The 72,089-nt window shown below is 38.2% G+C and overlaps 2 protein-coding genes across 4 annotated transcripts; both read right to left on the bottom strand.

Moving 5' to 3' along the window:
- Positions 1 to 44,153: 44,153 nt before the first annotated feature.
- LOC110787255 (uncharacterized) lies at positions 44,154 to 48,689 on the bottom strand. 2 transcript variants are annotated; one of them, XM_021991841.2, is made up of 5 exons: positions 48,271 to 48,689; positions 47,998 to 48,048; positions 45,327 to 45,460; positions 44,577 to 44,668; positions 44,154 to 44,479 (listed from the first exon to the last, which is right to left on the bottom strand). In XM_021991841.2, the coding sequence occupies exons 1-5, from the start codon at positions 48,553 to 48,555 to the stop codon at positions 44,286 to 44,288; spliced, it is 756 nt and encodes a 251-aa protein (XP_021847533.1). In that variant the 5' UTR covers positions 48,556 to 48,689; the 3' UTR covers positions 44,154 to 44,285. The 2 variants fall into 2 exon arrangements, with proteins under 2 accessions (XP_021847533.1, XP_021847534.1); XM_021991842.2 differs by having other exon boundaries at positions 44,245 to 44,468.
- Positions 48,690 to 49,387: 698 nt separating this feature from the next.
- On the bottom strand, positions 49,388 to 66,125 carry LOC110787256 (E3 ubiquitin-protein ligase RKP). Of its 2 annotated transcripts, none has more exons than XM_021991844.2 (11): positions 65,687 to 66,125; positions 63,838 to 65,485; positions 60,882 to 61,700; positions 59,196 to 59,356; positions 55,662 to 55,800; positions 53,068 to 53,151; positions 52,127 to 52,408; positions 51,890 to 52,021; positions 51,492 to 51,691; positions 50,880 to 51,084; positions 49,388 to 50,086 (listed from the first exon to the last, which is right to left on the bottom strand). In XM_021991844.2, the coding sequence occupies exons 2-11, from the start codon at positions 65,323 to 65,325 to the stop codon at positions 49,784 to 49,786; spliced, it is 3,813 nt and encodes a 1,270-aa protein (XP_021847536.1). In that variant the 5' UTR covers positions 65,326 to 65,485; positions 65,687 to 66,125; the 3' UTR covers positions 49,388 to 49,783. The 2 variants fall into 2 exon arrangements, with proteins under 2 accessions (XP_021847536.1, XP_021847535.1); XM_021991843.2 differs by having other exon boundaries at positions 55,662 to 55,803; positions 65,687 to 66,110.
- Positions 66,126 to 72,089: the final 5,964 nt, after the last annotated feature.

Raw genomic sequence — 72,089 nt, 5'->3', positions numbered from 1 at the left:
GGCCTTGGGCGCGCGCGGGAGCACAGCAGTGGGCCGAGCGTTGTGCGCCTAGCGTGGGCCGCAAGGCTTGCGCGGGTGTACGGTGCTCGTGCAATGCTTGTGCGGGAATCCTGAAGCAATCAGGATTCGAAGTGTGATTAAATCCTAAAACTATTAGATAATGATTATTTAATTAGAGTCCTAGTAGGGTTATAATTAAATAAATCAGTATCCTAATAGGATTCCAAAACCCTTTCCATAACTCTATAAATAGGTGCCTAGGGTCACATATTTTCATAGATTATTCAAGTATTCAAAGTGAGTTTTTGAGAGAAAATTCAGACACATTTCTTGACTATAAGTGCCGAAAATCTTTAGTACCTTAAGGGCGATTCTAGTTGGTCAATCTTAAGGCGGATCCGGACGTGCTGTGGACTATCTACGGAGGGACGACGCTTGGAGTCCTAAAGACTTGTTCTTGTTCGGTTCGGGCGCAGCTAGGGAAGGCACGCAACAAAGAGTATGCATCTAAACTATGCTATATGATTATGTGTAAATAATATGTATTCCTGGCTAAATAGTTTTTCCGCATGATTTATGAATTGTCATATGTATCATAACCTAACAGTTAGGTTATGATACATATGAACAACATAAATCATGCAGAAAACCTTAATGTCAGGAATCATATTAATTGCACATAATTATATAATTAGTCTAGGATGCATACACTTGTAGCGTGCCCTCCCTAGCTGCGCCCGAACCGAACAAGAACAAGTCTTTAGGACTCCAAGTGTCGTCCCTCCGTAGAAAGTCCACAGCACGTCCGGATCCGCCTTAAGATTGACCAACTAGAATCGCCCTTAAGGTACTACTTATTTTCGGCTAAATAGGGTAAGTGTAATGGCTGATTTTTCTGCTTAAAAATCCTAGCTTTGAATACTTGAAAACTTGTATACAAATTTGTGACCCTAGGCACATATTTATAGAGTAAGGAAAAGGATTTAGAATCCTATTAGAATACCAATTAGTTTAACTAGAATCCCTTTAGAACTCTATTAAATAAATTCTATCTACTAGGATTAGGATTTAATCATAGAACGAATTCCAATAGCTTTAGGATTCATATCACACACAACCGCACAAGAGCACGAGCACCGCACTGCCCGCGCAAGCCTCGCGGCCCACGCGAGCTGCACAGCTCGTAGCCCATTTGCTCGCAGCCCACATAGCTCGCGCGCGCAATGCCTTGTTGGGCCTGGCCTTGCGCTGGGCCTGGCGACGCTTTGGCGTGTGTGTTGGCCGCTTAGCTTGCTGGGCGCGGGCCTAGCTTCGTGCTGGGCCTTCGTCTAGCAAGTCTCGTCCGATGCTAATTCGTACGATGCGCTTCCGATTAAATTCCCAAATCCGGAATTCATTTCCGATACGAACAATATTTAACATTTCCGATTCCGGAATTAATTTCTGTTTCGAACAAATATTTAATATTTCCGTTTCCGGAATTATTTTCCGATTCCGATAATATTTCCGATTCTGACAATATTTCCGTTTCCGGCAATATTTCCATTTCCGATAATATTTTTCGATGCGTACCATGTTTCCGTTTCCGGCAACATCTACGACTTGGATAACATTTATATTTCCGATACGATCCATATTTCCGTTTCCAGCAATATCATCGTTTCCGGAGTATTCATTTACTTGCCTTTGACGATCTTAGCTCCCACTGAAACCAAGATATGTCGATTCCAAATGTCCATAGATAGAGCATTTAATGCCATTAAATACTTGATCCGTTTACGTACTATTTGTGTGACCCTACGGGTTCAGTCAAGAGTAAGTTGTGGATTAATATCATTAATTCCAGTTGAACTGAAGCGGCCTCTAGCTAGGCATTCAGCTCACTTGATCTCACTGAATTATTAACTTGTTAATTAATACTGAACCGCATTTATTAGACTTAACATTAAATGCATACTTGGACCAAGGGAATTATTTCCTTCAGTCTCCCACTTGTCCTTAGGGACAAGTGTGCATTTCCTAATTCCTTTGTCGCTCGATGCTTGCTCTTGAACATAAGGTAAGAGTTGTCATCCTTATTATGTCCAGAGGTGTTTCTTGGTTTCAAAGTTCAACTGATCAAATAAACAGATAATCATAGCCTATGATTCATCTGAGCACAGCCATGCATTTTACATTTTCTAGCTCTCCAAGTGGCCTTGTACAACTTTTAGCATCTCACCCCGATTTATGGGAGGACAATCCCAATCTTGCGATCTTGAGATTAGACTTCGTTTGATAGGTGATTACCTGAGCGTTGCCTTTATAGCCCCCTTTTACGGTGCGACGGTTGACAACGTCAAAGTAAGCAGTTCTCAAACAAGTAATCTCAAATCACTCAGAGGATTAGTGTCTAATAATTTTAATGAAATTTACTTATGACAGATTTTCATCTCTTACAGTAAAGTTTCATAGGTCTGTCCGATACTAGTCTTCTCAAAGTAAGTATCTATGCAAATGATTACGACATTGCCATGTCCACATAGTTCAAGAAACAGAACTACTAGTCATCTTGCATTCTAGTCGTCTAACGTTTTCTATGCGTCCATCTTTATAGAAAACTCCGACCAGGGACCATTTTCAACTTTTGACATTCAAGTTTACTTGATAGACATTTCGTAGTCACAGGACTGGTCCTGACAGTCTATCTTGAATATATTGTCAAATTGAAGGGACTCATCATTTAATACTAAACCAAGATTAAATGGAATATGAAAATACATTTCATATATGATAAATGTTCAACCCCAATGTTTTACAACCATGGGCCTCAAACCCATCTTTGAAACAGTTCACGGAATTCAAAGCTATGCTTGATTTCCAGTGCTACAATGTGAGTGTTGCTTCTCACCTGTTGCATAGGTTTAGTTATCATGCTTTGCCAATCTTAAAACCCTTTTATCGAATGTTCTTCGAGATAGGATGATAAGATCTTTTGAGTGTGTTTATTATGTGATCTAGTCTTTCTTACTTCGATAGTGGTTCTATGCATTTTGCAATGAAGAACCATCAAGTCAGCAGACATGTGATCCACCCAGGTTCAGTGAAAAACTCTTTAACGTAAACGACCCTGTTTTATTGCTTCTTAGGCAATAATTACTTTTACTTCAACTATTTAAGTTGCTAGTGATGCTTTGTTTGGATTTACTTATCCAAGCAGTTCACAGATATGTGGAAGACTTTCCAGCTGTATCTTAAAACGTAGAAATTAATATTTAATTTCCCACGCAACAACTCATGGTCTCCAATCCATGTTGCCATTTCAAAACACGATGCTTTTTAGCTCGTCCTTGCCAATTGTTAACTCCAAAGGGATCTTTCTTGATCCTTTGCCATTGTTTATGCGTGTAGCATCAATATTTAGCATATCTTTATTTCCTTGAATCAAGAACTAATCCTATGTACCTTTTCAAGTATCATAAGTTTTTCTTGATCTCAATCCAGTTGATCTTTACTTAGACCAATAGATATTGGTATGTGTTCGTCATGCCTAAAGTCATACGATACGTTTTTGGCGATCCTCATAATATATCATACATGATAAATTCTTTTGCAGAATAATTCCCAATTGAATTCTATTCATGTAACTTTAGCTTGTCTAATTTCAGTAGATACTAAATCCAGCTAAATTCTTTGACATATAATATAGGTTTAAGAATCTCATTTTGACTCTTTGATGTTTAACTTAGTAAATGCTTATACATAGTTCAAACATCCTTTACTTAGATTTATTCATATGGGTCGAATGTCTCCAAGGGAGTCTTTCGTGTTTGATTTAGTAAATGCCATTACTTAATCCAAAACAATATTATAAGATCTTTGTAAATAGATCTTAATACTCAATATGTACTAAGTTTCTCCTTGTTCCATCATTGATGAATAATTTCAAATCTAAGTCATTAGCATTTGAATGTTATTTCACAATAGAGAGATATGTGTGTGATACACATAGGACCAATTTAGTTTTACGTACTCCCACTAAACTTCTTATATATTTATAAGAGTCATGTACATTTTATGAAACTAAAATACTTATTAGCTTCACTAAAATACATTTCTAATTCCCAATTGCTTGCTTAAATCTGTACTTAGATTTCATAAGCTAGCTTTCCTTTTCAAGCATTTATTTGGATCCACAAATCCTATGACATACCATGTACATAGTTAATTCCAACATTTGATTGAGGAATTGTTTTGTCATCCAATTGCCATATGTACCAATATGCAATCATTGCTTGATTTATAGACTTGAGCATTACGATTATGCATGAGGTTTCAACACAATCCACGTCGTGAATTTGCTTGTAACCTTTAGCAAATAATCTAGCTTTGTGTGTGAACACAATTTCATGTTTGATAGTTTTTATCCTTAAAACAAACTTGCAACCAATAGGTGTGAAACTATTCTTGCAAATCAACAAAATTTCAATTTTGTCATCAAAACATTGAGTATGTTTTATGGACTCTAACCATTTAAAACATTTGAGTCTATATATGGCCTCTAACCATTTTAGGGAATCTGGGTTTCGTCATAGCTTTCTTACAGGTCACAAACTTCATTAATCTACATGATAATAGTTTGACTGCAAGTTGTAGGTTTCTTCACTATCTAATAGAAGAATCGCATAGCTTCAGTGACCTGAACTCCATGTTTCTTCACTATCTAATAGAAGAATCTCATAGTTTCAGTGATTTGAACTCTATGCCTACTTGGGTATAGAACATCAAACAATAGTATATCAATAGCCACTTGAAAGTCCTTTGAATATTCTGTTCTCCTTGAAGCACTTGTAAAGTCTTCTAAGAGATGTCTATTCTTTAAAGCCCTTTCTAAAGTCCTTAAAGAATAAGTGTTCGGATTTTCTGAAGAACTTCGAAAAGCCACCGGAATGTCCGTTTATGTTTGTTGTTCGCCTCGAATACTTTCGAGGTCTATTTTCTCCTACTTGTCATTTTGGAAAAGAATCTCCAAAAGGACATCATTTCGAGCAAACAAACATTATGTTCTCAAAATTTCGTGGTAGAAACAATACCCATGTGTCTCATTTGAATAAATCATAATGAAACATATATCTATACTTGGGCCTTAGTTTGTTGAATAACAAACACTAAGCTCCCACTGAGTTTAGGAACTCTTTAGATATACTATGAAAAGATATTCTGAAATTACTTTTCAATAGCTTTGACGAATTTGGTTTAGTTTGGTGGTAGTTGAGCATTTTGTTTTTAGAAATTATAGGAAAGTTCTTTATGATTCATCATTGATCGAATCAAGTACTAATTGACTTCGATCATTCCAACTTAGATATGCCATATCTTATGGAGCTAGATCGTGAAATTACAACACACAATCATTGATGATCATTTTTGGTCTCAAGTAATCATCAACATGATCTATCCTAGATCTTTATGATTTCTTGCCATGTGGATTTTATACTTCTGAATCTTTGAACTAGCCAAACAGAATCAAACTTATATCACTTTGAGTAAATAAACCAATATTCACTCAAATCTAGGTGAAATAATAAAGTCATAAAATCTTTCTTTAGCTTTGAACTCTATTGTCTAGGCGTTCTAACAATAGTTCATATCCTCTGTTACTTTCAACAAGTAAGACTTGCTTGTCTTGAATTGATCTAGAAATCAATCAACTTTCAAAATTCCATTAAAATAGAGCTTTTGAATATTAACTTGTTGATATGGTCTAAGCAACAATGCCAAAGATTATTGGAACTCAAATCAAGGGGTTGATTTGAACCTAGTAAAGTTCTTATTGTTAAAGATTTGTTTGTTTTAATCAAGCATATTGACTCAACCCGTAAATGACCATTTCATTCAAATAAACAAACAAACATTGTTTTTGTTTTTCTTGAATGCGAGTCTTTCTGTGTTTGAAGCAGAAATTTAGGTATGCTGATTATGGAACAAAATAGCCATTAAGTTCCAGCCTTGAAAGGACTTAAAACAAACTAGATGACCCTACAACTAATGTAGCATTGCCATGCTTCATTTCCCACTCGTAGGCCATTAGTGTAGCCTAGCTTCCATTGTTTGAGTTATTACCGAAGTAAGAACCTCAAGCGGTATATGATACCAAGGAAGTTTGATTGCTAGGTCACTTCTCTTTAAACATAAACTTATAGGTAGAAACGGAATTGTAAATTCCTTTCATTTGTTCCTTTGTTTTCCTATTTCTTGTACCTTTTCTAATAGCCTTAAGAATTGAATTCTCTAGTGTTGACTTTTATACTTTGTTTAGACATGTCCAATGTTATTCCAACAAAGTTCTTACCAATTTAATTTATGTTGAATATTTTGTTTCAACTAGATGTGTTGGAAGTTCTTGTTAGGAAATTCAAAAGAAAATAGTGTAAAAATGTGAATGGTGTTTTTGTCCCACATTGAAATAATTTCTCATTTCCTCTTTTTTTATATATTGGGTTGAAGGTGTAACTCTTGTTTGAGAAAGTGTGAGAGTGGTATGGGTGGACACATAGCACACACACGTGCGCGCATGCCGGCTGGCCGGGTTGGGTTGAGCCATGAGCCTTGGGCTCTTGGAAATGTGATGCGCGAGCGTGGGGTGGGTTTTGTGGGCCTTACATATTCTTTTCGTACCGGGTTGTTTCGATTAAAACATTGTTTCGGGAATCTGTATTGATTACGTAACCGTTGGTTTAATTAGCCTTAATGGCAGCCGTTACAATCTTTATTATTCTGGCCGTTTTTGGTCTATTGCTTTTCCAAATGTTTGATTATTTAATCAAACTTTGTAACTTAACAATACGCATACACAATACACAGTTCCAGAAAAATTAAAACACATACTTTCTCTTTCAAATTACTCTCGGTTTTGGGCATGTATTCTGACTCCATTCGGGTTTGTGAGTGCACACAAATTCAGAGTTGTGTTAATCCTGGAGGGCGACCGGTTTTGTTCTACTGCACCAGGAGGTAGTGAGGAATCGTCTTTTAGGACAGTGGTATCCCACGGCACATCAATTGCACGTTGTATGTTCATCTGATTGGTCGCATATTCCAGATAAGTCTATTCTAACTACATTCTTATAGCAACATTACTATTTTATTGTGCAAATATGCAACAATCTAAAAGACGATTGATATATGTTGCGTATGTTTTTGATGTTGTTGTTATAGATGTTGATCTCTTTAATTGGTCGGACTTATATGGCGATCTAAAAATATACGAAATCGGGAAACACGAAATTGTTGTTAACAAGGGGAGTTTTCTAAATTTCTACTAATATTAATTTTAGTAGATATTTTATTATTGGTATTTGTGAAAGCAAATATGGTGAATATGGCTGGATTAACATTTTGTTTGGTTGTTTTATTCGATTTCTATGTCAGTATTGATAGAATGTTTACTATTATATACTTTTCAATTACTCCTAATTTCTAGCGTCATTTTAGCATGAGAATAGCAATTATAGGATTGGAATTAATCTCCTTACGTTAGTGGAGAATGTTGCGCAATCAAAGCTCTGAAAATCCTTTGTCCTCTTGTATGTATTATCATACAATCATCGATAATTAGCAACGAATTTCTCTCTAATAGTATGGATTGCATCTCTTTCTGTGGCCGTGTTCTCTACCATTTTCTTCGTTGTTGTGGGTATATCAGTATATGAGTAGAGTCAATTGCTTGTTGTTACTACAGTGAGGCTGCAAGTATTATTTACGTACTAGAATTCTGCTTGTGAATATCTTACGTTTTAATTCTTTTGTGTTGACGATCTATGATCATGCGGAATAAGTTTGTGATTTATGTGATTTACCTTTATGATTGAGTAAGGATTCTTTTGAATCTAATGAACTTAAATACTTTTTAGAAATAAAGAAAGCAATTTGTATTTTTTATCCAGCTGGCAACCTATGTTTTGGTTTGCTCCAGGGGAGTCTTCTAGTGCCCACTTGTGTCAACAAGTATCAAGCTTCTGACAATATGATCATATCTTTTGGGTACTGGATCATACCTCTTTACTGACAAAGTTAAATATTGTCCTTTTAGAGAGTTGGGTAATATGATACTTTTAAATTGTTGAGTTAATAATGAACAATATTAGTACGTATGCAACTTCAATTGATTTTGTACTACTGTTCTCTTATTAATTCTATTGTTCTTATGGCTAACAAAAGGAATATTATTGCAATATATAATTCTTCCATATTTAATAGGCCTAATTGTCAGAGCAATATTTTGGGATCTGTTTAAAACACTCTTTGAATTCTTAATTTTGGAATATTATCAAATACTCTGTTGTTTGTATGATAAAGTGACTTGCTTATTTTTGGATGGTCAACGAATGACTCTTTGATTTTGGATTTGGGTGATCATACATTTGTTCACATACTTCGGCATCCACACGTTACAAGTAGATGGGGTGTTTGTGCAAGGCTACCTGCTTGTCACCTACAAATAGCCATGGGAGAAATCGATTCACCAGGTGATGGCATGAGCTAAAATCATTGGTGTTTAGTGATCAAGCTCGTATATACAAGCTTAGCACTCCAACAAGTTTGTGCAGAAAGGAAGTCCCTTCTCAATTTTATTATTATCAAACTTTAATCTATTCACATATTTTGAGGTACCCTCTCATAGTCTCATGTTTAGTATTTTATCTAAATACTTTAGTGAGCAATGTGGGGGTTGAAGTTAAAGTTTGAACACTTACGAGTAAGTTGTGGTTCGCAGTTGGTCACTAATAGAGTGGTGCAGGTCCAGTAGACTCACAGTTGGTGCGACTACTTTTCTGCGATGCTAGCAATGCTAATGAGGTTGCTCATATACTACTTGACGAACAGGTGCAATGATGGTAGCATACCCTTTATGCACGGTAGTAGGGAAGTCATTGATTGCTTCATAATATAGTTGCCAAATTATTATTATTCTTGTATGTTTTACTTATGTCCCTTTTATGCAGAATATTTATTTTGGTAAATAGTTGTGCAATGTGGGGGTGAGCTAGTGTTTGAGACTAACTAATAAGTTAGTTGCAAATTTGGTTATGGTGAGTACATATATGTTTGTAAAAGGCTACGAAAGGATCATTACAAGCACCTAAGTACATAAGTGATATGAGAAGTTTTATTCTTTTCTTGGCTTATAACGGTTGGGACTTGTTGCATATGAACATCATAAACTATTAGCTTTGAGTGTGCCAATATGGATTGTAGTAATCATATGTTGTTTGATCTCACGTGCTATAATGATGTTGGTGAAACCAATGTTTCTAAAATGTCTTAAACCAAGATAAAGGTTTGAGGTCAATTATATGATACTTGATGGCTTAGTAAGGCTAATGAGTTGGTTCATGCACTCTTAATCTTATTCTCATTGCATGGAGAATGATCGGTAATTGTTAATTACCTAATATACACTTGTTGTGGTTCTGGGTTGCTATTATTGATAATTTTTGAGAAGGTACTCTCAAAATAATTTGATAATGAGTTTGAAAGTATAATGCGGTGATGACTTAGTCTTGATTTGTTGTGGCTTTGCAGTTGGGACGATCACACCATTACTAGTAAATTTGTTTCCACTGGGTGATAGTGTGTAATGTTATGATGAGATGCAAAGCATAAGTGTATTACAGTTAACGCTATGAAGTTGAGTTCATAGGACTGGATCTAAGATATCCAGAGAACAAGGTTTGTAAGTTGGTTAAGTCGTAAGTTGAAGGACATAAGCAAGCTCCTAAATGATGGCATTACAAGTTTGACAATACTATGTCTGGTAATGTTTTTCATGTCATTGAAGGTTACTCGTGTGCTTATTTTAAGCATGATTCTCTTGATTGTCTGATCGTTTGTCTTTATGTGGATGATATGATATGTTTGACACTAACTTGGATCGATAAATGAGATGAAAGAATTTCCAAAAATTCAGAATTTTGAAAGATAAAATCACATGGATGCATGAGGCAAATGTGATTTTGGGAGTGAAATTCATAAGGACTCCAAATGGAATTTGTCTTAGTCTGTCTCACTAAGCTGTAAATTTTGCTTAACACTTTTTTTTCATTTGATGTCGATCAAGTTAGGACTCCTCTTATGTCGAACAAGTTATGACTCCTTTTGATCCAAACATCCACTTAAAGATAAAAGTGATCTAGTTTGTCAATCTGAATATGCCACGATTGTTGATAGTGTTGTGTTTCATATTAACTATACTACGCTTGACTTTGATTATTCTATGAGTGGTTTGAGCGGGTATAATCATAGCCCAAGTAATGATTATTGGGATGCTATAAGGTGATTGCTTCGGTACCATGTGGGTATCATGGATTGGAGTTTGCACTACTCCAAATTTCCATGAGTGATTGGAGGGATCATGTGATGCCTATTTGGTATCTGATAATTATAAATTCCACTCCAATAGTTGTTATTCTTCACCCTAGGGGGTGGAGCTGTATCTTGGAAATCTTGCAAGCAATCTTGTATTGACTATTATGACTAATATGGAATATGAATTTATTGATATTGAATTGGCAGGTTATGAGGCAAAATGGTTGAGGAATGAGCTTGCAGATATTCCAGTGTGGGGGAAGCCAGCTCCTTCAGTTGCAATTGTTGTTTCAAAGAACCATGCCTATAATGGAAGAAAGACACGTTCGTTTGAGGTATAAAGCCGTCAAAGATATGTTGTCTATTGAGTAAATCTTTAGACTGTGTAAAGTCTGAAATGAATAAAGCGGATCCGTAAACGAAAAGGCCTATAATGAAAACTAGTTTTGAAAACATTGGAAGGGATGGGCTTGAGGCCCATTGGATGAATTGTAAAGTAATGGACTCCTACTCTCAGAGTCCAAAGGACAACATTATGATACAATTCGGAAGCACAAAATTTTATTTGTCCATCCCCTAGATGTTATTATGTGCTTGCTACAATCGGAAAGAGGTTGAGCATACGGCTCTTAATGAACCCATATCCATATTTTTGGTGGTGTGAAGGTAGCTCACACTTGATGGGATTCACCTACGTAGGTGTGGAAGTGTGGCCGCTTCCTATGAGAATTGTGATATGGGCTATTCTCTAGAGCACCTATGAGCATATCCAGGTCGGACGTATGGCCAGTATAAGGCGTCACTTTATTCGCGGAGTCAGAATATCATACATATTCAGTTGCGTGCTTTGAGTGACGGGTTTCTAACTCCCTATCAAGTTCAAAACGAAAGTCACTTGGTAGGAAAGAGATCATAGCTCAAATGTCACTAAGTGTTAATTCAAGTCGAAAGACATTGGCACCTATTCAATTGGTATGTTTTGTCCAAAACCAATTCCTTCTTTTCTTTCTTTTTCTCATTTTCGAACCTGCGGGGGTTTGTTGGAATTTCTTGTTAGGAAATTCAAAAGAAAAGAGTGTAAAAATGTGAATGGTGTTTTTGTCCAACATTGAAATAATTTCTCATTTCCTCTTTGTTTATATATTGGGTTGAAGGTGTAACTCTTGTTTGAGAAAGTGTGAGAGTGGTATGGGTGGACACATAGCACACACACGTGCGCGCATGCCGGCTGGCCGGGTTGGGTCGAGCCATGAGGCTTGGGCTCTTGGAAATGTGATGCACGGGTGTGGGGTGGGTTTTGTGGGCCTTACATATTCTTTTCGTACCGGGTTGTTTCGGTTAAAATATTGTTACGGGAATCTGTATTGATTACGTAACCGTTGGTTTAATTAGCCTTAATGGCGGCCGTTACAATCTTTATTATTCTGGCCGTTTTTGGTCTCTTGCTTTTCCAAAGGTTTGATTATTTAATCAAACTTTGTAACTTCACAATACGCATACACAATACACAGTTCCAGAAAAATTAAAACACATATTTTCTCTTTCAAATTACTCTCGGTTTTGGGCATGTATTCTGACTCCATTCGGGTTTGTGAGTGCACACAAATTCGGAGTTGTGTTAATCCTGGAGGGCGACCGCTTTTGTTCTACTGCACCAGGAGGTAGTGCGGAATCGTCTTTTAGGACAGCGGTATCCCACGGCACAGCAATTGCACGTTGTATGTTCATCTGATTGGTCGCATATTCCAGATAAGTCTATTCTAACTACATTCTTATAGCAACATTACTATTTTATTGTGCAAATATGAAACAAGATGATCTTACCAGAAGCTTCTAAAGTTCTCTAAGCATCGATCTATTCGAATGTCTAGGGACTAGACTCATTCGAGAATTAAATGGTCAAAGATATTAGGTTGTTTAACCATTGGTAAAGCTTAGCGTTTAAACTCAATGCTTTATGATCTAAAAACTACATTGTATTTTGAATTCACAAGCACCAATTGGTTTTCCATTTGACTTTGATACTCGAAAACAACCATAAAAGTCGTTATAAGAAACGTACATTTTAAATTGCTCATTTTATCTCATTTCCATGAATCGTTCTTGGATTCATTACCAATCGAGGAAATGTAATGTTACCTTTCTAAAAGGATTTATTGCAGTGCAAGATATTTAATTATAAACAATAATTAAAACATACATTGAAGCATGCAAAGTCTAAACATTTATCATGAATAATAACTTGAATATTAAAGCAATCATGCAATTCAAACAAGTCATTAGCATTTTATTCGAATTTATGTTCCGGCAGGTGTGAATAAAATGATTCCAAGACCCTTAAATCATTGAAGAATTAAGCACATTATGTATTTAGACTCAATTCTAAAATATTTTAGGTAAGCAAAAGCCTTTTGCTAATAGTCTAGAAACTACTCTTGGTTGATAGGTACGTCTAAGAACTTATTAGGTAAACCTATCGAATTTGCCACGACATAAAAGGACTCCTTACTTATATCGTTGAGTTTCACCAAAACTAACATGTACTCGGAATTATTTGTGTACCTTACCCCTTTAGAATCAATAAGTAACACCTCGCTATGGCGGAAAACTATTACTAAGATTGGTGTAAAGGTTATCCAAGTAAGTGTTATTTTGGCATGGCACCATTTAACTCAATTTTTAAGTTTGGAACTTAAGGCTCTTACTATGTTGGTTAGATTTTAAGTGAACTAAAATCCTTAATCATGCAACATAAACAAGCCATAATCTCATGCATAATTAAGACATATTTAAATGCAATAAATAACTTAAAGCATGCATAAGATAAATGTGATCTAGTATGGCCCGACTTCATCTTGAAGCTTCAACTTCAAAGTCCGTCTTAAAATGGATTGGAAACTCCGTCTTGAATTTCACCATGGGAGGCGCCATTTTCTTCAAATAGGATCAGCTATAATTTAAACTAAATACAACTATTTGATGGTACGCAGACCATATTTAAAAGCAATAAAATTTGGTACTTTAGACCAATATTACATTCAAATTAATGGTACGCAGACCATATTTTATATCCCACTTGGAACATACTAGTCACTTTCAATAACCTGCAAAACAGTACATATACAATATATACCATTCACCCATTCATTATCATGAATGGCCCACATAGCTGGTTAGTAAAACACATTGTTATGCATCACATAAATATTTGCAGCAATTAATCAAGGGCACCAATAATCTACCAATTATTCAGTCCTTATTAATTCTAATCAAGTTGTTTTAACCTTAAAGGATTTGTAGACCTAATCAAGAGTTTATGACTAAAAATGCTCCCACTTAAACCAATAACTTTATATGCTTTACTAATTTTAAACATAAAAATGTATTTCTAGTCTAACCGGAAACATACAAGTTTAATTAAAATTTAAAGCTCATATAAAATTATAATCGAATCCATTTATTTAATTTATTTTTCAGTTGAATTAAATGAACTTAAATTAATTCAAGGTTTTTAATTTTAGTAAAATAATTAGTATAAATTAAATTTTATAATAATTATAATATTCAAAATTAAAATCCGAGAAAACAATTTAAATTATTAATTTTAAAATTAATTAAAATTATTTCCGAACTGAAAATCTAAAATTAAAAACAAAACGTATCAATTGTCGCAAGACGAGGCACTTGGGCTTGCGCCTGTGAGGGGGTCGAAAAAGCGCGAGGCTAATGCGTGACCTGTCCCTCGTGGGTGTGACGATTATTTTTATTCAATCAAGTGTAATTGGATTTCCTGTGAGTATACACCCAATTGACTAGTAATATAGGAGTCGCCATTCAGTTTTTAACGACAATGAGAAAAACTGACAAAACCCAGTTATCGTGACATAAAGGGAGTGCAATTATGTTTGACCACGACAGCCGTAGGTTCCCTTGTGATCCCTGGTGTGGGGATCTCTCAATATACACCCGCAAGGTAGAGATTGAGGGTTCGGGGGACTGTAACTACCGAGAGGAGTAATTCGCTCGTCGATAACTCCAGAGGCATGATATCCTTACTAGCTCAGCATAAATAATTGAAGGGACATGCGTTAACTATTAAACTAATCTGAATTGATTTTAGCAACATGCAGCATATAATACTAATTCGATCGTGATTATCTGATTTAAATAGCATTAAGGGACCTAGCATGATAATCCGATTTCCCAAAAATATTATATTTATTAGGCGTGATAGAACAATCATATTAGGTTAGTTTAACGGTTCATAAAAAGGGAGAGGAAAGCAGTTAAATCATCGAAAAGGGACACATTACGACGCACCCTTGAGGGGTGCGTCACGGTTCTCAGAAAACTAACCACTTTGACTTTGCTATTTCTCCTTTTTATTTAACGAATCTCGATTATGGGACAGGATACGTTCTGTTCGATTTATGGATCGATTGCGACAGAACGCGTGAACAGTTTCGCAGCGAGAGGCTTAGGCTAAGGGGTTTAGAGTCAATACTCAGAATATATTATGTGTTGTTGTATGTTGTTTCACGTCGAAACTAGGGGTCTATTTATAGGGAAGAGTTCGTGGAAAGACAGAATTGCAGAGTTCTAATCCACAAAGAATTAGGAAAATAGACGTACCCAGGTACTTTCAGCGCCCAGGCCTGGGCGCCGAAGATTTCGGCGCCCAGAGCCAGGCGTTGAAAATAGGGTCTGGGCAGTTTTTGTTTAGTCAGATTCGGATTCTAAAATCCGTAGAGTTTGAGATTAATTCGAGTCTTTTAGCGCGTATCAATTTTGTGACGGAATGCGTCTGAGCCCGTTACGAACTCTAGGTTCGTTAGGATTTTAATTAATACGTAACTCTTATTTCCGAATCCTATTAGGAATAGGATTCTCGCAGTTTTCTATCTCATTTAGGATTTATGTTGGAATGCAACACCTAATTCTGACAGGTTTCTATCCTTTATGATTTGCCACTTTTAGAAGCTACCTTTTACGGCAGTTACTATTTTTAGCAGGTTTCCATAAATAGCAGGTTTCGGGTGAAATGAAATGGGGAATCAAGATTCGTTTATTTTATAGGAGATGCGTTGTCAAGTGGAGTTTTTATGCTTTCATCATCGAACCTTTCCCTTGCGGGAATGGGGACAAAAGTAGGTGTCTACAGTTAGCCCCCACTTTGACTGAGTCTTGGAGTAAGACGATGGTCAAAGTATTAGACGGAGTGCGTCACACAAGCCATGGTGTATGTGACCTGTTTTGCGAGGGTCTCACGAGCCCCCGAGTGATAACATTTGACTTAAGGGTCATCACTTGAAGTGTCGACATATCCCTCACGTGTCATTGGGATTTGTCAACTGATAGTATAGAAACTTCCTCACTTTGTCATTGGAAGGATATAAAGACGCGTAGAAACTCCCTCACTTTGTCATTGGGAGGATCTAAAGACGCGTAGAAACTCCCTCACTTTGTCATTGGGAGTAACTACAGATGTTTTCGAAATTAAAGCTGTAAAGTGTAATTGGGTGTGGCCAAGCCCAATCACGAGGTAAAACGTTTTTAAAGATTCTCATTTTCAGGGCTGGCTAAACGAGAAAACCCCCTTGTTTTTATAGCATGTAAAACGAAGGAAATCCAGTACCCTTGTTTTTATAGGAAATAAAACGAAGGAAAATCCAGTAAAAGTTATTGCTGCAGCGACTAAGGACCTGCGCTGTTAGTGACGCAGACCCCGCCCACTGAAGGTGGGCGAGCCTGTCCTCTGAGGGGGACCCCCCCGTCCGATAGAAGTGGACGGATCTGTTTGATGTTTTTGAAAATAAGGACCTACGCGGTTTGTGACGTAGACCCCGCCCGCTGAAGGTGGCGAACCTTGTCCTCTAAGGGTGGACACCCCGTCCGCTGAAGTGGACGAATCTGTTTGATTTTTTCTGAAAATAAGGACCTACGCGGTTTGTGACGTAGACCCCGCCCGCTGAAGGTGGCGAACCTATTTTGAATTTCTTATTTTGCCCATGTAGAAGGGCTTTTGTGATTACCACCTGTTGGTGGGTCGTAATATTTCCTGATTAGATGTGTCCTATAAGTGGGTCCACATTGTGTATATTTTTGTTTAACAATATTTTTTTGAGATATCCAAACATGTTATGGTGCGTGGCGCAGTCTGGGTATGTGATTTTGATTGGCGCTCCCTGTTGGAGTCCACTTTTCGCGAGCCCCCAAGTGTTGGGGCTCGTCGGTTATTTTTCGCGTCTTGTAATCATGTTTGGGGTCACGTTCGTATGTGCGAGCGACCTCCTATAGTAGTGTGCTATTTTAGTGAAGCCGTAGAGTGCGACTTTAGGCGACATCCGGTTTTGGCTTGGCCCGGATTATCCCTTTGACAGACAGACATTTTCTATTTGGAAAACCAATGACTTGACGACACATATTTTTGGTGTTTCGAAGAATGACCATGATATTTAACTTGCTTCTTTTTGAAAAGTGTACATGAGCGTTTTCTGAGATGAGTCTAAGTTTCGACCAAGTTTCAATGTTATTATTATTTTTTGCTTATTTGGGAGCTAAAGGTGCTTTGGGCTTGATCTTACTTGTAATAGGGCCTCGTGTTTTAGCAACACGGTCTTAAGTCCTTTCCTGTTCCGTGTTTTTTGTGAAATCTGGGCCTTGGGCTGCATTTTCAGCGCCCAAGCTCAGGCGTTAAAAATTTCGGCGCCCAGAGGTGGGCGCTGAAAGTTCTTTCCTGGTAATATTTGATTTTCGGATTTCTAAACACGTTTCCGAATGGGATCAGGATGTTTATTAGGTGCGTTCAGCTATATATAGGGGCTAGGTACGTCCTTATTTTCCACCACTCTCAAATTCTCTCTCTTTTTTGCTGTGCTCTAATTATTTACTGCTTTTGTCATGTCGATCCCTACTTCCTCACTCCAACGGACTGTTAGGCGTTGGCTACGAGCCCTTACTCCTACAGAAAAAGCTTTGTTAAAAGAATACCACTTAGAGGCACTTTTAGGCTTACAACAAATTAATATTGATTATAATTTTCTGCATGCTGCCCTAAACTTTTGGGACTCCGATCATCACGTTTTCTCCTTTCGGGGCAATGAAATATGTCCTTTGCCTGATGAATTTTCTGCGATCCTTGGTTATCCTACTAATGCTACTCCTGTTACTCCTGGCACTATTGAAGAGGGTAAAATAACCATAACGGCTTTCCTAGGGCTAGATGATAACACGCTTGCTGAACTTGTTGTAGACGATAAGGTTAACTTGGCAAAACTCGTAAAACATCATTTTAGGCCTAGTAAGAATATGACCGAACAAAAGTTGAACATTCGAGCCCTTGTATTTTGCTTGTTGAATCATTATTTGCTGTCGAATAATAATGGTGAGTTCGGTGACATAAGGCTGATCCCCTTGATTAGCCAGATGGAAAGTTGCTATTCTATTATGCCGTTGGTTGTTGCTGAGACTTTGCTGAGTGCGGATGAGCTGAAGAAGGATGCCAAATCCGAAATTTTTAAGGGAATCCCCCTATTACTGCAGGTAATCTATTTTTTTCTTTGCGCACACATACGCCACTTTTATATATTTCTTTTTGCCTGGGGCTGAGTTTCAGCGCCCAGGGCTGGGTGCTGGAATATTCGGCGCCTGGTCCTGGGCGTTGAAACTGCGCCCCAGGAACCTTTTTTTTCTTTCTTTTCATTCTTTTGATTCGATCGTACCTGTTTTTGCAGATTTGGCTTGCGGAACGGCTTAGACTTTTGGAAGCTCCTGCCGATCCTAAACATTATCGCCCTATAGCTTTGGGTAACCGAAAATACTTGCACCAAGGCCAGGACGAGGCCGAATGGACCTCCTTTTTTACTTATGGCATTTGTTCTATTAAGTGGGTGGTACCATGGTGGGGTTTGACTACTATGACAGGGGGGTCTGATGTATCGGTTTATATTTCTTTGTTGGGGTTATCTTGTCCCGTTTATATTTTCCCTTACCGAGTCATGCGTCAATATGGTTTAAGGCAGACTATCCCCTTTTCTGATACGATACCACCTAAGGTAGCGACCTTTGCTCAAACACGGGTCTTAGCGTGGGCTAGGTATTATGATGGTCTCCCGCGTTGGGCTGTAGCTACAAATGGGTTTGTGGGTCTTTCTGAAAACTATAAGTTGTGGATGAGTTCCGATGACAAGGATGTGAGGACCGAGGCTCGTAATGGGGAGCCGGCTGAGCTTTTGATACCTCGTATTCGTGTTAAGTACGAGGGTCCTGATTCTGCCAGACCTCGTACCTATAGTTTTAAGACTGTGAAAGCTCGTCCTGATCGAAAGCGAAAGGAAGTTCTTCCCCGTTCCAGTGTCAGGCCTAAAAAGGTGCCTAACATGAAGGGGCCTGCTGTTGTTAAAAGAAATGCAAGCTCTCGCGGAGATCGTCGCCGGAACAATGTATGGGTTAGGAAGGCTCAGCCGCCTGTAGAAACAGTGGCTAGTCCAGTTGATGATAGTAATCCTTCTCCCATCATTGCCTGTGCCTTCGAGGCTGAGCGGGCTATAATTGAGAATGTTTCTGAAGCCTTGACATCTTTGGAAGTTAGTGTCCAGGAGCCAGTTCTTATGGAGATTGATATTGGGGCAGCGCAGAAGACTATGGGGGTGGATCCTGCGAACATTGCTCTCTTCAAGACTTTATTTGATGATCCGGAAGAACTAGAGTAGTGTAGTTCTTTGCTAGGGTGTAGGTGCACTCTATTTATTTCAGTTGTGTTTGTTTTTATTCCTAGCACTTTGTTTTCCTTCTTATTATATTTTAATAAAGGCGTATTTTTAGTTCCCATTCAATTTTGTTTATATGTCTAACACTTTTTACACAAAGAATATAATTTTTTATTATTATTTTGGACCGAATCCTTGGTAAGGATTGCCTACGTATCTTGTCAGAATCAGGTCGCGCGTAGTTCTTAGCTTTTAGAATAAGTTCTAGTATGCCGGATTTCGGTAGATATGTCCTGAAGTGGAAACATATTACTTAATCGGTCAAATGAGTCAAGTATTTGCCATTATTTTCATCTGCCGTTTTCCATAGGCTGCGTAAAATTCGACCAATTTGTTGGTAAACCTATTTGGATACGTACTGTATCCCCCAAGTGTTCGTTATTTTTCCGTTGTGTGCGGATAAAATGACGGGCACTTTTTGAAAACAAGGAAAACTTTTGGCAGGCAGAGAGTTTCAACGCCCAGGCTGGGGCGTCAGAAATTTCGGCGCCCAGCCCTGGGCGCTGAAAATAGCTTGGGCGGTCAATTTTGACGTTTTTGCTTCACATGTTCTTGCGTTTATTTCCAATTCGTTTTTTTTTGTGCCTTGATGTTTTGCTTCGTAGTTAAAGTTAATTTTGAGGCTATTTTGGAGGCTTTTTTGACTGTTAGCGTGAAACGCATTTTCGTCCAGATTAATTTTTTCTATTGGTGACTCAAAACAGTTTTGAAAATGGAGTTAGGGTGCGGAACTTATGAAGATTTTTGTGGAGGGTATGATGGAATCTATGTGAAAGCTGTTGGTGGATTCTACGTTTTATGAATTTATTTTTTGGTAACATTTGCATTTGTTTTAAATTTTTGATTTCCTTTTGATTTTGGGTTGCATGGATTGGCTCTTATGATGGTTGGCTTTTTGAGGATGGGATAGTGTGGTTTATTTTGTGGGTTTCGGGAACTGGTTCACATGGCATTATTTCAAAACCGAGTGGGCTTTGTTTGTTGGGCCTATAGTGGGCCGCTTTTATTTTTTATTTTTTTATTTTGCAAGTACATTTGGTGTTTATTTAGTGTTAGAATGAAAAATTTAGGAGAAATATTACGCCTTTATTGATTCGGAAAGTAAGGAAAACACACTGAAATAAAACTGACCCATATTCTAAAGGGCCTTAGGACCATCTAAAGTCTCTATTATTCTTTTCTATCAATCTAAAGAACTACTAGGCGCTTTTTACTAATGGTGCTCTATGTGGCTCAAGCCTGGGGTTTAGTCTCATAAAACTTTGGTCCTTCACCGGTACTCATCTTGAATTCCATTCCTTTCGCGTTGACCCACTGATATGTCTTCACCCATCTGTTCCCGACCTCTTCTAGTGTTGATGCAGGAGAGATTAACCGGGTTGGATCGAAACCTGTTAGGTTATGATACATATGACAATTCATAAATCATGCGGAAAAACCATTTAGCCAGGAATACATATTATTTACACATAATCATATAGCATAGTTTAGATGCATACTCTTTGTTGCGTGCCTTCCCTAGCTGCGCCCGAACCGAACAAGAACAAGTCTTTAGGACTCCAAGTGTCGTCCCTCCGTAGATAGTCCACAGCACGTCCGGATCCGCCTTAAGATTGACCAACTAGAATCGCCCTTAAGGTACTAAAGATTTTCGGCACTCTTAGGTAAGAAATGTGTCTGAATTTTCTCTCAAAAACTCACTTTGAATACTTGAATAATCTATTAAAATATGTGACCCTAGGTACGTATTTATAGAGTTATAGAAAGGGTTTTGGAATCCTATTAGGATACTAATTTATTTAATTATAACCCTATTAGGACTCTAATTAAATAATCATTATCTAATAGTTTTAGGATTTAATCACACTTCGAATTCTGATTACTTCAGGATTCCTGCACACGCAATGCACGAGCACCGTACACCCGCGCAAGCCTTGCGGCCCACGCTAGGCGCACAGCGCTCGGCCCATTGATGCGCTCCGCGCGCACGCGCCCAAGGCCTTAACTGGGCCTGGCCTTGCGCTGGGCCTGGTCGAGGCTTGGCGTGCGCTGGTGTGCGTTGGCTCGCTGGGCGACGGCCTGGCTTCGTGCTGGGCCTTCGTCTAGCGGGCCTCGTCCGATGCTAATTCGTACGATACGCTTCCGATTAAATTCCCGATTCCGGAATTCATTTCCGATACGAACAATATTTAATATTTCCGATTCCGGAATCAATTTCCGTTTCGAACAAATATTTAATATTTCCGTTTCCGGAATTATTTTCCGATTCCGATAATATTTCCGATTCTGACAATATTTCCGTTTCCGGCAATATTTCCGATTCTGGCAATATTTCCATTTCCGATAATATTTTCCGATACGTACCATGTTTCCGTTTCCGGCAACATCTACGACTTGGATAATATTTATATTTCCGATACGATCCATATTTCCGTTTCCGGCAATATCATCGTTTCCGGAGTATTCATTTCTTGCCTGTGACGATCTCAGCTCCCACTGAAACCAAGATCCATCGATTCCGAATATCCATAGATGGAGTATCTAATGCCATTAAATACTTGATCCGTTTACGTACTATTTGTGTGACCCTACGGGTTCAGTCAAGAGTAAGCTGTGGATTAATATCATTAATTCCACTTGAACTGAAGCGGCCTCTAGCTAGGCATTCAGCTCACTTGATCTCACTGAATTATTAACTTGTTAATTAATACTGAACCGCATTTATTAGACTTAACATAGAATGCATACTTGGACCAAGGGCATTATTTCCTTCGGTCTCCCACTTGTCCTTAGGGACAAGTGTGCATTTCCTAATTCCTTTGTCGCTCGATGCTTGCTCTTGAACATAAGGTAAGAGTTGTCATCCTTATTATGTCCAGAGGTGTTTCTCGGTTTCAGAGTTCAACTGATCAAATAAACAGATAATCATAGCCTATGATTCATCCGAGCACGGCCATGCATTTCACAGTTTCTAGCTCTCCGAGTGGCCTTGTACAACTTTTAAGCATCTCATCCCGATTTATGGGAGGACAATCCCAATCTTGCGATTTTGAGATTAGACTTCGTTTGATAGGTGATTACCTGAGCGTTGCCTTTATAGCCTCCTTTTACGGTGCGACGGTTGGTCAACGTCAAAGCAACCAGTTCTCAAACAAGTAATCTCAAATCACTCAGGTATTGAGGTTTAGTGTCTAATAATATTAATGAAATTTACTTATGACGGATTTTCATCTCTTACAGTAAAGTTTCATAGGTCTTGTCCGATACTAGTCTTCCCAAAGTAAGTATCTATGCAAATGATTATGACATTGCCATGTCCACATAGTTCAAGAAACAGAACTACTGGTCATCTTGCATTCTAATCGTCTAACGTTTTCTATGCGTCCAATTTTATAGAAAACTCCGACTAGGGACCATTTTCAACCTTTGACATTCAAGTTCACTTGATAGACATTTCTTAGTCACAGGACTGGTCCTGACAGTCTATCTTGAATATATCGTCAAATTGAAGGGACTCATCATTTAATAAACCACAAATTAAATGGAAAAAATGAATTCTTTTCATTTATTGTGAATGATTAACCAATAATGTTTTACAAAGATTTAAACTCTAAAACTTTAAAACATTAAACAGAGATATCAAAGCCATTCTCCAATATGCTTGATTCCCATAGCTGCAGTGTGCGAGTTGTGCTTCGCCTGCGGCAGAGGTTTAGTCAATGGATCTGATATGTTGTCATCAGTTCCAATTTTGCTTATCTCGACTTCTTTTCTTTCAACGAACTCTCGTAGAAGGTGAAATCTACGAAGTACATGCTTGACTCTCTGGTGGTGTCTAGGCTCCTTTGCCTGTGCAATAGCTCCGTTATTGTCACAATACAGGGCTATTGGTCCTTTAATGGAGGGGACTACACCAAGTTCACCTATGAACTTCCTTAGCCATATAGCTTCCTTTGCTGCTTCATGTGCAGCAATGTACTCCGCTTCAGTTGTAGAATCCGCAATGGTGCTTTGCTTAGCACTTTTCCAGCTTACTGCTCCTCCGTTGAGGCAGAAGACAAACCCAGACTGTGATCTAAAATCATCTTTGTCGGTTTGGAAACTTGCGTCCGTATAGCCTTTAACAATTAATTCATCATCTCCACCATAGACCAGGAAGTCATCTTTGTGCCTTTTCAGGTACTTCAGAATATTCTTGGCAGCAGTCCAATGCGCCTCTCCTGGGTCTGACTGGTATCTGCTCGTAGCACTGAGTGCGTACGCAACATCCGGGCGTGTACATATCATAGCATACATTATTGAACCAATCAATGATGCATATGGAATCCCATTCATTCGTCTACGCTCATCAAGTGTTTTTGGGCACTGAGTCTTGCTTAGAGTCATTCCATGAGACATGGGTAGGTAGCCTCGCTTGGAGTCTGCCATCTTGAACCTATCAAGCACCTTATTGATATAAGTGCTTTGACTAAGTCCAATCATCCTTTTAGATCTATCTCTGTAAATCTTGATGCCCAATATGTACTGTGCTTCTCCTAGATCCTTCATCGAAAAACATTTCCCAAGCCAAATCTTGACAGAGTTCAACATAGGAATGTCATTTCCGATAAGTAATATGTCGTCGACATATAATACTAGGAAAGCAATTTTGCTCCCACTGACTTTCTTGTATACACAAGATTCGTCTGCGTTCTTGATGAAACCAAAGTCACTGACTGCTTCATCAAAATGTATATTCCAGCTCCTGGATGTCTGCTTCAATCCGTCGATTGACTTCTTTAGCTTGCATACCTTTTTAGCATTCTTTGGATCCTCAAAACCTTCAGGCTGTGTCATAAACACAGTTTCTGTTAAAACGCCGTTTAAGAAAGCAGTTTTGACATCCATCTGCCATATTTCGTAATCGTAATATGCAGCGATTGCTAACATTATCCGAATAGACTTTAGCATTGCAACTGGTGAAAAGGTTTCATCGTAATCCACACCGTGGACTCGCCTGTAACCTTTTGCAACCAATCTAGCTTTGAAAACTTCAAGTTTCCCATCCTTGTCCTTTTTTAGTTTGAAAACTAACCCATTTGCTTCCAATGGCTTGGTAGCCATCTGGCAAATCGACCAAATCCCATACTTGGTTTTCAGACATGGAGTCTAATTCAGATTGCATGGCTTCTTGCCATTGCTTGGAGCTAGGGCTCGTCATAGCTTGTTTGTAAGTCGCAGGTTCATCACTTTCAAGTAATAGAACGTCATAGCTCTCGTTCGTCAGAATACCTAAGTACCTTTCCGGTTGAGATCTATATCTTTGCGATCTACGCGGGGTAACATTTCTAGTTTGACCATGATTCTCACCAGATTCTTCTAAAGATCTCTGAGTTTCATCCTGAATGTCATCTTGAGCATTCTCTAGAGTTTGTTGTTCGACTCGAATTTCTTCGAGGTCTACTTTTCTCCCACTTGTCATTTTGGAAATGTGATCTTTCTCCAAAAAGACACCATCTCGAGCAACAAACACCTTGTTCTCAGATGTATTGTAGAAGTAATACCCCTTTGTTTCCTTTGGATAGCCCACAAGGATACATTTGTCAGATTTTGGATGAAGTTTGTCTGAAATTAATCGTTTGACGTATACTTCACATCCCCAAATCTTAAGAAAAGACACATTTGGAGGCTTTCCAAACCATAATTCGTATGGAGTCTTTTCGACAGCTTTAGACGGAGCTCTATTTATAGTGAGTGCAGCTGTATTTAGTGCATGTCCCCAAAATTCTAATGGAAGTTCGGCCTGACCCATCATTGACCTGACCATGTCTAGCAAGGTTCTGTTCCTCCGTTCTGACACACCGTTCCATTGTGGTGTTCCAGGAAGAGTCAATTCTGATAGAATTCCACATTCTTTCAGATGGTCATCAAATTCATAACTCAGATATTCACCGCCTCTATCAGACCGCAGTGCCTTAATCTTCTTGCCTAATTGATTCTCTACTTCACTCTGAAATTCCTTGAATTTGTCAAAGGATTCAGACTTATGCTTCATTAGGTAGACATAACCATACCTACTGAAGTCATCAGTAAAAGTGATAAAGTAGCTGAAACCACCTCTAGCATTTGTACTCATTGGTCCACATACATCTGTATGGATTAAACCCAATAGTTCATTTTCTCTTTCTCCAACTTTAGAGAAAGGTTGCTTTGTCATTTTGCCAAGTAAACATGATTCGCATTTACCATAATCCTCTAAGTCAAATGGTTCTAGAATTCCTTCCTTTTGAAGTCTTTCTAAGCGTTTCAAGTTTATATGGCCTAATCGACAATGCCACAGATAGGTGAGATCTGAATCATCCTTTTTGGCCTTTTTGGTATTTATGTTATATACTTGTTTGTCGTGATCTAATAAATAAAGTCCATTGACTAATCTAGCAGATCCATAAAACATCTCTTTAAAATAAAACGAACAACTATTGTCTTTTATTAAAAAGGAAAATCCCTTAGCATCTAAGCAAGAAACTGAAATGATGTTTTTAGTAAGACTTGGAACATGGAAACATTCTTCCAGTTCCAAAACTAGCCCGGAGGGCAACTACAAATAGTAAGTTCCTACAGCTAATGCAGCAATCCGTGCTCCATTTCCCACTCGTAGGTCGACTTCACCCTTGCTTAACTTTCTACTTCTTCTTAGTCCCTGTGGATTGGAACATAAGTGTGAGCCACAACCTGTATCTAATACCCAAGAAGTTGAATTAGCAAGTATACAGTCTATAACGAAAATACCTGAAGATGGAACGACTGTTCCGTTCTTCTGATCTTCCTTTAGCTTCAAGCAATCTCTCTTCCAATGCCCCTTCTTCTTGCAGTAGAAGCATTCGGATTCAGAAGTGGGTTGACTGACCTTCCTCTTTACAGATTTGGCGCCAGTTTGCTTAGTTGGGCTGGCCTTGTCGCCACCTTTCTTAGCATTCCTCTTCTTTCCAGATTTCTTGAACTTGCCCCCACGCACCATAAGCACATCCTGCTTATCACTTTTGAGCGTCTTTTCAGCGGTCTTCAGCATACCGTGAAGCTCAGTGAGCGTTTTGTCCAGACTATTCATACTGTAGTTCAGTTTGAACTGATCATACCCGCTATGAAGAGAATGGAGGATGGTGTCTATAGCCATTTCCTGAGAAAATTGCTGATCCAGCCGACTCATATTCTCAATGAGTCCAATCATTTTGAGAACATGTGGACTTACGGGCTCGCCTTTCTTAAGCTTGGTCTCAAGAATTTGCCTATGAGTCTCGAATCTTTCGACTCGAGCCAGATCTTGGAACATGTTCTTCAACTCACTGATGATTGTGAAAGCATCTGAGTTGATGAACGTTTTCTGCAGATCCGCACTCATGGTGGCGAGCATTAGACATTTCACATCCTTGTTGGCATCAATCCAACGATTGAGGGCTGCCTGAGTGACCCCGTCGCCTGCGGCTTCGGGCATCGCCTCATCTAAGACATACTCCTTTTCTTCCTGCATAAGAACTATTTGCAAGTTCCTTTGCCAGTCAAGGAAGTTTTTCCCGTTCAACTTCTCCTTTTCGAGAATTGATCGAATGTTGAATGAATTGTTGTTTGCCATATTAAAAACTACAATTGAAAAGAATAAACAAATAAATAATCATTCACAGTTTCTCTTAATAAACTTAAATTCTAGCATGCATGCATAATTCAATGTTTATTAAGCATTTTATTCAAGTTATGTGTTCCGGCAGGTGTGAATAAAATGATTCCAAGATCCTAAAATCATTGAAGAACTAAGCACAGTTTGTCGACTTAATCCTAAAACATCTTAGGTAAGCAAAAGCCTTTTGCTAATAGTCTAGAAACTATTCTTGGTTGATAGGTACGTCTAAGAACTTATTAGGTAAACCTATCGATTTTGCCACGACATAAAAGGACTCCTTACTTATATCGTTGAGTTTCACCAAAACTAACATGTACTCACAATTATTTGTGTACCTTGCCCCTTTAGGACCAATAAGTAACACCTCGCTGAGCGAAAACTATTACTAGATTGATGTAAAGGATATCCAAGCAAGTGTATATTTTGGCGTGGCACCTTTTAACTCAATTTTTAAGTTTGGAACTTAAGGCTCTTACTATGTTGGTTAGATTTTAAGTGAACTAAAATCCTTAATCATGCAACATAATCAAGCCACAATCTCATGCATAATTAAGACATATTTAAAGCAATAAATAACTTAAAGCATGCATAAGATAAATGTGATCTAGTATGGCCCGACTTCATCTTGAAGCTTTGACTTCAAAGTCCGTCTTGAAAATCTCCGTGGGAGGCACCATTTTCTTCAAATAGGATAAGCTATAATTAAAACTAATTACAACTATTTGATGGTACGCAGACCATATTTGAATTGAAAAATAACTTTGGTACTTTAGACCAATTACATTCAAATTAATGGTGCGCAGACCATATTTTCTATCCTATTTGGGCCATACTAGTCACTTCATAACCTGCAAAACAGTACATATACAATATATACCATTCACCCATTCATTATCATGAATGGCCCACATAGCTGGTTAGTAAAACACATTATGCATCACGTAAACATTTGCAGCAATTAATCAAGGGCACCAATAATCTACCAATTATTCAGTCCTTATTAATTCTAATCAAGTTGTTTTAACCTTAAGGATTTGTAGACCTAATCAAGAGTTTATGACTAAAAGGGCTCCCACTTAAACCAATAAATTCGTATGCTTTACTAATTTTAAACATAAAAATGTATTTCTAGTCTAACCGGAAACATACAAATTTAATTAAAATTTAAAGCTCATATGAATTTATAATTGAATCCAAAAAGTTTAATTTAATTTCAGTCGTATTTAAATTAATTCATGATTTTAATTTTAGTAAAATAATTAGAATAAATAAAATTTATTATAATTACAATATTCAAAATTAAAATCCAAAAAAATAATTTAAATTATTAATTTTTAAAATTAATTAAAATTACGTAAACTGAAAATTTCAAATTAAACATTCAAAACGATCTAATCGCAACGCAAACACCCTACGCATCGCACGCCCATGGGCCACACGCACACAGCCATCGCTGGCCATGTGCGCGCAGCCCATGCGCTCGTCGCATAGCTGCTGCATCTTCCCATCGCAAGCCATCGCACAAGTGGTGCTCGCTGCGCGCGCGCCAGCGCTCGACACACGCGAGCCATCGCTCGCTGTGCGTGCTCTCCAGCGCTTGCTGCGCGCGCTCCAGCGCTTGATGCACGCGAGCCATCGCTCGCTGTGCGCGAGCAATTGCGCGCGATCAACGCTGGGCGCAGCGCTCGTGGCACGCGAGCTTGCGCTCGCTGCGCGCGCTTGCGCGAGGCACGCGTTGTGGCGCAGCTCGCTTGCTGCCACACGCGACTGCCATGCCTTGCCTTCGCCCATGCCCATTCATCCATAGCTCGTGGCCCACGACACAAGGCAGGGCTGCTGCCTTGTGCTCGTTCACCATGCCCCTGCTCATTGCATTCGTGCCGCACGGGCGACGAGCTCCCTTGCTCGTCGTCGCATGCCCGCACTATACAACACCCCTTAAGGGTAACACGAAGCGTCCATTGCTTTGTGCGTGCAAGTTATATGAACGAATCGCATAAAAAATTTAAAATTTATATTTAAAATTAATGACAAATTAATAAATAATATTAATTTCATAATTTTAGGGCGAAAAATCGAAAATTTATTATTCAATTGATTTCCGATTATTATGGATTCAAGCCTAGGTCATAAAAATTTAAAATTTATCATAAATTTACAATTTTTATGGTGGTTTTTAATCATAGGTTTCTAATTAAATTATAATTAATTATGAAAATCAAATTAATTCTAAATTATTCTAATTTTCAACAAATTAATCATAATTACAAATTAGATTGCATAATTAACAAGGCTAGGCATTCAAACTTGTTAAACATATACAGTAGGTCAATCAAAAATTCAAGATTTATCAACAAGAATCGCAAATATTTAATTTAACATCTTAAATTTACGAAATTTTGCATTCGAAAAACTAAAACCTTCGAAAAGTCATAGTTAGGCTTCGAATTTGAGAATTCTGGGTTCGGCAGAAAAATACTAGTTTTGTCAAAATTTTAGAATGCCTTTTACATGCGGAATTGACACAAAAATCACTCGATTTGGATGAGTAACGAAGAAACTGCCGAAAAACTGCGTACGTATAATTAAATAAACGCAATTTGCAATTAATTAACAATTACGAAAATTAATCACCCCTTTTAATTCATGCAAATTTGTAATATTTAACCATGTTCATGCAATTTAGATTATGAAAATAATAAGGGGCTCGTGATACCACTGTTAGGTTATGATACATATGACAATTCATAAATCATGAGGAAAAACCATTTAGCCAGGAATACATATTATTTACACATAATCATATAGCATAGTTTAGATGCATACTCTTTGTTGCGTGCCTTCCCTAGCTGCGCCCGAACCGAACAAGAACAAGTCTTTAGGACTCCAAGTGTCGTCCCTCCGTAGATAGTCCACAGCACGTCCGGATCCGCCTTAAGATTGACCAACTAGAATCGCCCTTAAGGTACTAAAGATTTTCGGCACTCTTAGGTAAGAAATGTGTCTGAATTTTCTCTCAAAAACTCACTTTGAATACTTGAATAATCTATTAAAATATGTGACCCTAGGTACGTATTTATAGAGTTATGGAAAGGGTTTTGGAATCCTATTAGGATACTAATTTATTTAATTATAACCCTATTAGGACTCTAATTAAATAATCATTATCTAATAGTTTTAGGATTTAATCACACTTCGAATTCTGATTACTTCAGGATTCCTGCACACGCAATGCACGAGCACCGTACACCCGCGCAAGCCTTGCGGCCCACGCTAGGCGCACAGCGCTCGGCCCATTGCTGCGCTCCGCGCGCGCGCGCCCAAGGCCTTGGCTGGGCCTGGCCTTGCGCTGGGCCTGGTCGAGGCTTGGCGTGCGCTGGTGTGCGTTGGCTCGCTGGGCGACGGCCTGGCTTCGTGCTGGGCCTTCGTCTAGCGGGCCTCGTCCGATGCTAATTCGTACGATACGCTTCCGATTAAATTCCCGATTCCGGAATTCATTTCCGATACGAACAATATTTAATATTTCCGATTCCGGAATCAATTTCCGTTTCGAACAAATATTTAATATTTCCGTTTCCGGAATTATTTTCCGATTCCGATAATATTTCCGATTCTGACAATATTTCCGTTTCCGGCAATATTTCCGATTCTGGCAATATTTCCATTTCCGATAATATTTTCCGATACGTACCATGTTTCCGTTTCCGGAAACATCTACGACTTGGATAATATTTATATTTCCGATACGATCCATATTTCCGTTTCCGGCAATATCATCGTTTCCGGAGTATTCATTTCTTGCCTGTGACGATCTCAGCTCCCACTGAAACCAAGATCCGTCGATTCCGAATATCCATAGATGGAGTATCTAATGCCATTAAATACTTGATCCATTTACGTACTATTTGTGTGACCCTACGGGTTCAGTCAAGAGTAAGCTGTGGATTAATATCATTAATTCCACTTGAACTGAAGCGGCCTCTAGCTAGGCATTCAGCTCACTTGATCTCACTGAATTATTAACTTGTTAATTAATACTGAACCGCATTTATTAGACTTAACATAGAATGCATACTTGGACCAAGGGCATTATTTCCTTCAAAACCTTCATCTTGTAAAGCTAGGGTAGTCATCACAGTCTCATTCTCCATAGGCCTCGATTCGTTAAACAATGTCCATAGAGCCTGGTTGTCCAATATTTCAGTTGTTTTAGTCTTGGTGAGGTGAGGTGCCTCATCCAAGGTGTGGCAGTCATGGAAATTTTCAAATCCGGGTTTTAGCAAGCCATCCTGAACGAAGGGTTCAGGGAAATCACAACATGGGTGTTCTTCTCCTTCCCGAACAAACATCCCGTTAAGGGTCCTTTGATATGGGGGAAGGAGGGTGGTTTGTTTGGCTTTGTTAAGGCGTAGCCTAGATAGGAGGTCAGCAATATCTTCCTCCGTTGGTTCATAACCTAAGCCAAAGGGAGTAGATTTGTCGGGAAAAGGATGGAATGTGCATTCCTTCTTCCTTATGCCCAATGGGGTTCCTGGGAAATAACCTTGAGCCAACAGCATTCTAGGGATGACTCGGGATGCATGCGGGTCTAGGAATGCTGGATCATAATCTTCGATGAACTGGATTGCTTCTTCCATTTGAAACCCATAAAGGTCATCTGCAGTTTCGGCCGTTCCAACCATAGTACAACTGACGTCGAGAGGAGGGGCGCGGATTTCTAGTATTACCCCATTATGGTTAAGTTTAACCATTTGGTGCAAGGTTGAAGCCACACCTCCTAAGTCATGGAGCCAAGGCCGCCCCAAGAGGAGGTTGAAAGTGGGCTTGATGTCGATTATTTGAAACTCCGTGGTGCGTGCCACAGGCCCAGTTTGTATGGTAAGGTTGATTTTTCCCACCACAGGCCTTCGGGAGTTATCATAAGCTCGTACCCCTTGTGAGGAGGTTTGGAAGTCGTCGCTTCCTAGCCCCAAGAAATGGGCGGTTCGCAATGGGCAGACATTAACCGCCGAACCATTATCTACGAGCGCTAGGGGGATGTTTTGTCCTTTGCATCCGACCACTAAGTAAAGGGCTTTATTGTGAGCACCCCCTCTTTGGGTAAGTCTTTATCAGTGAAAACTATGGCCTTTTCTCCGGCATCTCTCGTGACATGGCTAACCAATGAGTCAGGTGTGATATCTGTGGGTACTAAGATGAGGTCAAGTGAGCGAATAAGCTTTTCGCGATGTTCCTTTGAAGTACACATAAGATCCCAGATGGTAATCTCAGCCTTGGTTCTTTTTAGTTGTTTCAGGAGAGGATTTTCAATGACTTCCGCGACGGTGGCGTGCCGCCCGTTCTCAGGAGTTTGCCTAACCGGGATGTCGTCCATAGGAGGTGGGTGAATATCCGGTTGGTATATCCTTCCGGATCGGGTGAGGTTGTCGACCTCGGGCTCCTGAGGGGTGGTGTCAATGAGAGCATTCCCGGGCCAAGTTTCAGTGAAGAGGTCCTGGCCCGAGACTTGAGATAGGTAAATATCTTCAGCATCATCGTTCCACACACCGCATACTTCCCCCTCGATTCGATCCATAGGTACCACAGCGAGTGGTGCACCTTGAGGTGTAATATACACCGTGGGGTCGAAATTCTCTGGTTGGTCGAGAGAGATGTGACAAGAGCCGAGTGGGCTCTTGTTGTTGTTGGGTTTGCCAGCATTAGGGAGAGGTATTACTTCATCCTCTATCATGTCCTGGATCGTATGTTTTAGATGCCAGCAGTTTTCAGTGTCATGCCCATTTCCTTGATGAAATTTGCAGTAAGTACCTTCGACCCAATATTTGTTTTTGACAGGAGGGTCACGGATGGGGCCTATAGGTCTCAACTTTCCTTGATTGGTTAGTCTTTCAAAGGCTTGTACCAAAGTTGACCCGAGTGGGGCAAACTTTCGGTCTCGGACCCATCTTACAGGGTATCTTCGGGCGGGAGCCTCTTCTACAGCATGGACTTCTTGGGCTTGGGTGTGTTACCCCGATTATAGGTGTTGGTCTTATATGCAGGTTTGCTCTGTATGGTTTTGGCGAGGTCGTCCTCGATTTTTATTCCCACATCATAAACCCTTTTGAAAGTGTCGAGTCCCAGGTACCTAAGGTGTTGTCTGTAAGCCGGGTCCAAGTTGTCAATGAATTTTTGGACCAATTCTTTTTCGGGAGGCCTATTGATTAGCTGGGCCGCCTGGTCCCTCCATCTAGAAAAGTAGGTTGTGAAACCCTCATTTTTCTTTTGGAAGAGAACTTCCAGCTCGCGCATGGTGACTTGAAAATCCATGTTCGACGAGTATTGCTTGATGAAGACATTGACAAAGTCTTCCCAAGTGGGGAAGAGCTTAGGGTCCTGGTGATAGTACCATTTGAGCGGCACAGGTTCCAAGGACAGAGGAAAGGCAGGTAGGTACATGGACTTGTCCACGCCTTTCAAGTTCATGGTATTCACAAAGCTCAGTAGATGATCACGGGGGTTGTCCGTGGCCTTGAACTTTGGTAAGTCAGATGAACTGAACTTTTCTGGTAATTTGCCAGAAGGTTCAGGCTCGAGGGAGAAGTATTTGCTCCCCATGGTTTGCTGTAGGACCATTTTTTCGATCCTCTTCTCGTTTTCGAGGTCATTTTTGGCTTGCGCAGCCGCTAAGGCTTCGTTTTCCATTTTCAGTTGGCCCATGAGTTGGGTCATTTGGACCATCTGGTCTCGCAAATCTTCGATGGACATGTTTAGAGGTGCGAATCGAGGTTGGGGAAGCGGAGATCCTTGAAATGAGGGACGACGGACGGAGCTTGGAGTTGCTAGACCTGGTGATGTATCTTCGAGACGCACTAGCCGTTGATTCTCTGATCGGCACCAAGTGGCAGGACCAGTCCTAGGCATAAGATAAGCTAAAGTTTAGGTTCCCAAAGTTTCAAGCATTACTTAGTCTAGACTTCGACTCTCTAAATTGGTTTTTTTTTCACTTTTTCGCTCTTTCTTCTATCGGTACACTTTTTTTGGGGGGTTTTTTTTATTTTGGTCATTCTTGGATTTTCGAAACACTTGCCCGTGTGACATTCATAGTTGTTAGCGTGTTCGGTTTTGGTGCCAAGCATTGCTGTCGTAGAAGGCCTAACGACGACACAAAGAGTTATTAATTTTTCGCGAGTCGCCTTTTTGAAATCGAGTGCTTTTCTTACGCCCCCGTAGCAATTCTTTTGATGAACACTTTTTGTGCTACGTACTTTCTTTTTGCTTGGGCACCGAGGCTGCTGCGCCTAACCAGAGAGTCAAGCAGCAACTTCAGCACCCAACAGTGGGCGTGAGAAATTTTGGCGCCCAGCCAGGGGCGTTGAAAATGCGTCCCTGGCTGGTTCTCGTTTTCTGTTTTCTGTTTATGCGACTTCGATTTGCGTGCTTGCCTAATAACGTCCTTTACGCGTAACAGCGTTCGTGGGATTCGTTACAGGCCATCCCGAGCGTCGCTTATTTTGTGGCGATCATTCAGGTTTGCGGAACACGTGTTTCGGTATAACTCTTTGGCAAATTAGTCTATGAATGTTTGGGCAATTTTTAAGGTCATTGGTTTTCTAGGATAGTTTGTCACACACAATCACATATTTTGCTACACATAACTACAATACAAACATGGATTTGAAAATTAAATATGCCACGTAGTTTATGATAGGCTTCTATGGGTAGTATTTGCGCCTGGCTTGGTACCGCTTCTATCGTAGATCCAACACATGCCCCGGTCGAAGTAGTGTCTTCAACAGACGAATTTCGCTCAAGAGGCCAACTCGCAAGTGCAAGCCAAGGGGGCAGGCAGGCGAGAGGGACCTAATGGGCGAGCGATTGGGTTCGGGATAGGTGTACTACCTGCACAAGTACCGAGTGGGAAACATGCGCGGCGTATGCACCCCCCTATTGGCGAAAAAGGTATCCTTAGTCCCAACTCCCGAGGGAGCCGAGATTCGTTATGATGTTCTGCCCGTTCACATTAATATGCTATTTTCAGGTCGTCCCAACTTGATGGGGAAATAAACGCGGGGTAGGATTATTTCACCCTTCGGCTATTTTGATTACCTACAAGCACGAGTATTTCCTTCACGGTCCCCAGTGTCGCCACTGTGAGGGGGTCGAAGAAGCGCGAGGCTAATGCGTGACCTGTCCCTCGTGGGTGTGACGATTATTTTTATTCAATCAAGTGTAATTGGATTTCCTGTGAGTATACACCCAATTGACTAGTAATATAGGAGTCGCCATTCAGTTTTTAACGACAATGAGAAAAACTGACAAAACCCGGTTATCGTGACATAAAGGGAGTGCAATTATGTTTGACCACGACGGCCGTAGGTTCCCTTGTGATCCCTGGTGTGGGGATCTCTCAATATACACCCGCAAGGTAGAGATTGAGGGTTCGGGGGACTGTAACTACCGAGAGGAGTAATTCGCTCGTCGATAACTCCAGAGGCAGGATATCCTTACTAGCTCAGCATAAATAATTGAAGGGACATGCGTTAACTATTAAACTAATCTGAATTGATTTTAGCAACATGCAGCATATAATACTAATTCGATCGTGATTATCTGATTTAAATAGCATTAAGGGACCTAGCATGATAATCCGATTTCCCAAAAATATTATATTTATTAGGCGTGATAGAACAATCATATTAGGTTAGTTTAACGGTTCATAAAAAGGGCGAGGAAAGCAGTTAAATCATCGAAAAGGGACACATTACGACGCACCCTTGAGGGGTGCGTCACGGTTCTCAGAAAACTAACCACTTTGACTTTGCTATTTCTCCTTTTTATTTAACGAATCTCGATTATGGGACAGGATACGTTCTGTTCGATTTATGGATCGATTGCGACAGAACGCGTGAACAGTTTCGCAGCGAGAGGCTTAGGCTAAGGGGTTTAGAGTCAATACTCAGAATATATTATGTGTTGTTGTATGTTGTTTCACGTCGAAACTAGGGGTCTATTTATAGGGAAGAGTTCGTGGAAAGACAGAATTGCAGAGTTCTAATCCACAAAGAATTAGGAAAATAGACGTACCCAGGTACTTTCAGCGCCCAGGCCTGGGCGCCGAAGATTTCGGCGCCCAGAGCCAGGCGTTGAAAATAGGGTCTGGGCAGTTTTTGTTTAGTCAGATTCGGATTCTAAAATCCGTAGAGTTTGAGATTAATTCGAGTCTTTTAGCGCGTATCAATTTTGTGACGGAATGCGTCTGAGCCCGTTACGAACTCTAGGTTCGTTAGGATTTTAATTAATACGTAACTCTTATTTCCGAATCCTATTAGGAATAGGATTCTCGCAGTTTTCTATCTCATTTAGGATTTATGTTGGAATGCAACACCTAATTCTGACAGGTTTCTATCTTTTATGATTTGCCACTTTTAGAAGCTACCTTTTACGGCAGTTACTATTTTTAGCAGGTTTCCATAAACAGCAGGTTTCGGGTGAAATGAAATGGGGAATCAAGATTCGTTTATTTTATAGGAGATGCGTTGTCAAGTGGAGTTTTTATGCTTTCATCATCGAACCTTTCCCTTGCGGGAATGGGGACAAAAGTAGGTGTCTACAGCGCCCAAGCCCCATCGAGCTACGAGGCCCCCATGCCCCGTGCCATTAACCGTTGCACACGGCTTGCACAGCCACACCGCACACACAACCATATGCCACGCACACACGCAGCCATGCTGGCTACGCTGCGCGCAACCTTGTGCTGTGTCGTGGCTGCCTACCTCTCGGCGGGCCTTGTGCGTCGTGGCGCAGCACATCGCTGCCCACACGCATCTTGCTCGTCGCATGTGCTTGTCCATTTCCCTCGCCCATTGCCCTTGCCCATCGCCCAACATGCATGCCTAGGCTTTGAGCCTTTGCGTGCCGCCTAGCTTATTGCTCTTATTTTGGGTTTTTTTTAGGATGAGCGTCATATAGCAAATATTCGTATAATAAGGGTTTTTTTTTATTGTAAAATATTTTGTAAAAGAATAAGAAATGCCTATCTTGGAGACAGTTTTATGTTTTACTAAAAAAATTAACTTTAATTAATTATTTCTAATATAATAAAAAATACATGACGGTTGAGAAAGGTAGCCGTACTCTATTCTTTTCTTCACACAACTGTTATAATTGAAATGCGTACTCTATACTTCTATAAAACGCTTAGCAAACTTAAGCGTTCTCTATTCAGCGTTTCTTATTCCACATTTTGTAGTAGTGTCGTACCGCACGGGCGACGAGCTCCCTTGCTCGTCGTCGCGTGCCCGCACTATACAACACCCCTTAAGGGTAACACGTAGCTTCCATTGCTTTGTGCGTGCAACATTTATGAGCGTATTTCATAAAAACTTAAAATTTTTAATTCAAAATTAATGACAAATTAATAAATCATATTAATTTCATAATTTTAGGGCGAAAAATCGAAAATTTATTAATCAATTAATTTCCGATTAACTTGGATTCAAATCTAGGTCATAAAAATTTAAAATTTATCATAAATTAACAATTTTTAAGGTGGTTTTTTAATCTTTGATACCTAATTAAATCATTAATTAATTATGAAAATCAAATCAATTCTAAATTATTCGAATTTCAACAAATTAATTATAATTACAAATTAGGTTGTATAATTAAAAAGTACAGGCATTCAAATTTGTTAAACATATACAGTAGGTCAATCAAAAATTCAAGATTTATCAACAAGAATCGCAAATATTCAATTTAACATCTTAAATTTACAAACTTTTGCGTTCGAAAAACTAAAACCTCCGAAAAGTCATAGTTAGGCTTCGAATTTGGGAATTCTGGGTTCGGCCGAAAAATAGTGTTTTTGTCAAAAGTTTAGAATGCCTTTTACATGCGGAATTGACACAAACATCACTCAGTTTGGTTGAGTAACGAAGAAACTGCCGAAAAACTGCGTACATATAATTAAATAAACGCAATTTGCAATTAATTAACAATTACGAAAATTAATCACCCCTTTTAATTCTTTGCAAATTTGTAAAATTTAACCATGTTTAAGCAATTATAGATCATGCAATTAATAAGGGGCTCGTGATACCACTGTTAGGTTATGATACATATGAACAACATAAATCATGCGGAAAAACCTTAATGCCAGGAATCATATTAATTGCACATAATCATATAATTAGTCTAGGATGCATACACTTGTAGCGTGCCCTCCCTAGCTGCGCCCGAACCGAACAAGAACAAGTCTTTAGGACTCCAAGTGTCGTCCCTCCGTAGAAAGTCCACAGCACGTTCGGATCCGCCTTAAGATTGACCAACTAGAATCGCCCTTAAGGTACTACTTATTTTCGGCTAAATAGGGCAAGTGTTATGGCTGATTTTTCTGCTTAAAAATCCTAGCTTTGAATACTTGAAAACTTGTATATAAATTTGTGACCCTAGCCACATATTTATAGAGTATGGAAAAGGATTTAGAATCCTATTAGAATACCAATTAGTTTAACTAGAATCCCTTTAGGACCCTATTAAATAAATTCTATCTACTAGGATTAGGATTTAATCATAGAACGAATTCCAATAACTTTAGGATTTGTATCGCACACAACCGCACACGAGCACGAGCACCGCACAGCCCGCGCAAGCCTCGCGGCCCACGCGAGCTGCACAGCTCGTAGCCCATTTGCTCGCAGCACACATAGCTCGCGCGCGCCCCATGCCTTGTTGGGCCTGGCCTTGCGCTGGGCCTGGCGAGGCTTTGGCGTGTGTGTTGGGCGCTTGGCTTGCTGGGCGCGGGTCTGGCTTCGTGCTGGGCCTTCGTCTAGTAAGTCTCGTCCGATGCTAATTCGTACGATGCGCTTCCGATTAAATTCCCGAATCTGGAATTCATTTCCGATACGAACAATATTTAACATTTCCGATTCCGGAATTAATTTCCGTTTCGAACAAATATTTAATATTTCCGTTTCCGGAATGATTTTCCGATTCCGATAATATTTCCGATTCAGACAATATTTCCGTTTCCGGCAATATTTCCGATTCCGGCAATATTTCCATTTCCAATAATATTTTCCGATACGTACCATGTTTCCGTTTCCGGCAACATCTACGACTTGGATAATATTTATATTTCCGATACGATCCATATTTCCGTTTCCGGCAATATCATCGTTTCCGGAGTATTCATTTACTTGCCTTTGACGATCTTAACTCCCACTGAAACCAAGATCCGTCGATTCCGAATGTTCATAGATAGAGTATTTAATGCCATTAAATACTTGATCCGTTTACGTACTATTTGTGTGACCCTACGGGTTCAGTCAAGAGTAAGCTGTGGATTAATATCATTAATTCCACTTGAACTGAAGCGGCCTCTAGCTAGGCATTCAGCTCACTTGATCTCACTGAATTATTAACTTGTTAATTAATACTGAACCGCATTTATTAGACTTAACATTAAATGCATACTTGGACCAAGGGCATTATTTCCTTCACGTCAAAGGCGATCGAACGTAACACATATCCCCAAATTTGTTGTTCACACATGACCTCCTGAAAGAAGGAACGATAAATGTCCAACAGATTTAATCGTGTGACATACCAAATCTCTTCATTCAAAGAGGTTTGAACAGTTGGTACATAAAATTAGAATGTGGTGTCTTCATGAGCTACATTAAATTGAGGGGGAGTATCATATGCACTGCATTCTTTTTCCCTTTGATCAGGTTTTTATCCCACTGAGTTTTTCCTAACAAAGTTTTTAATGAGGTAGTATGTCAAAGCATATAATCACAATTTTTTTAGCAATGAGGCAATTGACACTGTGCTTAAACTGACATTCAAAGGGGAGTGTTAAGAGTCAACAATTGTAACTACTACGTAAATGTTGTTAAAAGTCAACAATTGTAACTAGTAGAGTAGTAGGTGAATGTCAAGTTTTTACACTATTTTTCTACCACCTATTTTAGTAAAATAGTAGAGCTGCTACTACCTATGATAAGAATTTTGACAATAAATACCTAAACTACATTTGCAAGCAATACCATTTTGCATAAACAAGAAAGTTCGTATCGTATTCCACATATATCATGTTATAACGGAAGCAAAGAAAGATTAAATCTATACTAATATATTAAAAGGCGTTCTTGAGAATGTATACGTGTCACGTATATCTCTTCTTATTACGCCATGTCAGCATTAATCAACATCATGACATGTCATTGACAACCAAAAAACATGTAGCAAGGATCGAACACTTGACCTCTTTGTTAAATGTTGCACTTTCTACCATCTTAACCAACTACAACTTATGTTATATTTTCTATATAAACATATATGTTCTTTTTACAATAAATAAGAAATTGAATAAAATTGAATGCAAATAAAAGGGAATGATTACTTCATTTATAAATGTACAATTATTATTTTCCTAGATTAAGCCTCAAAAACAAAAACAAAAAAGCCCTGGGTAAGAGGAGAAACATTGACGGTGGTTGAGTAATTCTAGAACAATATACATGCACACCGGTGCACCATGAACTCTCTCACATTCTCTCCTTACATGTGAGGAGAAAATGTGATAGGGACCACCAATGGGTATTAAAGTTCCATTGGGTGGAAGATGCACTAATAATGTCCAGAGTAATGAATCAACTAATGATGAAGAAAAGGATCCGACTTTGTTTTGATTTTCGGATGTGGGGTTTCACCTTGGGAAGGTTGCTAATCGGCCGCTAATCTTGTGTCACCCTCATAATTCTATGACAACACAAGTTATGTTGGCACATATTTACAACAAATAAATCCAAATAAAAGTCAAAATCCGGGGCAACGCCCGGGCCACACACTAGTTAACGTAATTAAAGAATGCAGAGATTTAACGTGGTTCACTAACAATGTGTTAGCTACGTCCACAGGTAGAGGGGAGGAAAGTTTTATTGATCTTGAGAAATACAAATTACAGAATAGGGCTAGGTTATGACCTAAAGAGTTTACATAGTACTCTCTAGACAGATGCGAAAAAGCCCAGAAAATAGGCCCAAAACAGATAACCCGTGTCCAAAATAACAGATACCGTAGCTGGGGCGTTGCAGTAAGGGGCTTGACCGATTCAAGGCATTATCTAACATATCATATATAAACTTTTCCTTTTTTTTATTATCTAACCATGGACCAAAACTTTTCTTTTAATCGTGAGATAGAGCCTTGATCCCAAAAAGTTTATTTATGACAATTTTTAATTATATAAGTAAACGTCATGTTTTACACACTATGCACCAAATTTTCTCCGAAATTATAAACAAGTATAATCAAAACATGTTGTGAATAGAAAATCATATCCAGCTAGCTTAATAAAGCAACATGTCAGCAACTACTTTAACCTCTCGACATAATTATGTGTGTTGGTACCAAAAATACACTATCAAAAGTGAGGATATATTATATATGAATCATATGATCGACTACATCTCGATCTACAGAGAAGCAAATTTAAAATAAGATGAAGATGAAGATGAAGATGAAGATGAAACCTTTACTTAGGTTTCTTGAGTTTGGTTGTTTTTCATCATCAACAACAACAAGGTCTACTGCAGATACTGATATCAACATCACTACTGTAAGTGTTAGTGTTAGTATTCTTCATTCCCCTTTTAATTTAATTTAATTTAATTTAATTTAATGTTATTCTTATTCATGATTGATTTTGTATGTATTGATTTATGTTTTTTTTAACAGGAAAAGCTAGCGGTGAATAACAGAGGAATTAAGCTAAAACATCCGATAAAAAAGCCACCAAAGCCAACCGTGAAATCTGGAAGAGGTGGACAAATCCACGCTAACTTATTGTAAATATACTAAGCTCCAATCCTTCTAGAATTAAATGTCATGTTGATAGTGTTATCTGAATTAGCATTTAGCATTTAGCATAAGCCACTTCTTTTGTTGACAACTAAATCTACACGGAGGTGGTGCGTACTTTTCTTTCTCCTTTAATTTGCTTCTGCCTTTTTTATTTCTCTGTAAGAGGGTGGAGTTGGCCGTTGGGACTTGGGAGTGTTGCGTTGGATTTGGGTTCACTGTATAGAATTTCAAATTTGGTTTTCTTTTTATCCTTAATTTTAATTTTCTTTTAAAGATTCGAATATGCAATTATAAGTTTGAATAAGAATATCAGACATTTTGTTTCTTTTATGTAATCCCTTCCCTGAGTTTAATTCAGTTGAATAAACACAACTGCAGATTTTGCTTGAATCGTCTTCCATTAACGGCAAAGTATATTTTATTGTTTGGAAAATTGACGCCGACAAGCGCCAATCCCACCGGCAATTATAAGGGAAAGAGGAAAGTAAATAGTGTATCACAAATATCTAAGTAGTGTACAATAAATATTGTATATCGGAGTAAAAGTTAATTCAAAATATTTAAAAAGTTATCCTTATATAGATAAAAATTATCACTTTCAATGTTTATCGAGCGATTCCCTTCAATATTGTTTAAAGAACGTCAAATTCCCAAAATGGGCCACTTTTTAACTTAATTCCCACCATACCGTCCACGTCAGCATTAAAACTGGTCGTTTTTTTTTTAACGAAGCGGCACTAACCCGCATCAGGTAGGGGTCGAACCCATGACCTTCTGCTTAGGAAACAAACGCTCTATCCACTGAGCTACAAACACTAATGTTGATAAGTTAAATATGAAAATGTTTATAAATAATATTAAGAAATGGTTAAAAAGAAATAAACACATTAGGTAGGGTTCAAACCCACAACCTCCTGCTTAGAAATAACACACTCTATCCACTGAGCTACAGACGCAATTGATGTCACAAGAGGTTACTTCTAAATTATATTTCTATTTAAACTGTAATTCATGTTAAAAATAATTTACAATTAAGTAAACCGCCATCTGAGATAACGGTTTTGTTTTAATGCAAACTTATAACATTGAACCGCCATCTCAGATGGCGGTTTGGTTTAAACGAAACCGCTATCTCATATGGCGGTTCTATGCTGAACCGGAAAAAAAAAAAAAATTACTTCTCTTTCTCCCTTGCTTACGTGGACGGTATGGTGGGAAATAACTTAGAAAGTAAGGTATTTAGGGAATTATTGGATCTTTATGCAATATTGAAGGAAATCGCTCATGTTTATCTATCAAAAGTTAATCAAATTATATTAAAAGTTACAAAAAAAAACTTGTTTAAAAGTTATCTTGATGTATAACAAATTTATTATACACCTTGTACGTGCAAGACCTTTTGATGTGTATCTTTCATTGAAAGTGAAGGGGTGCGTAGCTTTTAAAAGATTGCCACATTTAATTTTTTACGCTCTTTAAAATACGACTTAATTAAAATGTAAATAACTTCAATTCTACATACAGTAAAATTATAAAGTTGAGAATTTATGGTCAACATTTCCAAAATTTGACGCCTTGGCCTAAAATTTGAAATGGGGCAATCTTTTACTAATAGAGGAAATATTGAACTGTGTAAAAGGGCACTTGGAAAATGTCACTAAGAATATACTTGTATTAGGTTTTGATGTATGAAAGGTTTCCCAAAATAAATACTCTCTCTGTCCTTTAATACTCGCACCGTTTTGACTTTTTACACTATTCACATAATTCACTTTGACCCTATTTTATTTCTAGTATATAAAAAAAATGTTAGTATATAATATAGTGTTGGCTTCATCTTAATATATATTTTCAAAATATTAAAAAATTTATAAGTTTTTATAATATGTAGTTAAAGATATTGGTGGTCAAAGTTGTGCATCGGCATGCGTGTCCAGTCAAAACGATGCGAGTATTAAGGGACGAAGGTAGTAGTTACTATGGTATAATGTACTGATTATACAAATTTCATGAGAAATAAGGTAAACTAAGGTTTGACCCAACTATCAAAGACAAGTACTTTTACTATAAAGAGCACACCTTAATTTGCCAGTCGACTCAACAATAACTAACCCTCTACACTTAAGAATCCATCTTTTTACCAAGTAATAATTCAGGTGACTAACAGATGGAAAAGTGCGGTATAGTGCCTTTGATCTTGAGTCTAGTTAGCGTATTGTCCCGGACGCCTGACGGTCAAAAGATTGTCCTTATGACCGTCCGTGCGGCGCCTGAATCCCCGAGGTTTGATGCAAACCAACTTACCCCATATGCGCAACAAACATCGAATACAACAATGATAGAGGAAATAACACGTAATGATACTAACTTGTAGCAAGATTAATGCATCAGTAAAGACACACAGAAGCATAGGAGTTGCCTCATATGAGACACGTTCGGCCTTAGCATCTGGAAAATGTCAACACGTGACCGTATGTTGACTAAAGGTATTTAGGACATTTCACCCGCTATTAGTTGTCGAACTACCTACGGAATACAGAATAGACTTTTCCTTTGAGCAAATTCCATAAACATATTGGATACAACGATTAAATCAGAATGGCAAATGATGCATGCTGCCATATGTACAAAAGTAAAAATGAATCTTACTGCTGCCATCATCAAAATTATTTGTTCAAGGACCTACGCTTAGATCTATTAGAAAGAAAACTGACGACCGACCTAGAGAATCCGGTGACAGCAAAAAACACTTGAAGCATTGTACGCCCTTTAACAATGCCCTCTCGCATGTCTCTTGCAGTTTTAGCTACTGCAGGTTCAACTGTCGTTATTGCTTTGGCGTTGGCTACCTGCATTGGTGCTAATGAAGTGAAGATAAAGTAAAAATTCCAAGTTCAGGATAAATTGGAACGCACTAAATTTACTTCACCATAATTTCTGAGATTATAAAACCTAACCTGTTGATGTCATGTTTGCAAACTGACGCAATTTTTCCTCCGCCACATGTACAGCACGAGTAGACTTCTTAACACCTTGTGTTATTTCCTGACTGAAACACACACTATGTGAACACGGCTTTGGACATGTACCAGAAGTTCGACAAAGAAAAACACCAACTTATCATGTCTTTCGGGGCAAAAATCATGATGAAGCTTTAAATATAAACTTCTCATTATAAACCCAGCGCTCGAACTATCTGTTCGAATTGATATCAAAATTTTATTGTACTCCCATAGTCCACGATAGCAGATTAGCAGGTACTGTTGTACTATTGTACTAACATCTTAACTTGTAATTATCTTAAGACATTTTCTTGAATGATAAATGGACTTCTATAACTTAAATTAAATGATAAAACTATAATACTCCCAGTTTTAGAGATTCATCAGCAATTAGTAAGAAAGTTCATGTAACTTCAAAATGCCATTACAAATCCTCACTAGTTAGGTTTGGGAAAAACTTCTCATATCTTATACATTGAACTGCCATTGAAATTTCTTTTATAATTTAAACAGAATAGACATGAAGAGCCACTGGTAAGCATCATAAATGAATTCAAAAAACATTACTCCAAATTATCGATTCATACAGTTCATAGACTTGCAGATTTAAGCTCACTAGTCACGATTAACAAAGGTCTGATTTTCTTCTATCACTTTGAAAGATTATGTCCTAAAAGACTACGAGATCAATAAAACATGACTTACCCCAAATCACTTAGCTCCATCGTTAAGTCACTGATTTCCATTCCAGACAGGCGAACTGCTGCCATTGTATCTGGCAGCTCTTCTCTGGTGACATCTAATAGCTTCTCTAGTGATTCCGCTGCTCTCTTGAAAGCCTTGAACATGCGAAACCAAAACCAAGAATTTAGAAAGGTCTGCTAAAGTCTTGAAGATTATGCCAGTTCAAACAATCAAACTGAGCCTTGAAGCATCAAACGATGAAAGCAAATTACTACTCCCTCCGTTCCTTAATGTTCTTCCCGGTTGGAATCCGGGAGGGGACTAAGAAAAATGGAATCTTTGTATAATTGGGTGTAAGAGTAATGACTGGGGGTAAGAGATTCTACTTTTTGGAATAAATGAAAGAGGGAGAAAATAATAAAGAAAGGAAAGGGAGATATTTTATTAAAAGAATCATAAAATAAGGTTCATTTGTTATTTTGGCCGTGGGATGTAATGGACTAAATCAAAATGGCTCTTAATACGTTTTCGCTTCCTTTCCATGAAGTAGAAGATGGTCGTCTCGTTGTTGTCTCGTTATCGCTTTTGGGTCAATTGGAAACAACCTCTCTGCAATTGCAGGGGTAAGGTTGCGTACGTCCGACCCCCCCTTACCCCGCTTCTTGCGGGAGCCTCTTTGAGGCAATGGGGTAATGATAATCATAAAATAATGTGGGTGAATGAATTGTGGTGTATGAATGAATTAAAAAAATGGGTGGGAAACAATGAGAATAATTAGATAGATGGATGAAATAAAGGTAGGATATGGTAGGAAATTAAATTGTAGAATGAGGGTATTTTGGTAAAAAAAGATGGCCAATATTGTAAAGATTCCAACTGGGAAGAACAAAAAGAAACGCCAAATTGGAAAACGGGAAAAACATTTAGGAACGGAGGGAGTAATAGTATTAATCTCCTTAAAAAATGGGCTCAGCTCCATATTAGGGATCACAAATTGATGCTTCTTCTACAATCAACACACAAAATTTAGATGACTACACTTTGGGCATTGCTCAATCAAAGAAAAAGAATTCAAAAAAATATGCCAGTTATAAAGGAGCGTAATGTTTTCAGCTCTGCGCTGATAAATTAGTACTATATTACAGCATTTTTCACTCCTAATTTGTTTATCACACATAAAGGTATTGTTACACCGATTGAGAACAAGATGAGGGAGAATCTACTAAAGTGGTTTGGCCATATAAGACGGAGGTCAAATGATGCGCCGATTTGAAGGATTGAAGAGTGGTGAACGGATGGAATTGTGAGGGGTAGGGGAAGACCAAAGCAAACATGGAAAAGGTTGATTGAGAGTAATATGTGTTTATTGGGGATTGAGGAAAACATGGCGTTGGATAAAGGCGGAGTAGAGGGAGATAATACATGCCGACGACTAACATGACTTCTTTTTCCTTTTTTCCATTTGCTCTGCAAAATTCTTTAGTTATTTTTTTTTTTTTAAAAGCATATTTACGCTTCTTCTTTAAACCGGTCTATCTTGTTTTCTTATTCCCTCTCTTTCGTGCCTCGTGTTTACTCTTTTTAAACTAACTTTTTTTTCTTACTTCACTTTCGCAAACGATTTGTCACGATGGTTCATGTTAGCTGACCCAATCATTTTGGGATTAAGGCTTGGTTGTTGTTGTATTGGAGTGCAATGTGCTTCTGAAATAACTTGACTACTATACAAAGTGTGTGTAGATAGAAATGGTGGAGGGAAGGGGGAGGAAAAGTGTGATCTTTAGATGAAGGTACCCGAGGGGAGGGGAGGGGAGGGGAGGGAAAGAAGAGTGAGGAACCATATTCCCTTGTTTGGACACGGACATGGGGAAAATAAAGGAACTAATGGCATCCATTTTCCAACCACTGTAGGAAAGAGAAGAAAAATGCAAAACTCTCCCCCTCCCCTTAATCCAACGCATTGTAATTTGTAAGTTGTTCAATACTGGAAGGATTTGGTTTACGTTTATCGTTAAAGGGGGAAGGATATTGGAATCTTCATTTCCCTATGTTCCATACTCAATATAAAAAGGTCCGGAGAAGGTCCATACTCTGTATAGCATAGGAAAATAGATTACCACAACCCCCCCCCCCCCCCCGCCACCCCTCCCTCGTCACCCTACTTCTCTTCCTTCTAAATCCAACCATTCAAATAAGAATAAAGCTATATTTAAAATGCGCCAAAAGGTGGCAAAGCTAGAAAGAAAAAGAAAGCATCAAAATTTACAGCCTTAGAATGAAGTGCCTGTATTTGGACCTGATTCTTGTAAGAAGGGCATTAAGGAACCATCTCTAAGCAGGGAGTGCAAAAACAGTTACTACCGAGATATTATTAGCACAAATAATCAAAATCTCTAACCCAACCCCATACCAGCAGTTCCCCCTAATACATCCTCACCACAAGAGAATGTTATCCTTAACTAGAATCATCTTGTGCTTATATCAAATCATAAAGAATTATGATATCATTTCTATCCCAAAACTCGCTACCATCAATCTATATAGAAGAACACAGAATCACCTCAAAACTCCCATCTTTGCCAGTAGTATCAATGATTCCGAATTAAAATTAGTTAAGGACAAATGGACAATGAATTCAATATAGTCAATCAATACCAATTAAAAACACACAATGAAGATAGAATATACAAACCAAAAGCGCGGGAATCGCAGCACAAAATAGCCAAGTCGCAGAAATTGCAACCTGCAAACAGAAAACAACATCTAAAACAACTGACCTAATTGCTAAATTAAAAAATTCAACTTAATCTCTTCTTTTCTTTCACATGATTTTGCTAAATTCAAATTTTCAATGTGGCACTAGAAAATTCGGTTAAACTCTAATTTCTCAAATATTTAAATTATGTGAATTCAAAATAATAATATCAAAATAAATGAATAAAATGTGAAGTGATAGAAGAGATACCGCACAGGCGAGGAAATTCAAGACGGAGATGTGACGTTGAGATAGAGTCGAATGAGAGAGGTGAAGCGAAGGAGATCCAACGGAGGAGGTAAAATCGGAAGAAATCGATGGCTGAGAAGAAGGCACATTTTCCGACGATTTTACGGATAATACGGAGAACCGGCGGGGTGGAAGGCGGAGCGAAGACGCCGTAGAAGGAGAGAAGGTTAGGTTCCCGGCGACTTTGTAGTTGTTTCTACGGTGGGTTGCAGGGGTTGAAGCCTGCAATTTTAGAGATGAGAACATCCCTTCTTCACTCACTCGCTTGGGGGACAGTAATTGAAATCTACCGTCCAAAGTTCGCTTCTCTGGTTTGAACGAAGGGCATGTTCCGCTTCAATGTTTAAAAACAACTCTTACAGAATGTTTCCGAGTGATTACAATTTCGTTCGCTTTTAAATGAGTCCGGTTCGAGTTTAAAATATGGTTCCAACAATTAACGAAACTCGAATTTAATGGCGTTTGGCTCGAAAGCTCGCCAACCCTATCAATTACTCCGTATTTTACAAAAAAATCTGATACTCCGTATGTAGTAGTATTCATTGACTTTCTCACCTCATTAAGACCTAATTATATATCTCCATATGTCGTAATTATAGTGTATTACCTTTTAACTTCATTTTTACTCTGGAATGTGAAATAAAGTTTTCTAATTTCAATAATGGCATCAATTTCATACTTCCCTAATCATCAATTTCAATACACTTTTTCCTCCAAAATTCTTAAGGGCCCGAATAATAGTTCGACCTCAACTGTTACCAAACAAATTTAGAATTAGCTCAACTCCGAACTCAAACTGCAAATCTAGCAATCAAGCCGAGTTCAAGCTCGAGCTCAAAATTGAAGTTTCAACTAAGCTCAAACCCGAACTCGGACTTTGTAGGAAAATAGTGGTGACAAATGTGAATAGTACTACACAGTACGGATCTCGTATGTTTTTCTCTTGATCCCTATATAGTTTACTCAAACAGATTTTTAGCAAATCAATTACCTACTCAATGGAGAAGCGATGTTTGTTTTCGCACTTAATTTGGAGCTCTCCTTTCACCCTTAAATTACCACCTTAAGAAGTTAGGAGAACAAGAATAACAAACAGCTTTAACATTTTCTTGCCATTCCTTGGTATATACATAATGCCTACACAAATTTTCCATACCATGGTTTATTAATTTCCCTGCCTGCCCATGGCAATCCTTAATCCTACATCGACTACATAAATATATACAAATTGAAAAATGAACTTAAATTTCTATGCTAAACTACTAATAATAAAGGAGTACTTTACTATACTCCCTGCTGATGTTGATGTCCTTTCTTCTGCAAGCATAACATAAGATAGCTCCAACGTTGTTGAGGCAACTTCAGTTCTTGCAACAGAGAAGTCACCACCAAGCTGAGATCAACTGATAATAATAGAACCAGTAAAGATCTCAGAGCAAAAAATTTACTAAGTGGAACTATATAAACTTGAAATTCAAACTGTCTTTGATTCGTCCTTGATGACTTTAGCGACTATGGCATTACAAAAGAAGCATCTCTCGCAATTCAAGAGATGTCGAGTAATGCATCCATAGCATGATTGGTGTAAACAAGGAATGAACTGAGCGTCAGCCACACAAGTATAGCAGATACAACAGATACTGTCATCACATTCTGATTCTTGCAGGAAAGCAGATGCCTCCAAATCCCGGGACCCCATCCGGCAAATAAGACAGGTTAAGAACTCCTCAAGTTGCCTCAGCTTAGCAAAGTGAACATTCCCTTTCGAAAAACCAGCCTGAAAATGACAACACAACAAAACAAAACAGAACAAAATATTTTATTTTTTTGGCAATCAAATACTGGTGTAAAAACTGAAAACCAATAATATCAGCTCACCAGTACAAAACGACCACAATCCAACTGAGCACAATAGATTTCCAACTCCCCACCTTCTAGAAAGGGTTGGAGAGGAAATCAATGGACAACAGGAAAGGCACAGCAAACAAAAACAAATCTCTAAACAGCCTTACATAATAAGAAGACTCCTCTAGGTGTCGGAACATCTAGAAGACACTCTAAAAAGAAATTCTTCTCCTATGACAGACTCAAAAAAAAAAATTTAACAACACAATTCCAGTATACAACGATAGCAACCAAACGATACACATGAAAACATGATGCAACCTCAAAACAGTGATCCTAATTTCCAAAGAAACAGTTGAGACTCCATTAAAACCTAATGGAAGTAAGCTTTAGAGTTCAGCCTGATAACTTCATTGCTATCAAAGCCTTAGAATTCAACCTCCAGAATATCGGCAGCACACGCAACCAAGATATTTACAACTAAAAAATGCAGGTCATGTCAAAGGTCTCAACAGTGTTATGGTACCATCAGCACTTATTCATCTAGTTGGAGCTGATATAGAAGTATTTCTTAAGAAGTTTCTAGCATATGTTTGCATCTACAGAGACAATGTTAAAGTTATACACAGCTCGATCAATCAGAAGACAGGTAACAGAATGAAAGTTGTTGGCATGACAAAAGAATCCCTAGGATATGGGTGAAGGACTGAAGGATGAGAACTAACCCAGTTGAACCCCAACACATATTGGAGTCCAAAAAGAACAGTTTCCGGACAGTCCATCCTGGCCAAAACTTCAATTAAATCATTCTGTTCCCTTGATTCAACTTCTGTACTGGCTTCCACCAAATTCACTATGATGCCAACAAGAGGAGCCAATATCATGCCCCGATTTATTTTCTCCAGAGGCTGACCATGTCGTTTCACTGACCTGGAGAACAAAGACATCCAGAATCAGCATCAAACGATAATCATAATTCAAATAAGCCAAAACAAACTTCTTTAGAGTGAACAACCATAAATGTTAATTCTGACTCAAAGCTCATAATTGTATCCAAAGCACTCTAAAATTCTCAAAAGTCTGCATCTCTGCCATACATTGACATCGCTTGTACTAGAACAAGGAATCCTGCGCTACAAATTGGTTTTAGTACTTGCTACTTTGGCCTTTACATAGCACAGTCATAGCAAGTATGCATGTTTTACAATAAAAATGGTGAAAGGAGGTAGGCACAAGTTAATACACATTTGATGGACAGATGGACAGTTGGGAATAAGTAAGTTCTGCCAATAATGCAGTAGTTGAAATGCATATGAACAAAAGAGATCAATACTTACCAATCAAAAAACTCAGAATCAGTTGCTGATGTCATCTGGTTAAGTGTGAAGATGACCAACTCGGTCAACCTTTTGAGATGCATATCATTTCCTAAAAGAAATGCTTGAGGAATCTCATGCGTGCAAAACTCAAGAATACGAGCAAGATTGCAAGACAAATCAAAAATTGCGCTGCATTTTCTCTGTTGGAACTCCAAAATCTACAAAGGTTTTTTGTTTATTTTTACACACGCAAACAAAAAAGTTAGCGAGATCAAATATCCTGCTCATATGGTCCAACATCGAAAAAACGCAGAACATACGAAGTATATGAACTGAAGCTGCCAAATAAAATACAAGAAATTTACCACACAAATTATCGACTTACAAAGTCACATCATAATAAAAATAAGGCTTACATGGTTCTTTTCTTGCATTTCTCGAATTGATACTGAAAACTCTGTCATTGTCCAACTCAAGGTATTGAATAAGCGATTCAGGAAAGCAGCAAATAGTTCTTCATCTTCGGCACATACATCACGCAACAATCTCTTCATAAGTTGAACATGTACCATGAAGAATATGGGTCAGTCGCTGTGTGCATAATGAGGTCTCAAAATGTAGAAAAAGAAGAATGGACAAGGTTTAACTTTTACCTGGAAAACAACCGAAGAGGATGATGTCTCACCATGTTTTGAAGAGCCGAAACCAGAACCTTTGCACAACCTTAGAAGAATATTAGTCACTGGGATCCAGGATCTATTATCAAATGCTGAAAACAAGGCTTTTGGCATCTTGTGGGTAGCTGCATGATTGGTTTCAAAAGAAACCAAATATTCTTTGTACTGTACTAATACCGATATAGATTGAAGAAGCAGATCTTTTATATCTGCACTCGATATCCGGGGATCACTGAAGTGAGTAACAACAAAGGTGACCTGATCAAAGAACCAATAGTGCATACTTTAGAATTCAGAATGAATTCTTTTGCACCACTTGGTGGTGAATTCTAAACATGACAAATGAATGTTTAGAATTCACAAGCATAGCCATACGGTTGGTGGCCGGTTATGTACAGTGCATATGATGCAAATGCATTGAGAGGCAATTCGACATATGGACAAAAATTTATAACTCTGTAATACTTGGTGGAAGGGGAGTGATGGATAGATAGTGACATGTGCTACAGACACGATGAGATAAATGGCCCCACAAATAGCTTAGGGTAAATTAGAAATTTGGTAATGCAGAGAGAATAATAAATGTTGGGATGCAAATTGGAGAGAAAAAAGGATAAATGGAATGGGGGAAGAAAATGGGCAATAATATTCAGATTATTGACTTTGACTTAAAAAGGAATTATGAAGTTCATTTTGTGGCATCCCAAAATGGCAAGTGTAAAATTTACATGGGAGGGAAGGAGTCAAGGAGTTAAAACACCACATATTTTATACAACAGACATTAAAAAATAGCAGGAAGTCAAGTAACAGACAGTAGCAATTATACGAAAGTGGACAATAATATTTTGGAATCTTACAAAAAAAGAACATGAACCACATATTTAACCCTTATAAGGAAATGAAAGGTGAGACGTACAAATGAACTGAGTCCTTGCTTGATAAAAATAGAAGAAGGGACAAATGGTGGATCACTTTTACGTAAAACGTGAAAGCAATCAACCTGCAAAGAAATCGAAATGAATAGTTAAAAAACCCAATCACTAATTACTACATAGCTGCTGCATTATAAGAAAAAAAAATCAAATCACCAACTACTACATAGCAGCCACATCAAAAATAAACAACAAAATAAAGAACCAAATTCTTTTGCACCACTTTTGCAAGTTTAAGATTTGAGGGTCACATTATATGCAAACTTGCAAGCGATGGAGGATGGATAACTACATGGAAAGTTAATAGGTAAACACCAAATAGAACATACCTGAATGCCTAAAAACAATATGCGAGAACTCATGCAATCATAAATTAAACACATCAAAGATTAAAGAAAAATGGTTCCGTTAGGCTACACAGCCAAGTCATATAAAGTGAACAACAATAATCCCAACCAGATGACCCCAGAGGCTAACTAGATAGGGGGCACAGGGAGGGGACAGGGAGACCTTGCCCACCTTGAACCTCTACAATCCACACGCCTGTAATGATGTTGGCCAATAAAAAACAGCTCCCTGACTCTGGCGCCTTGACATTTTGACTGTTATATGAGTGATCTACGCATGAAAGTCACTCAAATTGGCTTATCTGGCTAGATAGATGACCCATAAGGCCATAACTTAATCATTTCCTTTTCTCTAGTTGGTTTTGCGCCATTATGCAAACCTCTTATTCTCCTTTTCTTCCTAGAGATTTATTCCCTATCAACATATAAGAAAAAGAATGAGAGCAAAAACGTCGAATAACAGTCCATCAAGTAAAAGAAAAGAATGGAGTACACCAATCTCGCAAAAGGCCAGACAAGGGCAGCCCACCAGCAACCCTGAAGCGCGAGACCCCAAAAAAAAAACAGCAAGAATACTCTTCTTTTCCAACCACAACACTCAAGAAGTACCATACAAGAGAATGATGGAGGATTTCTCCCCTTGTTATTACCAATCCAACATATGAAATCTGCAAAAGCACCAAAGAGAAGCTGGAGAAATCCAATCCACCATCATAACCTCAAAGAGTTAGGCTTTGTTTTCTTCGTTTGCTCTGACTGTTTTCTGTAATTTGTTTTTGCTTTTTCTCTAGTCTGGTGTGAATTTTTTTTTCTGGTCTAATCTAATTTTAACAAGAATAATCAATAAGAATGAGGTGAAGAGAACATAGCCTTAGTGCCATAAAACTGAGCCTTTTCAGAATAAATAAATAAAAGAGATAGCACAGTCTTAGTGCTATCTCTTGTTAAATAAATAAATAAGAATGAGGTGAAGAGAACATAGCCTTAGTGCCATAAAACTGAGCCTTTTCAGAATAAATAAATAAAAGAGATAGCACAGTCTCCACATTCCCAAAACACGCCGTACAGACAATCTTCAGTTAATCATCAAGATCATCCAATATTTAGTGTCTTGACTAGCGTAAGTACACATCCCACCCATTATGTTCCAGTCAATACCTGTTTTCAATCTCCAGATGAAAACAGAGTTAGGCTCCGAGTGGAATTGCCAAATTCATTTTCCCAACAGGAGATATCTCTACACACCAAATTTCCAAATCCAAACCACTTCATCCTCAGGTCTTAGTCTTAACCATTCAATGATCTCTTTTTCTCTATTCCTGAACGTCTCTATAACATCAGAACAAAACAATCTATAACAAATTAACAATACAACCTGCAGACTTCAAAATGACATCAAAATGACAGACAACAATCACCTCCCACGTGGTGACGTGGAAAACCTCTATACAATCATTAATATCTCACCTCTCAGAATCACGTGTCTGAAGACATCCAGCCATCAACTACCAAAGTGGAAAGAAATGGGGATCAATTCGCTCAAATCTAAACCACTCCTATAACTATTTGTTACATTCCCATAAATACTTGAGGTGAGCTTAATGTAACTCCAATTTATACACATACTTTTTCAGAAGATATGATGTCCGGACAAGGACCTAAAATCTATGTTACCCGGACTCGGATACCCATTTCGGACAAGGGTGCGTGTACAAGTGTCCAACACGGCTATTTTGTGAAACAATTGCATGATTACGGTCCAAAATGAAGTGTCCGAGTGTCCATACCCATGTCCACGTGTCGAGGATCCGACACGGGTATTTGAGGTTAAATGAAGAGTTCGGGTAATAGGGCCTCAAATTCAACGTTACTTGATAGTAAAATTTAAACTTCCAAACTCTTCACTATATTTGGCAATAAAGAGAAACACAAGAAAGCCAAAAGGCAAGCAAGATAAAAAAAACGGATGTGTTTCTGTTTCAAAATATCTTGAACTTTCAGGGAACTTTGTATCTCAAAACATTGAATCAGTAAGAAGATTTTACTGAACCTTAAAAGAACGCATCATTAAAAATAATAAAGAACATTATCTACCATCATTATTTGTAGCAAACTAGTTTACCGTAAAATAAGCAAGCTTAACAACTCTAAGAGCCACCAAAACAGGCTACTTAATGTTTAGGTCATGAAAGATGAAAGCCTGCAGAAAATAGTTGGAGGAGACAATTTACCAGAGCTTCCAGATAATATTCAGGAACGAAACTGAACAAGGTGTTATCTTTGCTGATCACCAGAAGCAATTGCACGATCCACATGCAAGAAGCATACATTCCTCTCTGTTTCCATCGAGACAATAAAGAGATACGATACCTACTAGAATAACAGTTTGTCAAGCAAAAGGACCCCAGGAACACTCTCAAATTAACTGAACAATCTACTGACAAATAAATATCAGACTATTACTACAATAAACAACATCCAAGCATTTTCAACTGTAGTAATGCTTACCAATTTCTCATACTTATGATGATTGTTTTAACTTCAAGAAAACATTAAACAAGATTCAAACAACCAGCCCTCAAATTAATATTAAAGTAACCAGTTAAGCTCCCAAATCCTAAAAATACACCATAATGCATGTCCAAAGAAGATAAAAATCAGCTCAACCACTGTTATTCCAATTTTCAAGACCCGCCTTCCCTTAATCCATGTCAGATTACTCGGATAGGTACCAACTGCAACCCATTACATGGACACAAATACTTGATTATGATGCTCAAACAGAAATTTAAAATGCTCAATGTGACCAAGACAGACATCAATAATGAGTCAGGAACTTCTGGAAAATGTTAAGACAAGTTCTACTTTAATGGTCAACGTTTGGCAATTTAAGATGGGAGTGCCCTGCCAAGTATTAACCTTTGAAGATAAGATGCAAGCTTCACATGGTTCAGACACATTAAGACTTACAGGAAGCATCCAGCCAGTAATCAGTTGTAACATGTAAAGCATCACCTCGATAATCGCAAAGAAAATTCAGGAAAGGGCAGGAAAATAATCAAGCTAGTCTTGGCATTATATGTAGTTGGCGTTCAGCATTTAGACGTCGCATCTCAGTTAAGGAACCCGTTCCTCAAGCTTTTTTATGTTCTAATTGTTTCATAATGTGCCCTTCCGTGCGAATGTTTATTCACCCTACAATTCAAGATTTTTTGTAATATGTTACTATATCTATTCTATAAGGGAACTCTTGAGATCATTATTGATGAGTGACATTTATGTCACTCTTAGGATAGTACTTTGCCTCTTTTTATTCTTGTTTTTGTTTGTTTTCTTCCCCTTTTGTGCTTATTTTAGTCCCCTTTGCTTTTCATTGCTTAGTTGACTCGGTTTTTCCTAATTACCGTCCTTTCGCCTTGTTTTTCTTGTCTTTTGTCAAGCTTTTGCTTTTCACGGGTTTGTTAATGTGTACTAAAACAAGTAAAGCGGACGGAAAAGTCAATGAAAGTCAACGGCATCCCAAGGAAAGGCCGAAGTGGGAAAAGGGAGTCAAGGAATCAAGAACTCAGTATGTTCGGCCAAACTTCAGAAGTGTTCGGCCAAACCGAAGCAGAAATGTCTGAAGCAAACAAGCCCAGAAGTTTGGCCGAACAATTCTGAAGGTTCGGCCGAACTTACTTGTGTTCGGCCGAACTTCCCCAAAAAGTTTGGCCGAACCTCTCTGTGAGCTGTTCCTGTTTCCCCTCTTGTTCGGACGAACCTGATGCTGGTTCGGCCGAACTTCCTTGTGTTCAACCGAACCTGCGGCCAGCGCTGAACCGTTTTTTCGGGACTATTTAAAGCTTTTTGGGAACTTTAGAAAACCTAGTTTTTTACAAAAGTAGTCTGAAATTTATTTTAGAGAGAGAAAGGAAGAGAACTTCATTCATTGCTCATTGTTATGCTTGGGATTCTCCCAAATCTTGGAATTGAAGCTTCATTGTAAAATTCTTAACTCTTATTTTCATTTATTGTCATTAATTTCTGATTTTTCTTACTTTTGTCTCTTTATTTTCTCATTAATCAAAAAACCCCCAAAAATAGGCACTTTTATATTTTTCCTTCTTACTTGTTTGTTTATTTAGCTTTTCCCAATCCTCTATGATTAGACTTATTAGCTTCTTGGCTAATCTTTTAAAATTTGGTGATTTTGATTGTATTGTTGATGATGGTTTTGCCTATAGATTTGATTGTCATGATGAAATTAGCTTAAACTATTTGGTTAGAGACTTTTGCCTTGATTATTCGGAAATGCATACTCCTATTGAATATATCATGTTGAAATTTGTGGTCAATTCCATGAGTGAGTAGTCATCATCTAGGGGTTTGGGTGTAGCCTAGGGTTTCCATGTATGGGGTTTTAAGGTAGGATTTATTAGTTTTTGCAATTAACTGCATAAGTTGGGGGGTTCCTTGTTGCTTGTTTGGTTAGACGTAACTTTGCCTGGTCAATGGGTCAATGGAATACGATGCATTGATTTGGCAAGGGATTGTGAGTCATTGCGTTGTATGATTTCGATCGGATATATTTTGATTGATTCTTAGCCCTTGGGTTGATGCGGAAGCATGATTCATTGTTTGAGAGTATTAAAGATCGATTCCCCTTTTCAATTTGTCTTTGCAAGTCTAGTTAATCCCCAAAATCCTTAATCCCCTATTGCATGTACCCCTTGTTGAACCCCAATTCCCTAGTGTTTTTAATCCTTGTTTATCGTTCTAATCGTTTAGTTTGAATTTTCCTTTTCAACAACCAACCCCATTTCGAACTAGCTTATATTAGCATTTCTAGTTACGAAACTCGCAATTCTCTGTGGATATCGACCCTTTGCTTGCCGCTCTACTTGGTTCTAGTGGTTAGTTTAGGTATTTGGATTGATTTAGGTGTAAGACTAGCAACGACCTAGTTTTTCCCTTTATCAATTATCGTAAATGACCTTTTGGTGTGCCCTACAGAATAGTCTAAAACGCCCCTACTACTTTTTTTTTGAAAGGAAACGCATACTTTTTATAAAATATATTAACATTGTAAAATAAAACAAAAAGAGGGAAATCAGTTAATCAAAACTTAATCACAGCCGGCAAGAAGTCAAAAATAAAAAATGAAAATCACAATCACAATCAAATACTTAATCTCAGCCAAATATTCTGCTTATTAATCCCTTACTTTAATTTTCCTTTCAAGTACTTATTATGCCACATTATGATATTGTCACAAATATATCATATTTAAATTTAAATTTTTAAAACAAAGTTCAATCAAACAAACATAATAAAAATCCTTCCCCCAATTGTTTGATGTCTACTTTTTCTTTAGAGAAGTTTTGCGAATAATTTTTTCCACATAACGCAATTTTACCTTCTTATATATCACCGCACGCAACGCGTGCATATAAGACTAGTAAGGTTTATATCCTAACCTTTACCCTTCCTACAAAGTTCTTTGATATCTCCCTACATTATGCTTTTTTCCGTCCATTTTTATCAAAGTTCTTTGATATCTCCCTACATTATGCTTTTTTCCAACCATTTTTATCATCATGAAAGGAAGAACTACCTTGAAAAGCACTGTTTCTGTTTTTAACAATGTTTTCTTATTACAAAGTTTAAACTGTTCAATATCATTATACATTTCAAGGTTATATCATGACATGATCACATGAAGCTACAAATAATAACTGAATTCTCAAGATAAAGCAATAGCAGAAGTCCCATCAAATACATCTTACCATGTCGAGTGTCTCACGCAGTCAATAACTTCTTCCCTGTAAATATTTCGTGCCTCTTTTAGCCGCTTTTGTTGCTCATGGCACGGTCTTTCTTTTAGTTGTCTATCAGTTTCTTCCAAGAGTGATATTGATTGTGATTGATGCGACATGTAGTAAGATGCCTATACAAAAATTGAAGAAAAAGTTCTGATATCCCAAGTAAGGTAAAAAAAAATTTATTATTTTTTTTTTAACGGGGACAAGTAATGTAACATGAATTTACCACAAAGGAAATAAAAACTGAAGCGCAGCTAAAGCAAAGTGGGAGGAACTATAAAAATAAAAGTTCATAAGTTTAAATAAAATCAAGGGGGAAAGAAGGCAGAATATTTATCCCAACATCACAAGTACTCAAGTTAGTAAATGACCTATCACTAGGAATCCAGCCCAATGTCAAAAATCACCCTTCACAATGGTCCATAGACACATAGGAGGTCTGCCCCAAGAAAACACATCATTCTTCTCTCAGGAAACTCATAGCATAACAGCTTAACCAATCAGGGCTTGTCAAATGATAAAATGAAGAGACATAGGAGAACGGCCATATTCTCCGAAAAAAAAGTTCAGAATGAAGTATTTGTCCATATATTTTATAGTCTCATTTGTTGTCATCATACATTCATACCCCTGTACTAAAATTCAATGTTCCACCACTGGTTAATCGTCATAGACTACAGTTCATCCTATAAATATATGCAAATAACACGGAAGTGTCTAGTTGTCTACTGCAATTTATTTCCAACAAAAAGATCCAGGTTTCTGAATAAAAAACATCTTCTGTATTCTTCACGAAATGCCAAATATATCCATCATTCAAAAAACCATTTATGTTACTCATACAGTCCCGTTATCAGGCTCTACTTAAGAGTTCGACATGGTTGAGTCAAAAACATTCCAAAAATATATGTACAATAATAGCTCAGCACCCGTGTCCATTGAGAGTGACATCAAATAACGGTACATATGCATATCATTCCCTTAAAGCCTAAGTTGATGTCTACTGTCCACTTATCTATAACCTGAAATCACAACATCTATAACTCTGTATTTCTTATTTATATCCCTTCATAAACTAAGATGAATGCGAAAAACCCACAATCCCACATCTCGGTCACAGAAGTCACAATTACTTTCAAAATTATGCATACTTATAACATGAATGGGTAACTAAGAAAAGCTAATGGAAGGAATTCATAAATAGAAAAGGGATGCAACTCTCTAGAAAGGACACAAACTTTGATTGGCTTAGGCCCTGTTCACCTTATTTCCACTTATAAAATAAGTTCAAATACATTCTGAATAATTTCAAGTAATTTCAGAAAAGATATTTAAGGAGAAATAACGGCTACCCAGATACAATTTATAACTAAAATAAGTTCTATAATGTGTAAATAAATTCAGAAGCCATCTTGGAGACTTTATAGGCTTTTAATGGTTCTAAAAATGATTAAAAGCAGTTCCTCACAGGCTTCGTTTCTTAACAATAACTTTTATTTTATATCCCCCCCCCCCCCCCCCCCCCCCGCTCCCAGCCTCAAAAATCTCCATCAGGAAAGGGCCCTATAAATCTACAATTTACCAGGCTGTACTTGCCTTTGTAGTTCCATTGCTAAAATACTTGTTTAAAAGCCAAAAGAAACTACTAACCTGCCTAAAATTTGGAGCAACCCCTACGTGATACAGAAATAGCATAACATCAAGAAGTTCCTCCTCTCTCAAAATTGCTGAAGAACAGTTACTATCTTCGGTTACTGTTCTTGATTGTTGCATTGGTCGATACCCAAATTGAGAGTGTGGATGTTCACTTGAACTAGGTTTATCTTCGATTTCCTCATTCAAACTTCTAGGATTGCATTCAGAAGCAACATGAACAGATCCCTCGGGAATGGAAGAGTTATGGCCTCTAGAACCTTTGGCTCTGGATCTGGTTGGATCACGAGAGACTCTGGTGAAATCAATTTCATAGCTAGAACAGCAACATGGCTTCTGTCTTGTAAGATGTGTTACTCTAGAGTCTTCATCATTCATGCAGCCTTCTTCCCAAGAGATCACTTCAGACTCTCTTTCCTGCACAGAATGCAGTTCTAACAGATTGCTAAATGATCCTCCAACTCTGGAAATGTTTATCCTCATTGGATCATTTTTGACAAACAACTCAATGGGAAAACTGAGCTGACCACCCCGATGTAGAAAACCAATATCCTTTTTAGCACCATCTCTTCGGCTCTTAGACCATCCACATATATCTGCCACCGGAAAACCTTCAGAAAGATAATGAAGAATAACAGCATATAAGGAAACAAGGACAGTGTTCCCTAGAACCCCCGGAGCAGTCATATTACGGTCTGCGGCTCCTAACACATTTTGCAGGAACTTCCTAAAAACTGAACCAGGAAGCTGAGGAGGCATCACAGGTGGAATGAACTGGATTACCAGGCAACAGAGGTCTCGGTGCTTCTCCTCAATCTGCAATCAGTATAAGTATAAAAATAAAAGTATTAGTCATCGCCAACAGCTCTGCATTTTCTATCTAACATCTACAAACAATTAAGTATGTACTCTTAGAAAATAACATGGTCACCTTCAATTCTTGATTTCCAATCTAATAAGACAATTAAAGAGCAATACACAAACGGTTACAGCATTTATGTCCATCCAATATTTGCTAAATGAAGCAACACAAATGGGCAGTGTACACTATACTTTTAATAACTATCAAATCCAAGAATGTCCACCCAAGATTTGCTAAATGAAGCAACAAAATGAGCAGTGTACACTATTGGTTTAATAACTATCAAATCTAAGTATGTCCATCCAAAAAAATTTAAATGAAGCAACATATATGATCGGTATATCAGCCTATGCTTTTTTTAAAAAGAACAAAATGGAATCATAAATTATTTGGATGTAAAGCGGATCAAGCCATGAGCCCATGACTAGGAAGGTAGGACCCATATATTGATCACATTCACTCTCATTTTACTTATGCACATGAATCGTGATACTAAACACAAAGGGAATATATAAAATTCATAACAGAACGATTTTAGATAAATTCCAACTGTGAATCCAGTTTGGAACCTCCATATTTCACCAACAGGATTTCGCTAACTGACAAATCACCATAAGAGAGCTAGGCAGAAAAACAACACGTCCTCCACCTCTAAAGGACACTAAGGATAGAATAACTGATGCCTCTATTTACAAAGTCAAGGAACTACAAACAATGCTGCAAATGAGAAACTAAGACAAAACTATACAAAAGAGTTACTGTTATAAACATCTTTTTACTTTAGCCCTTTAGGGCTCTAAGGGCACTTTGCGAAGCCCAATTTCCTGATTAGGGGAGACCTATCTTTAATAAATGAGGCCCAATAATATAAGGTGTCAGGTCAACAGAAGTCAAGAAAAATGCAGGATGACCTGGTAACGCCACATCTGGAAACTCAAATGAGTCAGATGGCACTCATGGCAGTTAGCTTAGCACAGTCAATGTGCTTTACTTAAAGCTTTATTTTCTGCATTTATTATTGTTCTTACATATTAATTGGAAAACATTAATTGGTCGTGCGTGAGCAAGGTCTTACAAAGACGCCGACAACTTTAAGGGCATGTCCCTAAGGGCCTAAGGCACTAGTCTAAACCTCTAAGCAATAGGTGTCATTTGCTTGATGCAATCATCAACAGTCCTGTCAAAACAATCTATCTAAATACCTTATTCTTATTTATCTTTTTACCATGAAGAAAACGGAGTAGTTATTTACCCCCCTTTAATTCATACTAGCACCTGTTTATTCAAATTAGTCCTTTGGAATGCATAGCCTCGTCAAATATGCCAGTCGTACGCTCGGCAGGATAACAACTCCGGCCGATCCCCCATCTTCACGATGCTATCAAAAAGAATTCTATGATCTCAATTGATTCTTATATGATTCCTTGGTGGTGATGATGAAGTAGAAAAACGATCAATAACAAGGAAAGAAGACCACGCATATTAACTCCAAAAGAGCTGCCAAAAAGGGTGGGGGGCATTCGCCCCTGACAGGACACATTCATTTCCTACACAACTCAAGGCACGCGAAAATGCCTACTAACAGCATTAATGCGGAGGGCTAAGACAACTAGCATCCTGGAAATATGCGATAATTACTCCATCTATTCCCTAATAAGTCACGTTTACAGTTATACACAGAAATTAAGTGGTTGTGACTTATTGCATTGAGATTTAGGCAACGTAGTGTAGCATTTTGTATTTTAAAGTGCAAAACAATAGTGCATTAACCTATTAAATGACAAGTAGTAATGAATAAGAAAAATTATAAAATATGATTTGGCATGAAGGGAATAATCTAACATCACTTAAAATGACCTATGTGAACCACCTCATCTCTAGAACATGTCTAGTCAAAAAAAACTCCCAAACATAGAATGACCCACAAAATAAACATCATTTCTGGCAAACTTACTAGTCAATATTCATGTGGAAAAATCTTGAGTAACAGCTTTGTGGGACAGTTCACTACATAATTAAAAATAGAAGGCAGATGAAAATAGCAATTAGTGGGAACATGAAGTTGAGGAACTTCCAACATTGTTATAATACCTTGCTAATTGCATCCGATAGAGCTGTGGTGGTTAGCATCATACTGTTTTCATGAGAAATGTCCTCACATGAATTAGGCCACCAAACAGAAGGCATCATCAACTGAAGATCTTGCTTGTTAGGGCATTTCCATGACAGAAAACCTTCAAGGAGGAAATCAAACTCAGATAACTTCCACCACAGCACCAGCAACTCTTCTCTTCTTAACAAATGGCAAGCCAGTGCAAGATATGGATATGATCCTGAATATGGGCACTCGGTTAAAACCAAAGCAGCTGTTTTGCAACCGTAAGACAGGGCCCCTATTACATGCTGAAATAGCAAGGTTGAGCTTCTAAACTTTAGAACAATGTCAAGGACTTTGTCCAAGCTCCGATGATCATGTGGTAAATGCAGACCATATAATTCCATCAAAAATGATAAAAATGGACCCCATGATATATACTCCATGGCCTTCTCATCTTCATCCAAGATAGAAAAGAACTCGTCACATATTGCATCAGCAACAGGGTGAAAAATGTCATCCAGTGGAACAAACCTTCTCAATTTATCGATAGACGAGAACTCGGCCCTTTCCATGCGTTCTATTTCCAACATCCTTGATAAGCATTGCAACAACTGGGAAGCACGTGAAGTTGCAGATGGAGGATTTTGTAGAGGAAGGAAGCCTTCGATTGGATACTTGAAGAGCCGCGCACCAAAATTCAAATCACACCTTTCACCCTGAGATAGGGAGACCGCAGGAAAGTAACCCAATCCAGGATTCATCTTTCGAATGCCGGCAAATGCAACCCCAAGTGGAATACCATTCCTGTAGAACAGTATCCTGTCCTCATCCAAGTCTATGCAGCATCCAATAACATCACCAACCACCCATGACTGACCATATGCCTCATCCTCCTCATTCCATTTTTTAACCCTCTTACCATCAAAAGCATAAGAATCCTCAGCATCACCCACTCCCATACGGTCAGTGAAAGGACAAGAAATTGTTGCCCAGCCAAGCTGTTGTATCCCTGCAGTTTCTAGCATCACTTCATACATCCATTTGCCTTCCCACACACAGGCATTTGCTCTGGCACTGCTGAAAATGGCCAGACTTTCTAGGAACAAAGGGGGGCTAACTTTCTGCAAATCCCCACATATGCTGGACTCGTCAATCGAAACAACAAGCCCACATCCACGGTCAAAGATACAAAGACCATCCCTACCTGGAGGTTGAGAACTTAAAGATGTCGGAAACTTCAGAAAACACCTCTTGACAATAGAATGGACTACATTAACATCCAGCAGACCACCCAGCGGTCCAATTGATCGATAAGGAAGGTCAAAAATATATTCCAATGTTTTTTCCAATGACTGGTGCCCGAAATCATCATGATATGAAACAAGACGATTCTTTTGAGGATTCGTTTTCTTATCTTCGCCATTAAGTATTAACGCTAACCCTGATGATAATGCACTACCCCATACACCATCTTCTGCCATTTAAGAGGAGGGATTTTCCACCTCCCCAAATTACCCTACATATGTTTACAACTCCAAAAAAATAACCTCAAAGTTTACTAAAACTCAACCAATAATCGTCTCCGAAATCCTCAAATAATTTTTTTATACGAAGAGCACAAACAGCAGCTTCCCTGACAAACTGAAAAAAGCCATTAACATAAGCACAAATCCATTACTACCGCAAAAAACACTAACAATCATCAAATTTGCAATAATTCGCCCAGAAAAACACTATTTTCAGCAATTCTTAATTTTTCTGACCATCATTTCACTGTATTTGCAAAATAATATTGTCAAAAATTCTTCAATTGAACAAAAAATAAGTAAACTAAAAACTTACAGGTAAAATAATCAGAATCTTCGATGAACAGGCTTCAACGATGATCAATTTCACAGAAAAGTCGGCTGATTGAAGAAATTAGGCTTCACAAGACGACCATTAATGAAGCTCTCGTGAAAATTAAATTGGGGAAAAAAGGTGGTGGAACCGGAAACAGAAATTTCCAATTGTACGCCAAAAAAGTTTGGGGAAAAAACGAAGAAACGCTGACCTAGTGAGAACCCAACAATTTTGGAGTTGGTTAACCGGCACGTGGCCGTTGCAAGCCACTAAGTGACGTGGACTCAGAAACTCCTTACAGTATTGGATTCAGCTGCCGGTGACTTTTCGAAGGGTTTCAGCCGATTATCCGGTAACTCTAGCTACGAGGTCAAATTAGAGAGAGCAGTAAGTTTCGGGGTTTTCTCTTTTTTTTTGGGAAGTTTCGGAATCTCCTTTTATTAGGAATAAATTTAGATACTGGACATTTCCTATATGATGCTTTGTTATCATAGGATTGAATGGACCGTTTTGTCCCTAATTGAGTAATAGCTCGTTTGTTTATTTATACTAATATAAACCTTGTCCATGCTAACTTAGCGTGGACCAGGGCAATGGAGTAATTTGTATGGGTAACATGTGTAACTGTCACATGTCAGTTATTTTGTGATTTTAAATATTAACTATATGCGTATTACAGTAACTATGTGTTTTAAAGAGTTACTATGTGTTTTTTAGAGTTTCAATGCGATTTGTGTCTAGCCCACTTTATATACGTTTTAAACTTCTTTTTTTCAAAATTTCAGATCTACATTCTGTTCATTTCTCTCTCTTCATTTTCTCTCTCTTCATTTTCTCTCTATGCTTTTCAAAATTTAGCCCAAATTTCTAGGTTTTGTTCGATTTTCTTCGTAATTATCTTATAATTCTTATAATTGGATCTATTAGATGAGGAAAAATTGGAGGAAGTAGTAGATCAAGAAGGAGGTTCGTCGTTGCCGAAATCGAATCGAAGAATTTGCGCTCGTCTACAAATATTCGCAATAATTTTTAGAGATTACATCTCGGTTTGTTGTTTTTTAAAGAATTTTAAGTCTATTTTCATTTAAAATTGAAAATATGTATTGTTTTGGAGAAATTAATGTTTGTGTTTTACCGAAATATCGTTTTCACTTCGCGAATTCGATCAGTGACTTTACGATTTTAAATAGTAAGTATATGAGTAATACAGTAACTTTATGGTTTAAAGAGGTACTATGTAATTTTAATGGTTACTATATGTGTACAATAGTTACAATATTATTTTAATAGTTAATATATGTGTATAATAGTTACTATATGTGTAAAATAGTTATTATCTTGTTGAGTGATTTGAAATGTTTGTTGTTTTGTTGAAATTAGGGTTAGTGTTTCACATAGTTAGTATATAAATGATATAGTCACCTTTAATTTATGTTGCGAAATAGTGTTTTTAATAGTCACTGGAATGTTCGTTGTGTTTATGTTAGTAGTAGTTTTTAGAGTAACTATATTTTTTTTAAAGTTACTTTAACTTTAAAACAGTAACTATGTGTTTAAAATAGTTACTATATTTTTTAGAAAGTTATTATAAGTTTAAAACATAAACTATGTGTTTAAGATAGTTATTATGTTATGAACAGTTTATAGTGACTTTTTGATAAATAATAGTTATTATACGATTACATTATGTACTATGTTATTTAGAGTATGTTTTTGTCCGCTTCTTAGATAATGACTATATGATTATAATGAAGGAAATAATGCCCTTGGTCCAAGTATGCATTCTATGTTAAGTCTAATAAATGCGGTTCAGTATTAATTGACAAGTTAATAATTCAGTGAGATCAAGTGAGCTGAATGCCTAGCTAGAGGCCGCTTCAGTTCAAGTGGAATTAATGATATTAATCCACAGCTTACTCTTGACTGAACCCGTAGGGTCACACAAATAGTACGTAAACGGATCAAGTATCTAATGGCATTAGATACTCTATCTATGAATATTCGGAACCGACAGATCTTGGTTTCAGTGGGAGCTAAGATCGTCACAGGCAAGAAATGAATACTCCGGAAACGATGATATTGCCGGAAACGGAAATATGGATCGTATCGGAAATATAAATATTATCCAAGTCGTAGATGTTGCCGGAAACGGAAACATGGTACGTATCGGAAAATATTATCGGAAATGGAAATATTGCCAGAATCGGAAATATTGCCGGAAACGGAAATATTGTCAGAATCGGAAATATTACCGGAATCGGAAAATAATTCCGGAAACGGAAATATTAAATATTTGTTCGAAACGGAAATTAATTCCGGAATCGGAAATATTAAATATTGTTCGTATCGGAAATGAATTCCGGAATCGGAAAATTTAATCGGAAGCGCATCGTACGAATAAGCATCGGACGAGGCCTGCCGGACGAGGCCCAGCACGAAGCCAGGCCATCGCCCAGCAAGCCAAGCGCGCCGCACAAACAGCAAGGCCAGGCCCAGCAGGCTGCGCGCAGCGCGCAGCGCGCACAGCGCGCACAGCACGCGCAACGCACAGCGCGCACAGCGCGCGCAGCGCGCAAGCGCGCGCGGGCGCTGAGTGGGCTGCTGCTCGCGCGCACGCATGAGGCCCATCGTGGCTGTCGTGCGTGTGTGTGCAAGTGTTTGTGTTCGTGCACGTTTCCTAAAACATGCAGAGTTCGGTTAATGATTAAATTCCTAATTCTAATTGATAAATTAATTAAATTAGAGTTCTTGTAGGATTCTAGGTTTGATTAATTTGTATCTGAATAGGATTTCGATTCCCTTTCCATACCGCTATAAATATGAGGCTAGGGCTCACAATTTATAACACAAGTTTCAAAGTATTCAAAGTGAGTTTTTGAGAGAAAATTCAAACACACATCTTGCTCAAATTGCCGAAATTTTCTAGTACCTTAAGGGCGATTCTAGTTGGTCAATCTTAAGGCGGATCCGGACGTGCTGTGGACTATCTACGGAGGGACGACACTTGGAGTCCTAAGGACTTGTTCTTGTTCGGTTCGGGCGCAGCTAGGGAAGGCACGCAACAAAGAGTATGCATCTATTCTATGCTAAATGATTATGTGTAAATAATATGTTTTCCTGGGTTTATGGTTTTTCCGCATGATTTATGAATTGTCATATGTATCATAACCTAACAGTGGTATCACGAGCCCCTTATTATTTTCATAATCTAAATTGCATGAACATGGTTAAATATTACAAATTTGCAAGAATTAAAAGGGGTGATTAATTTTCGTAATTGTTAATTAATTGCAAATTGCGTTTATTTAATTATACGTACGCAGTTTTTCGGCAGTTTGTTCGTTACTCATCCGAATTGAGTGATTTTTGTGTCAATTCCGCATGTAAAAGGCATTCTAAAAATTTTGACAAAAATAGTGTTTTTCTGCCGAACCCAGAATTCTCAAATTCGAAGCCTAACTATGACTTTTCGAAGGTTTTAGTTTTTCGAATGCAAAATTTCGTAAATTTAAGATGTTAAATTAAATATTTGCGATTCTTGTTGATAAATCTTGAATTTTTGATTGACCTACTGCATATGTTTAACAAGTTTGAATGCCTAGTCTTGTTAATTATGCAATCTAATTTGTAATTATGATTAATTTGTTGAAAATTAGAATAATTTAGAATTAATTTGATTTTCATAATTAATTGTAATTTAATTAGAAACCTATGATTAAAAACCACCATAAAAATTGTAAATTTACGATAAATTTTAAATTTTTATGACCTAGACTTGAATCCATATCAATCGGAAATCAATTGGATAATAAATTTTCGATTTTTCGCCCTAAAATTATGAAATTAATATTATTTATTAATTTGTCATTAATTTTAAATATAAATTTTAAATTTTATGCGATTCGTTCATAAAACTTGCACGCACGAAGCAATGGACGCTTCGTGTTACCCTTAAGGGGTGTTGTATAATGCGGGCATGCGACGACGAGCAAGGGAGCTCGTCGCCCGTGCGGCACGAATGCAATGAGCAAGGGCGTAGTGCACGAGCACAAGGCAGCAGCCCTGCCTTGTGTCGTGTGCCACGAGCAATGAACGAATGGGCATGGGCGAAGAGCGAGCCAAGGCAGTCGCGTGTGGGCAGCAAGCGAGCTGCGCCACAACGCGCGCTGCCTCGCACAAGAGCGCGCAGCCTCGCGCGCAGCGAGCGCAAGCTCGCGTGCCACGAGCGCTGCGCCCAGCATTACTCGCGCGCACAGCGAGCGATGTCGCCCGCCCAGCGAGCGATGTCGCGCCCCAGCGAGCGATGACTCGCGCGCACAGCGAGCGATGTCGCGCGCCCAGCGAGCGATGTCGCGCGCCCAGCGAGCGATGGCTCGCGCGCCCAGCGAGCGATGTCGCGCGCCTAGCGAGCGATGTCGCGCGCGCGCAGCGAGCACCAATGCGTGCGGAGGCTTGCGATAGGGAAGCAGCAGCTATGCGACGAGCGCATGGGCTGCGCGCACATGGCCAGCAATGGCTGTGTGCGTACGGCCCATGGGCGTGCAACGCGTAGGGTGTTTGCGTTACGATTAGATCGTTTTGAATGTTTAATTTGAAAATTTCAGTTCACGTAATTTTAATTAATTTTAAAATTAATAATTTGAATTATTTTCTTGGATTTTAATTTTGAATATTATAATTATAATAAATGTTATTTATTCTAATTATTTTACTAAAATTAAAATCATGAATTAATTTAAATACGACTGAAATTAAATTAAATTTTTGGATTCAATTATAAATTAATATGAGCTTTAAATTTTAATTAAATTTGTATGTTTCCGGTTGGACTAGAAATACATTTTTATGTTTAAAATTGGTAAAGCATATGAATTTATTGGTTTAAGTGGGAGCGCTTTTTAGTCATAAACTCTTGATTAGGTCTACAAATCCTTAAGGTTAAAACAACTTGATTAGAATTAATAAGGACTGAATAATTGGTAGATTATTGGTGCCCTTGATTAATTGCTGCAAATGTTTACGTGATGCATAATGTGTTTTACTAACCAGCTATGTGGGCCATTCATGATAATGAATGGGTGAATGGTATATATTGTATATGTACTGTTTTGCAGGTTATGAAGTGACTAGTATGGCCCAAATAGGATAGAAAATATGGTCTGCGTACCATTAATTTGAATGTAATTGGTCTAAAGTACCAAAGTTATTTTTCAATTCAAATATGGTCTGCGAACCATCAAATAGTTGTAATTAGTTATAGCTTATCCTATTTGAAGAAAATGGTGCCTCCCACGGAGATTTTCAAGACGGACTTTGAAGTCAAAGCTTCAAGATGAAGTCGGGCCATACTAGATCACAAATATCTTATGCATGTTTTAAGTTATTTATTGTTTTAAATATGTCTTAAAATGCATGAGATCAAAAGCTTGATTATGTTGCATGATTAAGGATTTTAGTTCACTTAAAATCTAACCAACATAGTAAGAGCCTTAAGTTCCAAACTTAAAAATTGAGTTAAAAGGTGCCATGCCAAAATATACACTTGCTTGGATATCCTTTACATCAATCTAGTAATAGTTTTCGCTCAGCGAGGTGTTACTTATTGGTCCTAAAGGGGCAAGGTACACAAATAATTGTGAGTACATGTTAGTTTTGGTGAAACTCAACGATATAAGTAAGGAGTCCTTTTATGTCGTGGCAAATTCGATAGGTTTACCTAATAAGTTCTTAGACGTACCTATCAACCAAGAATAGTTTCTAGACTATTAGCAAAAGGCTTTTGCTTACCTAAGATGTTCTAGGATTAAGTCGACAAACTGTGCTTAGTTCTTCAATGATTTTAGGATCTTGGAATCATTTTATTCACACCTGCCGGAACACATAACTTGAATAAAATGCTTAATAAACATTGAATTATGCATGTATGCTAGAATTTAAGTTTATTAAGAGAAACTGTGAATGGTTATTTATTTGTTTATTCTTTTCAATTGTAGTTTTTAATATGGCAAACAACAATTCATTCAACATTCGATCAATTCTCGAAAAGGAGAAGTTGAACGGGAAAAACTTCCTTGACTGGCAAAGGAACTTGCAAATAGTTCTTATGCAGGAAGAAAAGGAGTATGTCCTAGATGAGGCGATGCCCGAAGCTGCAGGCGACGGGGTCACTCAGGCAGCCCTCAATCGTTGGATTGATGCCAACAAGGATGTGAAATGTCTAATGCTCGCCACCATGAGTGCGGATCTGCAGAAAACGTTCATCAACTCAGATGCTTTCACAATCATCAGTGAGTTGAAGAACATGTTCCAAGATCTGGCTCGAGTCGAAAGATTCGAGACTCATAGGCAAATTCTTGAGACCAAGCTTAAGAAAGGCGAGCCCGTAAGTCCACATGTTCTCAAA

This window comes from Spinacia oleracea, chromosome 3, assembly GCF_020520425.1.
Source record: "Spinacia oleracea cultivar Varoflay chromosome 3, BTI_SOV_V1, whole genome shotgun sequence".
NCBI lineage: Eukaryota > Viridiplantae > Streptophyta > Magnoliopsida > Caryophyllales > Amaranthaceae > Spinacia > Spinacia oleracea.
The sequence above is the reverse complement of the archived record's forward strand: the minus strand, read 5'-3'. Positions and strand labels throughout refer to the sequence as shown.

What these genes read in the sequence shown, in the direction of transcription:
- LOC110787255 (XM_021991841.2), bottom strand. Translation starts at nt 48,555, where the DNA reads ATGTTCTCATCTCTAAAATTGCAGGCTTCAACCCCTGCAACCCACCGT. An exon ending in TGAATTTCCTCGCCTGTGCG is followed by an intron (nt 48,049 to 48,270) that starts GTATCTCTTCTA and finishes TTCTGTTTGCAG; the next exon opens with GTTGCAATTTCTGCGACTTG. An exon ending in TGCAAACATGACATCAACAG is followed by an intron (nt 44,480 to 44,576) that starts GTTAGGTTTTAT and finishes TCACTTCATTAG; the next exon opens with CACCAATGCAGGTAGCCAAC.
- LOC110787256 (XM_021991843.2), bottom strand. Translation starts at nt 65,325, where the DNA reads ATGGCAGAAGATGGTGTATGGGGTAGTGCATTATCATCAGGGTTAGCG. An exon ending in AATATTATCTGGAAGCTCTG is followed by an intron (nt 53,152 to 55,661) that starts GTAAATTGTCTC and finishes ATTTCTTTGCAG; the next exon opens with GTTGATTGCTTTCACGTTTT. An exon ending in GATTCTGAGTTTTTTGATTG is followed by an intron (nt 51,085 to 51,491) that starts GTAAGTATTGAT and finishes TTTGTTCTCCAG; the next exon opens with GTCAGTGAAACGACATGGTC.